Raw genomic sequence first — 72,089 nt, 5'->3', positions numbered from 1 at the left:
CGATACTGTCAAGAGGGCAGTGTCAGACAAGGGCTGAGCTCTGACAATGGCTGCCTCTGATTGGAGCTCTGAATCACGCCCCCTGCCTGACACCACACTTCTTACATTACAGAGCTGAAATAGCTCATCAGGCACCAAAACAAACTGCTCTTACGGCTCGGTAACAGTGGAGGCTAGAGAAAAAAATCCAACTGTGCACAGTGAATCAGATCATATTAACAGATGCTAAGAACTAGAATTGGTGAAAGTGGTGAAAGGAACTTTTATGGTCTGACACTTGTAAGAAACCCAGCAATAATTTCCTTACTGTGCACAGTTTATCAGGAAGGGACATTACATAAATGAGAAGATAACCTGGACAGAATAAGTGAATTTCTGACCATTGCAAGGCTATAGAAAGTTCTTATATTCAAGGTTATCTCATTGCCAACTGATCAAGACAACAGACCATCCCTAGTAAATCTTTAAAGGGGCTCTATCATTGGGAAAAGTTATTTTTAATTAAGCACATACTTGCATAGACTTTAGAAAGACTATTCCACACATACCTTTTGTATGTAAATCACCTCAGTAGTTTTTGAATGAACCATTGCAATACATTGTAAAAAATTGTGCATAGAGCAGCCTGCAAAAGAATATCACTGCAGACAGGCCTAGGAACCTTTACAAGGCTCCCGGCTGTCATGCCAACATGACGATCACCGGCAAAATGGTGTAGCTGGGAAAATGGCGCCTCGGTGACTTTCTATGTACTAATGTTACTTTCTATGTATTAATCTATGAAGAATGGTGGTGTTGGGGTGTTGGAAAAGACACCCTATTGCTTCTACTCTATACACATTTAACACTGCTAGGTTTGTAGATAAGAGGCTGAAGTTACTTTCTTGAGCTAAATTACTTCACGACTTTGATAATCTCCAACAGTCTTGCAGCTACACCTTTCAGGCACAATTCCCTACTGCCCATTTACCTACAGCACAGTGCAAAAGTATTAATAGTTTATTGTAGTCAGCTAACAAAATGAAATGAATGAACGAAAAAATATCTAATAGAGATGAGCGAGTAGTACTCGATCGAGTAGGTATTCGATTGAATACTACGGTATTCGAAATACTCATACTCAATCGAGTACCACTCACTGTTCGAATGTAAAAGTTCGATGCAGAACCAGCATTGATTGGCCGAATGCTATACAGTCGGCCAATCAATGCTGGTTCTTCTTCTACCTTTAGAAGTCTTCTCCATGCAGCTTCCCCGTGGCGTCTTCCGGCTCTTCATTCACTCAGCCAGGCATCGGGCCTGGGCAGAGCCGACTGTGTATGTCTGCTTGTAGTGCGGGCATGTGCAGTCGGCTCTGCCCAGGCCCGATGCCTGGCTGAGTGAATGAAGAGCTGGAAGACGCCGCGGGGACGCTGCAAGGAGAAGACTGCACGGAGGATCCAGCCCGACCCTCACTCGTGGACTTGGTAAGTATAATTTGATCGAACGACCCCTGAAACAAGCATTTTCCCCCCCATAGACTATAATAGGGTTCGATATTCGATTCGAGTAGTCAAATATTGAGGGGCTACTCAAAACGAATATCGAACCTCGAGCATTTTACTGTTCGCTCATCTCTAATATCTAAATCTCATCAATATTTGGTGTGAACGCCCAATGGATGAAAAGTCCTGCAAGGGATGATATGACCGCACAGAACCCTGAACTCGACATCATCCAGTCTGTGTGGGATTAAATGAAGAAACCGAAGAATTGGAGTCTAGATCTACAGAAGACCTGTGCTTAGTTCTCCTAGATGAACAATCTCCCTGCTGAGTTCCTTCAAAAACTATCTGAAGTCAAAGGACAGCCACACACTGATGTGGTATGAGATTCTGTAATGCTTGTTGTTGCATCACCTGCAGTAAAGTTACAACCTGTTATTCACCTGCAACCTCTGTCTCCTGAGTACATAACTGTATTCAACACCAAGAGCCCTTCCAACTACCACTGGGTTCAGTGAGCTGAACACCACCAAAATTAGTGCCCTGGTTGGAAAACTACACCCACCATCAGGTACCCCACCAGCCTCTTCAGCTCAGCCCCTACTCTGGAGCTGAAATGGGGGACTTGGTTGAGTCAACTGGATGCACAAGAGTTACCTGCAAGTTACATGATGGAATAACCGGGTACAGTGCTTTCCTTTTACAAGATGGTGCATAAAAGAATAACAGGATGTCATCAAAGATTGGGTTTGATATCAACACTGTGGGTATTGCTGTAGTCAGAGCACAGGAAGCCTCCTTCTGTGCATTGTATTTGTACTATACTATATTTAATCCAAATCCATAAAAGATAGCACTCCACTCTCCTCTAAACATGTGTCCTTTATTACCGAGTAAATACATTCAAGGTAAAAACAGCATGTATAACACCAGATGATAAACCTATGATATTACCAATCCAATTGTTCACCCCATCTTCAGATACATAGCACCATGAAATTAATGATGTTTTAATAATACATAATAATAATTCATGAAATCAGCCTCTTTTTTTTTTCCTGCATGCTATTGAATTATTTCGTATGCAGGTGTTGCTTATTATTTATATTGTATATACGTGTATTAAGTATGTATGTCCATAATGTGAAATATTTCCCGTCACTCAAATGCTTCTAGTTCTCTTTTGTTTTAAAACTACTAACATTTCAAATTTGGCTAAGAGTTCATCAGATTCCTCAGATTTCGAGCATATTACAAACCCACCCCTTGTCCCAGTGCCGCTAGGCTGCCGTATATCTGTTATCATAACCACCTTTTATCCGCGGTTGGCATATTTGCTGTAGAGAATAGAGTTAACAGGAAAATATATCTTGTGTTCAAGAATTTCTGCGATAAATCCTCCGTTTTCCCTTTGTATCTCTCATTAGCTAATGTGATAAGGAATGCAGCAGGATTAAAGCCAGCTGTGAACAGACTCTTAGCATTGAAATTAACCTGATTATAAATTTATACATGAAAAGATTCACCAAGCATATTAAACAAGTGCTAACCCAAGTGTTTTACAAATCGGAAATGGGAACATTTAGTTTTATAGTAAAGCACGTATTAAGCACACTAGTAGGTGGAAAAGAGCCCTCTGCACCCTCACTGCTCTTAAGACCGGGGCTCCACGTGGCATAAATGTGGCATTTTACAGTTCCTGCAAAGTAGATGGGATTCTAGAGAATCCCATCCACACATTGTGGAGACCTCTGCGGACTTTCTGTGAAAAGCGATGCATTCCCGTAGTGTTTTTTTATGGCTTTTTGCTTTTTTGCTGCAGACCGCTATGTGGGGCCTTAGACAAAGGCCGGGGCCCCACATGCCGTAAATGCCATTGTTTGCCTACAGTGGAAAGTCGGTGGAAACAAATGCTGCGTTTCACAGTCACTGTGTAGGGGATGGGATTCTAGCCAATCCTATCTCCACACAGCAGTAAAATATGCGCGGTGGACAAGCTACAATTTCCAAAATTGTTCCAGTTTTGGAAATCGCAGCAGTTGAGTTAGGGTGCGTTCACACGGAGTAACGTGCCGCGTGATGTGGCTCGTATACGGTGTGTGAGACTTTGCGTGCCGTAGAAGCTCCCATTGATTTCAGCCTTGATCGTATACGGATGCAAAATAACGCGGCGTATACGAGACTAACTCCCATTGAAATCAATGGGAGCGTATACGGTGCGCAAAGTCTCACACGCCGTATACGTGCCACACGTCACGTTACTCCGTGTGAACGAACCTATATACCTACAGAAACACTGGTGGTTTCCATATAGGTATAATTGATTTGAGAGGGCTTAATGGTATAATTGTTTGCAGAATTACACAATAGGTTCCCCTGGATAAGCTGCAATTTTCATCTACTTGGATACATTGGTGAAGATGTGTGGTCACGACTCAAATCTGGCATAAAATATGGCATCATGTGTGCAACATTTTGCGACATCTTGGCATTGTGGTGAATCTAGGGAAGGATTACATTTCTCCAACTTGTTTGACAAGCTTTAATGTGACAAAAATTGTGACAAAATTTTGGCTTCAAATTCTGGCCCAAAGTATGCCAACTAATGGTGATATGGTGTTGCTGTCATAAATCTGGTGCAATTCTAGACTGCCTGTGTAGGTTGGTCTATCAGTTCCCTGGTCTATGGCGTAGTTCACCTGATTTAATCTGTACATTCTATGCCAGTAAAAGTGGTAAAAATATCCGTACTTATCTAGTGCTGGTTTATATTACATAGGAGATAAATGGCTGCAGGAATAGTCTGGGAATGATGTTTATTGCAGATTAATTCCTCCCCTTTGTGACATAAGTACAGATATTTATATATCCTTATATTAACCGTGGTTCGCTGGCAGGATTGTTCAGCCACTTTACGTCTGAAGGATCATTAGCATGATGGCTCATTGTCATGGTTGAACAAATCATTCGTCAATGTTGGCGCTCGACATGGAATTCTACTAATGAAACTAACATTGTGTTGGAACATTTCAGGATTCTACAGAGGTTAAATTGATGGACTGCCAGGAAAGCTTAGACACCTAATCGGTACATCTAACACAAGGAAGAAATCTTGGTTATGTTTACTATCTAGAAAATGGACTGTACTATAAAGATATAGGAATATGCACATGGACCTGCTACTTTCTTTAGGCATTATAGAATTTATTCCATTTTTATCCTAGACCTGTCACAAGGTCTGAAAAGCCCAATGACATATGTATGTGATCAGGGCCGCCATCAGGAATTTTGTTCCCCAAGTGTTCCCCATAGAAATGAATGGGCTGCTTTTTTCACTACGAGCAGTCCCATTGAAGTGAATGGAAAGTGCTTGCGTGTACGGCTTGGCATGAGCAGAGCTAGCCATACACGCGGGCACTTCCCATTCACTTCAATGGGAGTGCTCGTAGTGAAAAAAGCAGCCAATTCATTTCTATGGGGAGCGCTCGTATGCCGGCTCCCATAGAAATGAATGGAACTGCTTTATACGCCGCTGATTCTGAATGTGTTTTACGTTCAGAATAAGCTGCCGTTTACGTAGTGTGAATGAGCCTTTAAGGTGTCATTGCAGGGGTTCTGGCTGCTGTGGAAAAGCTGCTTAAGGCCAGTGGCCGCACAATTGTGGAAAAAAAATGCAGCGTTATACAGTCACAGTCACTTTGCGGTAAAATATGTGCAGTCAACCCGCTGTGATTTCCAAAACTACCATGATATTGGATATCACAACATGTCAATGATATCTCTGGAAATGCTGGTGGTTTCCTATACGTATAATGGAAGCAGAAAGTCCGCAGAGTAAACCTCTGCAAACTTTCTGTTCACAGCGCTGAAATATTTTCCATTCCTTTTATAGCCACTCCTGACTTTGACTCAAATAACCGCAGCAAAATCTGCAACAAAAGAAGGTGCGTTTCTGAAACCTGGGTCCTCAGGCTTACAATACCTTCAGGGAACGCATGGGCAGGATCTCATCAGTGCTGAACCCTTTAAGGGCACTGGGCATGTTTCAGACTACCGCAACACACTGAGCATAGAGTAGTACATGACTGTGGTGGTCATTTTGTAGAGGTGCAAACAGGAGGCCAGAATACACAAATGGCCCAGAATGGATTATTAGGGGAGCAGTATATATCTTCTCTATATATGTGTCATGGACAGTCAAATTATCATTTTCATTTGGACATTTGCATTAAATATGGCTGAAACAATTTACTCGTTGAATTCTGTATTAAAACAAAATGCAGGAGAAGCTGATAGATCTCTATTCATTTGGAGCAGATTTGGAGCTCTGTATTTTAATTGAGAAATTATTCAGTTCAGGATTTTGGACTATGTTATATAGACATGAGACATGAAGGTCACCTTGGTGGGGTCCCTGAGCTGCTCCCCTACTGCCAGCCAGGGTGAGGATGAAAAGATATTTTTAACTTGAATTATTTTCTATATCTTTGACCTACATACATTACATTTAGCCTTATATTACTGACTGTGACCTACATTTTTAAAGTCTTTACTACTGATATTTTGAAAAGGAAGCTATAATCCATGCATAGGGACATATGGCTCCATACTGGGGCTGTATATCCAAAGCCACTACATAGACAGCACCTGCATGGAAGCAAAAAAAAAAGGACTTTGCACTGCTGATGTATTATAGCTGTGCTAGGTTCAATCCCATATACAGCATATAAATATTGGTTGCCTTAGTTTTTAGAAGAAAGTTACAAAAGTATGTTAGTGTAGCTGGTGAGATCGCAACCTTTTGGAACAGGTTGTGACCATAATTTGACTGAGGTACAGTATGAGACACAGTGGATGTAGAACTACCAGTGCACTCAGTAAATTAGTTATTTTTAGTAATTCATTTGAAAAAGTGAACCCCATATATTATATTGAGTCATTACAAACAGAGTGAACTTTTTCAAGTGTTTATTTCTATTAATGTTGATTATGTCTTACAGCCAAGGAAACCCCAAAAGTCATTATCTCAGAAAATTAGAATAATTAACCCAAAACAGCTGCAAAGGCTTCCTAAGAGTTTAAAAAGGTTCTTTAGTCTGGTTCAGTAGGCAACACAATCATGGGGAAGAAGACTGCTGACTCGACAGTGGTTTACTGCTTACTACCTTTCACTGTACAATGACCTCTGCACAGGTCACATTGCATATCTAGAATCCTCTCCCATAGACCTCAAATAACATCTCCAGATGCTTTTATAGTAAGAATATCTAAATGCTGTTGACAAAGGCTCAGACAGGATGGTCACCCCTATATTCGTATTCTGAAAATACAATTTAAAAAATGTCAAAAAGTAAAATCAATTCATTAAATAGTATTTTTTTTTAATTAACCAGTAGCAACAATCTTGTGTCTAATATTATTATATGGGCCTGATTATATTTATCTATGCCCCCCCCCCCTTTTTTTTTAAAGGCCATGCCTCTTAAAAGGCCACTTCAACTTTTGACGCCACTTGCAATATGTGGATCTCCCTGTGAGGGGCTCTCCTAGGTGACATCTCTGCAAAACCACCTACGATCCTGAGAAATTGGGTGTTTTACCTCCATTGTGAATTCAGCCAGAACACAGCTGGGCTAAATAAGGGCTGCTGGACAGGATCTGTAGGGGTCTCAACAGTCAGACCCCCCCTCACCGATCAGCTAATTTATCTGTCATCCTACGGTTAGAGGATAAATATACTTTATGGCATAATCCCTTTATTAGTAAAAACAATATTGGTGATGCATTCCCTTTAATGTTGATGAAGGTTCTTTGCTGACAACATTGTAAAAAGGTAAAGGAAAGAAATATCGTAAAACTCCCCCAATATGTTGGCATCCGAGGGGAAATTCATCAGTGTTTCAGGAGTAGGACAGCATCAGTTCTAGCTGTGAACCATACAGGGTGGGAGATTGTAATGGGGAATAAAAAATTAAAAACCTTTGAAAGCATTAGAGATAATTATGGGAATTTTAAATTGGATCTGCTTATTATTTCTGCAAGGGGATAGAATAGAGCGGCTTAAATGTTTAATGTTCCTTCTGTAATAGACGACTGAATTGATCTCTTTGGTCCCTTTTTATTTCATTACTGTCCAATCGAAAATAAATTAGATTCTATTTTAAACCCATCTTTTGGAACAAAACAAAGCTGAGTAAGAGAGCCGCATGGGGATAACTTCACGAGTTATGGAACTTTCCGGTCTTAGTACAAACCCAGATGTGAATGTCATTTTCTACATCCTTGGTTGTAAAAAGGCAGTTGAAGAAATTTACGAAAAGAGAAAGCATGGAAAAGTGCTTCATATTCTTCTTAGTTTGAATGGACAGATAGACAGGACAGCCTCATGTCTCAGGCTGGGTTCACATCGGCGATCGATTTCCATTCGGGGATTCCGTCCCACATTCCATTTGAAAAATGTGGAGAGAAAAGTCCTGCATACTATTTTTCTTTGCGTTTTTTGGGCGGAAAACCAGCGAACCCCCATTATAGTCTATGGGGTCTACGAGTTTCCGCTGGTATCCACTTTGTAAGTGGATTGGGTTCCCATTTTTCGGGTCACCAAGTGGACATGAAGAACGTACACCTGAGCACAAATGTGAACTTAATGTAAGAGGGATAAGGTAAAACCTTATCCAGCATGTAAATATAATTCTAGTCTTCGCTGCAGTGTGTCTCCCCAGTCCCGAAGGCCCATATAATGTACATCAGAGAAAGAAGAAGGGAAATATTCTGAAGATTTCCAACCATGTAACGGGAATGAAAAGCACCCATTTCTTAGAGGTTGTTCACACTACCGCTGCTGTCCGCACCGGGGTTTCCGTCCTAAACCCTGGGGAAACTGAACATTTGAATGGGTTTTTAAAGGTAACTGCCGGTTTCCGTATGCGGCCTCTACACCTGGAAACCATTTTTTTTTTTGCATGGACACAAAATCCTGTATGTACGACTTTGTGTCCGTGAAAAAAAAATGGTTTCCAGGCCGCATATGGATTTAAATGAATGGGTTTTAAAGCTGACAATATCCAAAGGTGGTGGGCAGCGCTGTAATATACTGATCTAGCTATGTTCAGGTGCTCACCAGGTAGATTACTTAATGGAAAAATAGTCTGTTAATAAAAAAGCAGCACTCTGGCTTCAGATATAGTAGGAATATAATTTATTTACCCATTGTACAAGGCAATGGTTCAACTCCACAATGCAGAAATGATGAAGAGACTAAGAGGGATAGTGTCTAGGTCAGTGGCGTAACTAGGATCTTTAGACATGCCCCACCTCCCTTCCTGACTGACACTAAAGACCTTGACTGACCGACCTGCATGCCCCTGCATGCTCTATTATGCCCCATAGTGGCCCCTGAATACACCATTATGCCCCATAATGAACACCCATGAACAATTATTATACTCTGGGGTCTTTTCAGACCCCAGAGTATAATAATTGGAGACGCTGAAAGTAACCGCTTTTTAATGCTTATAGGTTTCTGTCTGGGGGGTCCCAAGCAGACTCCACGAACGGAAACTTGAACGCAGATGTGAACCGGTCCTAAACATCACATTATAAAATACAATTCTAGTATGTATAATGGTAGACATGTATAGAAGCAAATACAGATGGGTAGATAGATAGATAGATAGATAGATAGATAGACATTGATATGCTGTATATACTAACACATATACACAACTACTCACACACATACATTCATATATGACATATACACATACCTATCTACACACATACAGGACTCACACAGTATATAAGACACATAATGTAAACACATATACACATCTATACATATTTTATCCAAAATTATACTTAAATGTGGCTGTGCAGCTCTGTCTAGCAGTGAAGAGAGCAGATACATCGCACAGGATGTCTCCCTTCACACTCCAATACTGAGGAGGGGGAGGGCCGGAACAGGAAGCTGCTGTGTGCGGAAGCTTTTACAAGAAGCATCTGCAGCCCTGCATCTACTGCCGATGTTCTACTTATGGTAGGAAGGGTTTGGGGATATTAAGGAGCCTATTAAGGAAAAAAAACCCCGCAGGGGTAGTGACTGTCGTGGGGCCCCTATTGTCCCGGGCCCTGTGGCAGCTGCTACCACTGCTACCACGGTAGTTACGCCACTGGTCTAGGTATATAAATCCACCCACAATATAATTAATCCAATTAAATACAAAATCCATAAAAATTTCTTTCAATGTAAATATAATCCACATAAACACAATACAAATTGTTAAAATACATCAACTATACAAATATTATGTACATATTTATTTGTCATTTATGTGCTATAATAATGAACAATAAATGCAAAGAAGGAACTCACCACATAAGTATGCTGTCAATGGTGTCCATTTGTTTTGCAATGGTAGAACTACTACTTGTGAGATTAGGAGGCACCCTGCAACTTTTTTTTTTTTTAAATATTAAATTACTCCAGCAGGTAATGGCTGATACCAACTTACTCATCCCCTTTCCTGCCCACAGCTGCTGTTAGGGTAACTTACCTATCCCCGGCTCCGCTGCAGTCCTGGTGGTGTTGGCCATCTTTAATGATGTACGGATGTCACATGACCCGGGACGCAAGTTCCGGTCAAGTGATGTCAGGGACGTCACACAACTAGGCCCGAAGCCTGCCTGTATGGAGCGCGGAGAGGGAAGTAACAGTGTTTTATATATTCGTTTACCTCTCCTGGGTAGCCGATCATTATACTCGGGGGTCTGAAAAGAATAATAATAATGTTTGTGGGGCCTGCAGCGTCACTTACCGATTCCGTTCCCTGCCAGGATCGGTAAGTAAATAGGGTCCGTTACGACCTATTGAGAAAAAAAATGCAGCGGTAGCAGCTGTCGCCTGGCCCTAATGTTCCGGGCCCTGTGGCAGCCGCTACCTCGGTAGTTACGCCACTGATATAGAAATATAGCTCTCAGTCACTGATCACTCCGGCTCCCAGACTTCTCCACATAGAGCAGAGATTTCAATGGATATATTTCGATAAACCTAAAGAGCCCCTACAAGCACTGTTTCTTATGTCCAACCTTACGTAGTCTATCAGGTTGTTGAGGATTTCTAGCACAGCCACATTACACTGCAGCAACAGCCACGGCCAGAGGCGTCTTCACTTGTAATATGGCCCTCAAGCTGTCTTCTTACAATAATTTAGTGGTCATAGACGTCACTTGTGGGTGATTTTCACAGGTTTTGATCCTGTGGCGCAGTGAAATGGCAAAAATTCCTTTAATGAAAACAAATCTATTCATTAAATTTCAGCCAAGCATTTCCTTTTCTTGTGCAATCTTCAAGATGAATATATAAACATCTCTGAATAAAATATCAGTTGAATGGGAGATGTAAAGTAATTTGTATATATTCACCATATTATTCAGAAAGGAAAAAAAATCCTGATGTTGAATTATTAAAATAAGTTTTATATGATAACGTGTTTGTGAAGTAAACACAAATTAAAGGGGTCAAAAAAAAAAGAAAAGGAGCAACGTTTACTGCACAGTTACCCCACTTCCCCCATTACAATAATGGCCCCCTTTTCTGACTCGCCCCATTATATTTACCCTTTTACTGATCCCTTCACAGTATAACACTCCCTTTATGAGTCCCCACAGTGTATTAACCCTTTATTGGCCCCAACACAGAATAACACCCCCTTTACTGGTCCCCATATTGATATTGCCCCATTATTGACCCTCACAGTATATTGTACCCTTTACTGGTTTCCACACAGTATAATTGGCTCTTTTTAGGCCCCAACACATAATATATCTTTTTTTTTGTTTTTTTTGGCCCCCCACGCAGTAAACTGCCCCCATTTTGGCCTCCATATAGTAACATTACGTCATTACGTGCTGGATTATTCCAGCACGTAACAGCTGATTCACTTACCCATCCTCGCCCCAGCCCATGGTGATACGTCTTAGATTCAATTTCAGTTTTCCAAAAGTTTTGGGCTAAACCCAAAACTTTTGGAGTTTATCAATCATGTCTCCTATAGCCTAGAGAGTAATAATGGCAGGGCAAGGGGGAGAGGAAAAATAATAAGCGCTTATTCTTACCTTGCCTCACCTCTCCTGTGCTCTGTGTCCTGGCTTCTTCAGGCCTGTGTCTGATGTCACACACACCACAGAGGTCACTGCTGAGTCCTGTTATTTGGTGTCAGCAATCATGATGATGCCTCAGCAGTGACCCCTGATGCCAGATGTCAGGCTGAGGCTGGAAGAGGGGGGCTGCTGGACAACCAGGAGCGGATGAGTTTAACTGTTTGTTATTACTCACCTTCCCTGGTGCCACATATGTTTGGTCGCTATCTATTTGCTTACTTTGACAGGTAGCAGTCCAATATATTGTAATCACCAATAGCCGCTCCTGTTGTGCCTGTTCTACGCCTCAGACATTGAAGAATGTTGCAGTGCCCTCTGGCGGAAGAAGTGGAGGCCAACATGGTCAAGAATGGGGTGAGTAATAGGAGCAACACAGTGGCTCATTGGTTTGCGCTGCAGCACTTGAATCCTGGGTTCGAAACCTGCCAGGAGCAACATCTGCAAGGAGTTTGTGTGTTCTCCCTGTGTTTGCGTGGATTTCCTCCCACTCTACAAAGACATACTGATAGGAAAAAAAAAATGTACATTGTGATCCCTATATGGGGCTGACAATCTACAATAAAAACAAACAAACAAACAAAAAAAAAACGGGGGGGGGGGGGGGAGTAAAATATTGGCGCTTACCTGTTGGAATAAAGCAATATGTAGCGGCCAATTAGAAAAATTTAGCCCTTTATTTTTTGCATTTAGGGGAAATAAAAGAATTCATATGTCAATTCTTGACCCGGTATACAAATGGGAAGTACAGGGAATAGCCACATGTAAATTATTCCCATTGAATGCCCAGACTTGATGCTAACTGAAAGTCCTGATAGTCCTGGTAGTCACAACTAGTCTCTTTATATGCTACAGAGACCTAATAAAATATGGAGAATTTGCATTATCAAAATCTTACCATAGATACTGAATCAGAACAATCTCATAGTAAACTACCAATAGTTCAATGATATTTATGGAATAACCAGGTATGTACATGTAGACTCCCATCACTAACCTTTAAGATGTTTATTTTATCAACACAACATGTAATATTGTATCTCAATTTCTCAAAATATTTTTCTACTGACTTGCATTCTTATAAAATATTCAGCCTGGAATTGCTCCATTTGTGATTACTTCCTCTCATTGAATCGAAAAATTGAAAGTATTAGCATAATTCATTTTTACCTCACAGCATGGCTTCCTGCCTATGACGGCTGGTGATTGGATAAAGTCATGCTAGCTTGTCTAATACTCAGTTTCCTGTGTGGTTTTCAAGCAAAAAATGTTTGGAGCACGACGGGATTATGCAAAAATGTATCTTTTTTTTACATGAATGTAGGTAAGTGAGAAAGATAGATGATAGATAGATAGATAGATAGATAGATAGATAGATAGATAGATAGATAGATAGATACTGTAGATGGATGGATGGATGGATGGATGGATGGATGGATGGATGGATGGATAGATAGATAGATAGATAGATAGATAGATAGATAGATAGATAGATAGATAGATAGATAGATAGATAGATAGACAAAAGATAGGAGATCTCCTACAGCTGGGTGATAAATTGAAAAATACTGAATATCAACCAGGATAACCAACGGAATTTTGTTCATGTCTGTTATTTTGGTAAGGTTATTAGAATATTTGCAGTTTTGTTTGGACTGAACACATCTGAATTTAGACTTCATATATTCTGTGGTTTGTCCCGTCCTTGGGGTCTCTTCTCTTCCTGGGCCCCGGGGCAGTTCCCGGTTCTCTTCAGCAGTTCTGCCTTGTTGTCACGTGGATTATGCACCATCTCAATGCTTATGATACAGTTAGAAGACCAGAAGACTGTCGAGAGTCACACCAGGGCCCAGGAGAGGTGAGTAGCACTGTTTTTTATGTTTAATCACCTGCCCTGGTCTTCTGTTATTATACTCTGGGTTTCTCCTGTCCTTGGGTTCTCTTCTCTCCCTGGGCCCCAGTGCAGCTGCCTGGTCTCTTCAGTGCTTCTGCCTTGTCGTCTTGTGGATTATGCACCATCTCAATGCTTGTGATACAGTTAGAAGACCAGAAGACTGCAGAGAGTCACACCAGTGCCCAGGAGAGGTGAATAACTCTGTTTTTCATGTTTTATCACCTGCCCTGGGATTCTGTTATTATACTCTGGAGTCTCTTAATAGTAGTTTCAATTTGGCCAGGTTCAGTATGAATGTAACTGCCAGACGAACCTCTCGTGAACTAAATAATCACCATTAATTGAAATAGAGGTAAAATGCTTGATTAATCACAGTTTTGATTTAGGTCATAATTGCCCAGCCCTAAAATTAAAATCTTCATATAGCAAAAAATATATCTGCAATAGTAGGTGTTATAATGTATCTAAATATGTATATTGTGAGAAAATGAAGAGCGTGGTCTGAAAAGACAGCTATGTTCGAGCCAGGCAGCTAAAGGGTGTTTGGTAAAGACCCACACCAGGGAGATCAGCTGGGTAATCAAGGCCTGATATAGTCTGTGTGTGAAGACTAGGAGTGTGGTACCACACTGAAAGAGCTGACCTGTCCAGACCAAACCTACAAAGCAGGTACTGTGCCACCCGTTGTTCTTGCCTGTATAGTCAGGGAACAGTTTGCTTATGTTTAGTTAGTTGTCAGCCGAGAAGGCTTTTGTTTTGTTTATTTGTGCCTTTGCAAAGTGAATAAAGCCTCAACTTATGTGCAACCCAGTCTCTGTGTCCCTGTTTCCTGCACTGCTACCGGGCATCTACCTGAGTGATTCCCCACAATATACATGCATAAATTTTGGCTAAAAATCATTTTTACAATTGTGTTATATTAAAAATGTTCAACCTTTTATCTTCTGCTGTCAGTGTTCATTCTAATACATTTCATGCTGCTCAGTCATGTTCATTGAAAAATTTGACGGTTCTCTGACAGCTTGTAATGTAGCTTCTCTCCCCCTGTTGAGGCTACGTTCACAACTGTGTTGGAGTCTCCATAGGAGACTTTTCTCTCCGCCAGTTTTTTATTGAAACCCAGCAGACCCCATTATAGTCATTTTTAGTGTAAGGCCTCTCTATCTTTCAGGTTCTCTTGCAGACCCGATCGACAGAGGTCCGAATGCCAGTGTGAACCTAGCATAACCTGAATATTCATAAAGCTTAAATTGCTTTTAATTTACGTTTATTTCATTTTGTTGTAAAGATGTCAGCTTAGATTTGTGTTTAGGCAAGCAGAGAGAGGTTACAGTCCAAACAGTCAGAAAAGCTCATGTGATACTAAGCATGACCGAGCAGAAAATCTATGCAAAGTTCAGAAAACGAACAGTTGAAAAGTTTTAATACAACCCAATTACTTAAATTAGTTTTTGCCAAAAGTACATACATTTAATTAAAAATGCCCCCAAAGGTGTTTATAGCCTTTAAGTCTTCATTGTTATTCAGAATTTAACCTACATGATCCTCCCTGTTCTTCTAAGTGTAAGTTTCCCGTGAATTCTTCTGTAGTCTTAAAATTATGCTCAAGATCCATGAAAGTAAGGATTATACCGTGTTATAAGGGATTCCTGAGAATAGGTTTCTAATTATTTGGCATGATTATGAGTCTGTATGAAATAGTGGAATAAATTATATTAATCTTACTTTCATGCTTGCAAATTTTTTTAATAGAAAGATCAGCACTTTGTTAATTTGGCTCCCTGGTACCTGGTCATCCATGGTTGCCTTGGTAGGTGAAAAGGGGGTCTAGGGGCACCCATTCTAGAGATTATAGAGTATAATAGTGTGACTTATCACTTTGACATAACTTGGGCTGTGTTTGTTTTAGGGTGGGTTCACACTACTATTGGATATCTGTTCTGATAGTGTCCGTTGAAAAAAAAAATAAAAAATGGACACCTATCATAATAGACATTAACGTACACTTCCAAACAATGATGACTAAAATTCCAGCATCATAAAAATAAAATATACCTTTTAATTCATATTATAAAAGAAAATTATTAACCATCCAAATGACAGGGATCCATGAAAAGGATCAGGCCTGGTTCACATCTGCATTCGGTATTCCTTTCATCGCCTTAGATTAACTGATGTTAATTAGAGATGAGCGAACAGTGTTCTATCGAACACATGTTCGATTGGATATCAGAGTGTTCGCCATGTTCGAATCGAATCGAACACCGCGTGGTAAAGTGTGCCAAAATTCGATTCCCCTCCCACCTTCCCTGGCGCCTTTTTTGCACCAATAACAGCGCAGGGGAGGTGGGACAGGAACTACGACACCGGGGGCATTGAAAAAAATTTCAAAAAAGAAAAAATGCAAGAGGTTAGCTCACCCTGAAATAGACGTCCCAGGTGCACGACCCTGTCTCCTGACTCCTAGGAGCTTCAAAATTCTTTGGAAAACCACATATCAAGAAGGATCCGCAACATCTTGGGTACGTATAAAATTTAACCTTTAATCCATGAATTAAAAATTAGCCCCGATGGGCAAACAAACAAAATAACTAATACATAGTACAGTGCAGAAAAAAGTCAGAAAGGTGGATAAAAAACCGCAACTAACGCGTTTCGGGGTCCTTAAAGCCCCTTAATCATAGAGCACTATGATTAAGGGGCTTTAAGGACCCCGAAACGCGTTAGTTGCGGTTTTTTATCCACCTTTCTGACTTTTTTCTGCACTGTACTATGTATTAGTTATTTTGTTTGTTTGCCCATCGGGGCTAATTTTTAATTCATGGATTAAAGGTTAAATTTTATACGTACCCAAGATGTTGCGGATCCTTCTTGATATGTGGTTTTCCATTGAAAAAAATTGGAAAAAGTCATTGGCTGCCGAAATCAGGTGACCTCCATTTTAGACAGGGATAGCTGTACAGGCAGGGATAGCTAGGGATAACCTTTATTTAGGGGGGAATGTTATTAAAAATAACTTTTTGGGGCTCTATCGGGTGTGTAATTGTGATTTTTGTGAGATAAACTTTTTCCCATAGGGATGCATTGGCCAGCGCTGATTGGCCGAATTCCGTACTTTGGCCAATCAGCGCTGGCTCTGCTGGAGGAGGCGGAGTCTAAGATCGCTCCACACCAGTCTCCATTCTGGTCCGACCTTAGACTCCGCCTCCTCCAGCAGAGCCAGCGCTGATTGGCCGAATTCCGTACTCTGGCCAATCAGTGCTGGCCAATGCATTCTATTGGCGTGATGAAGCAGTGCTGAATGTGTGTGTTTAGCTCAACTACACCGGTGGAGTAGTTGAGCTAAGCACACAGATTCAGCTCTGCTTCAATCAGCGCTGGCCAATGCATTCTATTAGCTTGATGAAGCAGAGTGTGCACAAGGGTTCAAGCGCACCCTCGGCTCTGATGTAGCAGAGCCGAGGCTGCACAAGGGTTCAAGCGCACCCTCGGCTCTGATGTAGCAGAGCCGAGGGTGCACTTGAACCCTTGTGCAGCCTCGGCTCTGCTACATCAGAGCCGAGGGTGCGCTTGAACCCTCAGTGCTGGCCAATGCATTCTATTGGCGTGATGAAGCAGAGTGTGCACAAGGGTTCAAGCACACCCTCGGCTCTGCTACATCAGAGCCGAGGGTGCGCTTGAACCCTTGTGCAGCCTCGGCTCTGCTACATCAGAGCCGAGGGTGTGCTTGAACCCTTGTGCACACTCTGCTTCATCACGCCAATAGAATGCATTGGCCAGCACTGATTGGCCAGAGTACGGAATTCGGCCAATCAGTGCTGGCTCAGCTGGAGGAGGCGGAGTCTAAGGTCGGACCAGAATGGAGACTGGTGTGGAGCGATCTTAGACTCCGCCTCCTCCAGCAGAGCCAGCACTGATTGGTCGAGTTCCGTACTCTGGCCAATCAGCGCTGGCCAATGCATTCTATTAGCCCGATGAAGTAGAGCTGAATGTGTGTGCTTAGCACACACATTCAGCTCTACTTCATCGGGCTAATAGAATGCATTGGCCAATCAGCGCTGGCCAATGCATTCTATTAGCGTGAACTGAGTTTGCACAGGGGTTCTAGTGCACCCTCGGCTCTGCTACATCAGATTGCTACATCTGATGTAGCAGTGCCGAGTGTGCATCAGATGTGTAGTTGAGCAGAACTGGCTCAGCACTGCTAAGTCTCTGCATTCGCATAGGAATGCATTGGCCAGCCTTCGGCCAATCAGCGCTAGCTCTGCCGGAGGAGGCGGAGTCTAAGGTCGGACCTGAATGGAGACTGGTGTGGAGCGATCTTAGACTCCGCCTCCTCCAGCAGAGCCAGCGCTGATTGGTCGAGTTCCGTACTCTGGCCAATCAGCACTGGCCAATGCATTTCTATGGGGAAAAGTTAGCTTGCGAAAATCGCAAACTGACAGGGATTTCCATGAAATAAAGTGACTTTTATGCCCCCAGACATGCTTCCCCTGCTGTCCCAGTGTCATTCCAGGGTGTTGGTATCATTTCCTGGGGTGTCATAGTGGACTTGGTGACCCTCCAGACACGGATTTGGGTTTCCCCCTTAACGAGTATATGTTCCCCATAGACTATAATGGGGTTCGAAACCCATTCGAACACTCGAACAGTGAGCGGCTGTTCGAATTGAATTTCGAACCTCGAACATTTTAGTGTTCGCTCATCTCTAATGTTAATGTGTCCGTTTTTTAATTGATCCATGTAATGGACACATTAGCATTAGTTAGTGTCTGTTAGTGTCAGTTTTTATACTGTCCATTCTTTTGTTTGTTTTTTTTCTGTTTTCTGCTCATGTATAGAAAAAACTGACAGTAATAATGGAATAACGGACAGTATAGCGGATGTCCGTCATGAAACTGTTATACAAAAGTCATGCATGTGGGATTTTTTTGTCCACGAACAAATAATGAACATGTGACGAATTTGATGTAAATGGACACTAACAGACACCAGATACAGTAAAATCCCATTGCAATCAATGGAATTTTTAACAGATTTGTGACGGTTCTGCTAGTGTACGTTGCTAAAATCTTGTAATGAATAATAGCAACAGACACTGCTGACAGTCACTAACAGTAATAGAAATTGCAACCAAGTATAAACAATTTTGAGACACACACACACACACACACACACACACACACACACACACACACACACTATAGAATCCTCATAGCTGTCTATCGAAGGGGGTGTTCACACTGCTGCTGCTGTCCGCCCAGGGGTTTCAGTCCTAAACCCTGGAGAAAATGGACAGGGGACGACTTGCCAGTGGTCAGCTTTAAAACCTGCATTTGTGACTTTGTGTCCGTGCAAAAAAAAAAAAAAAAATTTCCAGATGGAGAGGCCGCATACAGACTCTGGTGGTTTGCTTTAAAGACCCATTCAAATGAATGGGTTTTAAAGCTGAATGCCAGGAAACCGTCCCCTGTCCAGTTTCTCCGGGGTTTAGGTCAGAAACCCCTGGGTGAACAGCGTCGGTAGTGTGAACGCCCCCTAGCTATATGCATGAATGGACTATATCTTGGACAGTATACTGTGTGTACTGAGTATATGTATTTATGCAATTGTATGTATATGTATGTCTTCTGGGTGGCTGTGCTTGTTTGTGTATCTGTGTATTTGAGGACATATTTCTATCTATGTATGTGTAGTTGTATGAATGTCTTATTTTATACACACCTATCAGAATATCTGTCCTCGGCAATGTAAACTAGTATTTCAATAGAATGAACATTTTCACTGAAACATTTTTATACCTTGAGGTTTCACAGGGTGTACAGCACATATTTAATAATAGTCTTCAAGGGCAGGGACGGCACACATTGTGGTCAGTCCCTATTTTTGTTCAGGTATCCTATTAAAATTCACTTGTGGCAGATTTTCCATAAACAGAATATTCTGGTGATGATGCCACAAGACGAGGGATAATTTGTGAGTCTCTTACATAAAATAGTCAGTGTGCTGTTTATAGGCATAACGTAACACTGTTTAATCTCCTGTTACATGACGTACCATAGACCAGCCCAAAGGTTTAATAAGGGAGCAATTTACACTCCAAATATGTGTTATGTAACAAAGTGATGCAAAGGTGAGAACTGTCAGCAACCAAATCCGTCAATGACCCCAAGAGGTCAGAACTAATGAATGACTGATGTAGGTGACATCGCACTCCTTACATATACATAAGTGTGATATAGAAATACACAACTTTGTAAACCTATATTGTCCCTGATATTAAGCTAGAATTCACTTAAATGCATATGTACTGTATATTGTATACAGAGTGTAGATGTTCTAAGACAGAATCACAGGAACACAAGGGGGCGCCATAACAATAATGTTACAGCAATATCATGACACAGGAATATTTTTCTCTTAATGATTCTATTTGACAATTTCTTATGTTCTTCTAGATCTAAAGGGGTTGTCCAAAAGTATATATCAAAGAGTCCACCAAATATGCCAGTATAAATAGTGCAACATTCTATGCTATTGTGTTCACTAAAATGATGGATGCCTTGATGAAAATCTGTGTACCCCCTTATAGTCACCAATTCTTATAAGATCTAACTCACTATATGACCTAAATTTCTTGTAGACCAGAGCAGTAGGGTTGTGTAGACAAGGGCAGTAGGGTTGTGTAGACAAGGGCAGTAGGGTTGTGTAGACCAGAGCAGTAGGGTTGTGTAGACCAGAACTGTAGGGTTGTGTAGACAAGGGCAGTAGGGTTGTGTAGACCAGAGCAGTAGGGTTGTGTAGACAAGGGCAGTAGGGTTGTGTAGACAAGGGCAGTAGGGTTGTGTAGACCAGAGCAGTAGGGTTGTGTAGACCAGAGCAGTAGGGTTGTGTAGACAAGGGCAGTAGGGTTGGACAGGTCTCGCCTAGCTCTATATACATAAGCTATATTGTAAGCTTGTTTGAAAGCTTGACATGTAAATTGGCTCTGAAGTTATGACATGATGGGCATTGACCTGATGGTGTATGGGAGACCCTCCTGAAATTCCTGCAGTATGCAGACATTAGAGATGAGCAACTGGTTCAGATCAAATCCAATTTGGTCTGAATTTTCCAAATGTTTCGGGCTCCACCCGAACCCATACGTTTTGGAAATCATCACCCAAAATACACTATTATATTATGAGATTTCTTCAGACCGCAGAGTATAAGTGGGGGCCCGGGGGAGGTGCTGTAATATAACAAGCGGTTATACTCACCTGTCACTCAACATCTGGCAGCATCCAGTAGTCCCTCAGTGCATGACATTGGCGTGTCCCACATGACTGCTAAGGTCCCATCACAGGCCTCAGAAGTGGTCCAGGGCCACTTGATGTGAGCCAGAGGCCAGAAGAGGACACCAGGAGAACGCTGGATGCTTCCGGATGCTCAGGAGAAGTGAGGCAAGGTGAGTATAACTGCTTGGTATTACTTCCCCTAGACCTCCACTCATTATTCTCTAGGGTCTAAAGAGTCCACAGAGTGTAATAATAGCCCTTCCAGTTCATGTCAAACAAGTCTGATCCAAAGCGAACTGTACGTGTGGTGGATGTTTTTCTAACATCTCTCAATGCCTGTTTTTAGAACAATGGATGTCAATGGGTACATACACACATCTGTGTTTAATAGACAATAAATTACATATGTTAAAAAAAATAGGGCATGTCCTATTTTTCTCAGTTTTTCCAGCAGTTGTCCAATACAAGTCTATGGGTTCATTTCTATCATCCACTTTTCAAAAAATGTATCCATTTTAGAACCATTAAAAATGGATCAGTGCATTGGGTCTAAAAAAAAAAAGTTCATCCATTTGTTAACTGACAGTCAAAAACAGATGACCAATGGACTTCAAAAATGGTTAGATGGCAAGAAAATGGATAAAATACATGCAGCACATTGTTACAGTGAGGACGTTAAGAACAGACTGATTTATCCGCTGTAACATCTGTTTAGTGAAGAGAGGCCATTAGTCACTGACCATTGCAGGACCCTCTTTAGGGTCAGATATCATATGGTTTGTATTAGCCCTTCTTTATTTTGGAGAGGACTTACAATGAACCACATCCTAGTGAACACTTTTTTTGCGGCATTGTGCTAGGGAAGAAGAACTGTCATGAAATGGTAAAACTGCATTCATAGCTACCAACAGAAATGAATATTTTGTTATATTAAGGCCGAGTGTCTTTTTATTACTCCTGCGTGTCAATGTTCTGACTATTTCCCCGCGGAGAGGTACAGAGCACAATGCCCTGCATGTGTGAATCCTAATGTGTCGCTTTGATGGCCTGTGTCATGTTGTAGACCGTCTATTATTGGCCGTCAAAGCCTTTCTCATCTGGTAATCAAATGATATCAACAGATGACAAATCAGCAACTTATTGGGTCAGACATTGCATTAAAAGCCCATTCTGTTGCCAGTCTGTGATGGTGAAGGAACACCAGCTGTAGCCTACAGGTTACGCGGATATGCAAAATGTCCCCTGTGTTTGATGAAGCATTGTGAATCCATTGTGTCATAGAAAATAGAGATGAATATGAAGTAGTGGCAGCTGTGTGGAATATATTTATGGATCCTGCTGCTTAAGGTCACTGTTCATAAGAGGAATATATGTTCCAGATGAGTCAAACAAACTGCTGTGCATGGAGCAGAATATAAATATTAGCCGTCATCAGGTTTTACTTCTATAAACCTAGATATTTCTATGCAAAGTACATTAAATAAGTTTTCCACAACAGCCTATAATGCATTCCAATAAGACTTGTTTGAGGAGCCACATCAGTGTTAAGGTATATTCACACTTTCAGCTTTTGTTCAAGTGCTGTTATGGAACGGAAAGCCAGGAGTGGATTGAGATGTAAAAGATGTATTTGTCCGACGTGATGTTTTTCCTTTTTTATGATTTCCACTTCAAAAATCTGAATCACAACCTGAACAAATATGATGTAAAAGTGCTCCAAAAATACCAGGTTCCTCGCTCTCCTTCATTCGTATGAGTAAAAACAACCGTCTAGTGTAAAGTTTACAATAGGTTTTTTATTTAACAATAGTCACAGATACAGAATAATGTGTTTCGGGGTATTATGCAAAGATAATTTTGCACCCCAGATTCACTGGATAAGTGAACAACATTGTGTAATTTTTGTTCCTTTTAGCATCTTTTCTTAAAATTCTGTTATGCTGTTCCACTAATATTTTTCTTGTTAAGTGTGAATACATAGACAAATTCCTTGTCAATTTCGAGTTTTCTCTAAGCACTTGTTCACTTTCCACCTGTCCAGCTTCCCTGTGTTTTAGCTTTTCATGGGTTCTTCAGCTGAATTTGCTGCGAACTATGTGCCATGATTGAGCAGGACGCTTATTTTTTTCAGTGTCCTACTTTGTTCTTTGGCTCTCTTTCAATAAGGAAAGCAGATTCAGGTTGGAATTTGGCACTGATTTTGAGGTGGGAACTGCCTTAGAATCAGTGCCAAATTTCTCAGTGGCAAATTTCTCTGTGTATCTAATCCTCTGATGTGTGGTACTGTGTGCTGAGCTGTGTATCTAATCCCCTAATGTGTGATAGTGTATGCTGAGCTGTGTATCTAATCCTCTGATGTGTGGTACTGTGTGCTGAGCTGTGTATCTAATCCCCTAATGTGGAAAAGAAGATCCTAGTACAGCTAAATAGAGGTATTTAAACAGCTCATGCTTACTCTGCTTTATCACGTGTGGCACAGTGCAATGTAAATCAATAAAAAAGCTATTTAAATACCTCTATTTAGCTGTACTAGGATCTTCTTTTCCACTATATATACCGGGTTGGGACCCTATCCTAGTGGCTCTTGTGGGTGCCGGTCACACCACTACTTAATCCCCTAATGTGTGATAGTGTATGCTGAGCTGTGTATCTAATCCTCTGATGTGTGGTACTGTGTGCTGAGCTGTGTATCTAATCCCCTAATGTGTGATAGTGTATGCTGAGCTGTGTATCTAATCCTCTGATGTGTGGTACTGTGTGCTGAGCTGTGTATCTAATCCCCTAATGTGTGATGGTGTATGCTGAGCTGTATATTTAATCCTCTGATGTGTGATGCTGAAGGGGCAAAAAATGGACACCCCAAAAAAAAGAAAAAAAAGAAACCTTTCCCTAGTGCTCCGATGCCTCCCTGTGCAGTCCTGCCCTGCTGGTCCGTTGATGTTTTCCGATGGAAGTATCCATCACATGTGACTGCAATGAGTGGCCTCAGGAAGGGTATTGGGGAAGACCTGTGACAATAGTAAAATTAGCATTCTACATTCTTTCCGCAGTTTGGGGATGAAACTAAATAAAATCTTATTCATTTTGCTGGGACAATAAAACCCACATTTTATATGCAAAGGGTAAAAATGTTTTATTTCCGAAGTGCGTGATCTTAACCTTTGGTTTCATTCACACGACCATCTCCAATGAACAAGTCAGTGAAAACAGAACGGATGTCACATGGATTGGTATCCATGTTCTGTCTGTGATTTCCACTGACCCATACACTTGAACAGCTGGACTAAGCTGCAAACACAGACAAGTATAGGACTTGGTTCATATTTTGTGGTTCTTTTCTAGGGTCAAAAATTTCTAAAATCTAATCATTTGTGTATGGAGCCGCAGAAACCAATGGGTTCATATGGGTTACATATTACAAACACATAATTGCAATTAATATACAGGAGTAATCTATGGTCATGTGCATGGGGCCTTAAAGTCACATCTCATGTAGCAATATTTTTATTAAGTAAAGACCTTTAAATCACTTATCCTACTTGTTAGAATATGAGAGGCTGCTCATGTGAGGATGTTACAGCTCCGATGTACAGTAGGAGACACTGGGAGAGAAAATGTTGCACTTGACAAATATCTTAGAAATTTCATTGATGGGTAAATCAGTCAGATGAGAAGATATGTAAGTAAAAATAGGTATGTAGCTTATTTATAGCACCAGGCAATATATACACGTAGATAGTTTCAACCCCTGAGAATATATACAGTATAATTAGTACCATGGTGACGTATGTAGTGCTTATGTAATACAGACATCATCTCCATTCATGAATAGTTAGGGAAATCTAATCACTATGCTGTACATCACATAAACCTAGAAACACGGAGCTGCCTGGTGAGGCTTTCTCATAGATATTCTATTTCAAAACCTCACTTAAAAATCCATATAACTCCTATACACCTCAATTCTCCAGATTCCATTATACAAAGATTATTATACATTATACATATTACTCGGATCATACCTTTTTATTTACCGTATATACTCGAGTATAAGCCGACCCAAATATAAGCAGGTCCCTAATTTTACCACATTAAACTGGGAAAACTTATTGACTCGAGTATAAGCCTAGTCATAAGTTGCAGCTCTTTAATTTGGCCCGGACACACAGCCGCAAAGGTGACGGCATCTATGTGTATGGGCCCATTGAAATATAATAGTTCATAATTTTATCCACCATTGCAGATAAAAAGTCTGGTCATGTGCATTGCAGCTTAGTAACTCCATGTGCCTCATAGTAATAGGAGTTAACTCCATCATATCCCTCACATTAACCGCCTGTGTGCCTCACATAAGAGTTAAGACAGGTATCTTCATAATTAAGGTAATTTATTAGTACCCTCATGTGTCTCACATATTAGTAACCCTTAAATGAGGGACATGATGGGGTTAACTGCTATTAATGTGAGGCACATGGAGTTACTGAAACTAAATTAATAGCCCCACATGTCTGACATTAATAGGCATAGTAATAGGCACAGCAGGTACCTGTGTGTTTTACTTTCACTTTATTCTAGCTTCCTCTCCTCGATGCAGGGCAGTAGCAGGGGCCTCCTTCCTACTGCGCTTTCATCTCTCTTGCTAGAGAAGGGGGAGTGTCCTATATCATTACTATAGCACTAAAGGACCCTTTGTTTAATTTATGCAGGTCCTTGAAGGTCCTTGTGCTCTGTGCCTCATTTTGCCAATGCAAATGCATTGGTTAAGGAACCGATCGGGGCCTCTAACCAATGCATTTGCATATCTCCCAACTTTTGAAGAACTGAAAGAGGGACAAAATGTGCAGCGCACGTAGCGTGCCTGGGCAAATTTAGCTCCACCCACTTTTATGTTGACTCCGCCCATTCTCATTCATTTTCCATGTGCCCCCACACAGTATAATCCTCCTACAGTCACCCGTAAATTATATGTCCCCCCTCTATCTCCCAGGTTCATATACACCCTTCATCTGCCCCCAGTTTTATGTCCCCCCGCATCTCTGTCTCAGATTCATGTCCCCCATCTCTGCCCACAGTTTCTTGTCCCCCATCTCTACCCCCAGATTTATGCCCCCCCATCTCTGCCCCAGTTTCATGTCCTCCCATCTCTGCCCCCAGATTCATGTCCCCTCCATCTCTGCAGCCAGATTCATGTCCCCCCATCTCTGCCCCCAGATTCATGTCCCCCATCTCTTCCCCCAGATTCATGTCCCCCCATCTCTTCCCCCAGATTCATGTCCCCCCATCTCTGTCAACAGATTCATGTCCCCCCATCTCTGCCCCTCGATTCATGTCCCCCCATCTCTGCCCCCAGATTCATGTCCCCCCATCTCTGCCCCCAGTGTCATGCCGTCCTCTCCTTCATCTGCCCCCAGTTTCATGTTCCAGCTCAATGTCTACACACAAAAACCACTTATACTCACCTTTTCCTCGCTCCCCCACCGCTCTCTCCACAGTCTCACTAACACAATTGTAGCACGATGTATTGTCATCACATCGCGTCTACACATCCACTAGCCGGTGTTATGTCAGTCCAGGTAGCTGCAACGGGGCTAAGGGATAGCAGTAGGGAATCTCGCCCTGCACTACTCCCACTAGCTATCCCGGTCCCTACCTCACGGGTGTGGGTCGGCTGTACTCAGGCTAAGCCTGACCCCGACAGCTCCTCTCTCACTGATACCGTAGGCCTAGAGGGAAGTGGGAGAAGGAATGCCCTATAAGATCTCTAGGGATTGGAGACTAAAGGGGGTCACCCCTAACGAACAAGTGAAGCTGCTACTGACAGGGACTGACAAGGGTGTGCGCTGACTAACAACACAAGCAGCACACAGGAAAAATGTGGGAAAGGATTCCCCCAAACCCATATGGGAAGGAACCATACACTAGGAAACAAACACAGGGAAATTGAGTAGAAATCAAAGGATAAGGCAATTCACTCACACAGTCAATTTTACACAGAGGGAGGATTGGTGAACACAGAAGGGAAAACACACAAACCAACTCGTTCACCCAAACCTCCCAAAAATCAACCACGGAACTTCCTCTATCCCAGAACACCACCTACTCCTCCTGCTAAGGCCTAGCTCTGTAAAAGCGACACTCAGCACAGAACCATGGGAGGCATGGCTTTAAATACAGAGTAGAGACCACTCCTCCCAGGTGCAAATGGGAGGACAGACTAATCAACCAGGAGATAAAGCTGCCTACCATCAGTGCGCACGTGCAAGTCAGAAGGTGTGCACCAATACTCACGACAGGACAACCCCGCAGCGCCAGGATGCCACCCCAGACACTGCGCAGCCAAAAACTCCCCAGGTAAGAAAAATAGAAAGTAAAGAACCTAAATACTCCTAACAGCCGGAGTGCAGCGGCAAAGCAAGGAGCTGAGCTGTGACAGCTCCTTGCTTTAGTTGCGTATGTATTCAACTCAGATCTGCATCCTCCAGACGCAGATCTAAGTTGAAATCGGGACATACCTCCCTCCAACCGGGACTGCGGGACACGTCACCGAAATCGTGAATGTCCCGCAGAAACCGGGATGATTGGGAGGTATGCATTTGTATTAACAAAATGACCCTGAGTTGAACCCTGACTCGAGTATAAGCCGAGGGGGGCTTTTTCAGCATAAAAACTGTGCTGAAAAAGTCGGCTTATACTCAAGTATACACGGTATTCATTTTTATTTTATATTTTATTATTTTATTATTATTATTATTGTCCAATATTTTCTATTCTTATAGGGGTTAGTAGTGGCTACATGCTTTCAAAATTTTTAGGAAGTGTGTGTCTTAGGCCCGGTTCACATCTGCTTTCGGGTTTCCGTTCAGAGAGTCCGCTTGGGGACCACATTAAAAGGCAGTTACGTAAGCAAACCACATGGACCCCATAGACTGTAAGATCCATGTAATCTCTGGGGGTCCGTGATCTGAAACACAGACCCCCACAACGATCAGCCTCTGTGTGCTGGAAGCTATAGAAGTGGATTGGGAGCACACGCAGGATCTCCAATTCAAGTAATCCACTCTATAGTAGTGGTCTTAGGAATTTTACTATTTCTTCAATAGAAGAGCCTGCATATGCTCCCCACTCACAGCTATAGCTTCCTGTGCTGGTGTCTATTGGAAGAGTTGATCTTTGGGTGTTGGTCTCCCACAGATAACATACTGAGGACCTATCCAGTGAATAGATGAGAAATGCTTTAGACTTAGCAACCCTTTAAGGCTGGAGCCCCATGAAGCTTAAAAGCCGTTGTTTGGCCGTGGTAGAAGTGACATGGAAAAAAATGCAGCTTTTTACAGTCACGGTGGAATCCCATCCACACCTTGCAGAAAAATACGTTTTGGAAATTGTAGCACGTCAATTAAACCTACGGCGGTTTCCCTATAGGTATAATGGAAGCAGAAAGTCTGCAGAGGAAACCTCTGTGGATTTTCTGTGAAAACACTGTGGGAAAAACCGCAATGCGATGCCGCCATGGTTTTTCCCACAGCGCTTTTTTGCTGTGGCTCGCTACGAGGGGGCCTTAGGCTAATAGTTACATTAATTGTGAACGGTGTCAGAATGATTGGTTTACTGATTGTATGTGGGCGGGAGTTTTGAGCAATTTATTAGGGTACTAAGAACGCCTTGTCTGATGGTATTAACTGGGGCAACGTAACTGTGAATTTCCACATTCGTTGAAGAGTTTCTTTTGTAATTTGCACATTTTAGGTTTATTGTAATTCTCTAGTCATGATTTATGCAGAATTCAGACTAGTGGCCTCATGACAATGTCCTGAAATATGCTGTCAGCTGTGTACATTTGCTTAATATTGCAAAAGAATGTAGCTTTGGGGGTACTTGGATCAAATGTATTCGACTGGGGGCCCTAAATTTAGAACAGTTAAGAATGGCGGCTATAGAGCATCCAATAGATGCCATGTAATGCAATACAAATAAAATATTCAGGCAGAATATGTTATAATAGATTCCTGTTTTCATAAGCAGCTGTAAACATTTGGCGGCAACAAATATGCAAAACTCCCATGGCTTTCAGTGATGCAAATCCTGGCAGTAGCTTCACCTACTTCTAAGCCAGATAGATAATGTATGCGTGATAAAGCATTTCTAATTTGTCAGGATGGCTCAAGGGAAGTTGTGCCTGTAGAAAGGTAATGTATATATTTGCTTTTATTTTATATGCAAACTAGTAGGTAACTCAGAAGTCTGAATAGGAAATAACAACAGTGAAAATACAGGTTAAGCAGCTCAGGAGCAAGGCTCTGTTCACATTAGTGTCATGGATCCTGTCTTTAGTGGAACACTAACTGCCTTGCCACTCCTGTTTTATGCAAGACCTGTTGGCTTTCATGTTGATTTTTAAATCTCCTCTGTCCTGTCTCCTCGTAGTCTCAGATTTGGCATTGTCTTATATACTGTTGTGCAGTGCACTCCCAGGCATAGGCAATGCAACACTGAGCATGAGCAGAACCAAAGCTGCTGTTTCAGTCCTGGATGTCAGGTCATTACTTATCAGATATTGTTGGAGCCCCATGAAATGACGTTGGAGAGGGACATTAAACCGTGGGGGCAACTAGAAGGGGACATTAAACTGGAGCAGCTGGAGAGGGACATTAATATCTAGCTGTCCCCAGTTTAATGTTCTCCTCTAGATGCTCTCATTTTAATGTCCTCCTCTACTTGTCTCCATTTCAATGTCCTCCTCCAGCTTAATGTTCCCCTCCAGTTATTCCCAGTTTAATGCCCCCACCATCTACCCCCAGTTTAATGTTCTTCATCTGCCCCCACAGTTTAATGTCCCCTCTATCTGCTTCCAAAGTTTAATGTCCTCCTTCATCTTCCCCCAAAGTTTAATGTCCTCTCCGGACACAGATGAGTTGAATCCGGGACATACCTCCCACAAACCAGGACCATGGGACATGACCCAGAATCTGGGATGGTTGGGAGGTATGGGAGCGGGGTCTCGGTTCCTAAGGCTATCAGAAATATGTTTTCTGATGGTCTTGGGTGACCCCTGTGAAATGGTGGTTTGACCCCCAAAGGGGTCACGACCCACAGGTTGAGCACCACTGATTTAGAGGAACTGTAAGGATTGGAGTCAGGGTCAGACAGTGCAAAGTGACACAGCTGGGAAAGCAACACTGTGCAACTAATGACAAAAGGGGTCGCAGGCCCTGCAGCTATAACTATGCTGTAGTATCTGAGATGAGGCAGACCAATGCACTTCCTAATTGAAGTGCGCCTACCACGGCTCCTAACCTTCTATCCGGCGGCTAGGATAAGGGGAGAGGAGGCCCTGAAAGTCCTAGGGACTGGAGTCACGGGGTCATACCTAAATAGAAAGCACAGTGTAAATGCAATGCAAAACAAAAGACTAAACAGCATGGAACCAGGGAGGACCACAAGTCCCAGCAAGACACAGAAGAGAAGGCGAGGTCAGACGAGCAAGAGGTCAAGCCAGGAGATATAATAAAAGGTACCAAATAAAAAAAAAAGGGATAGTCAAAAATACAAGCCAGGTCTAAAAACCAAGAAACATATGGAATACAAACAGACAGGGAATCAGACTGAGCAGGGGGACCAGGAAACACAAAGTGAATGGCTGGCAAGGATCCATGCTTGGGTGGGGTTTAAATAGCAGCAGAGAACACACCTGATGGCTAATGACATGGAGACTGAGAGCAAGGAAAAGATTAACCCTTAATGACCTAAGCACACCCAATAGAACTCCTAACACGTCTCCCAGGGAGACGCCGCGCAGCAAGGAGACCGCGGCGACTCCGTATCCTGACAGGAACGTTACTGCATCTGTCTGACCAGGCTTTCAGCCATTTATGAAGGAGTTGGCCTTCCGATTATGCAGCCCTGCACTTATTAACCTATTCATAGCACTAAGACATTTTTTGGAAAAATTATTTATTTATTTATTTTTTGCCGGAAAACCCCTGTAATATTTTTTCACATGCTTTGAGACATTGTATTGAACATCTGGACAACCCCTTTAAGTGAAGTACAGTAGATTCCATCACTTTGTTAAATGACAAAAGGCTTGAGCTAAGGAAGAAAATGATTTCATGCACTTGTAAGAAACAACATAGCTGCCTTGAAGAACTTCTGCTTTACATTATATCATTAGCAGTGGAGATATATATGTAAGCAAGCACAGTCTTACATATACATTATGGATGAGGTTTACATTAGTAATATGTTTGTCATGTACAAAATGATCATATTATAAATACTTGTAAAACTGCGACAAAAAACAGAGCCCGAGAGCTTTAGACTAAAGTCTTTGAATTGTAGACATAGACCATACCAATTGCCTTGTAAAGTGCTCAGTACTAATTTTACCTACACAATGGAATATAAACTGGAAAATGATTTTGAAGCAAGAATAAAGAATTTCTCACAAATTTCATTTCTGGGGAGAATTGAAGGAGGATTAATAAAGTCAGAGGATTATCTTGGAAGATTTGTCCTAAGTTCCTATGTTGTTCCATGTGCTTATATGATATTGTCCATAGGAAGAGGTGAGGTGGAGATTGGGTGGTCCTTATCCTCCAGTTTAAGCAGCGAGGGAGGCCGTAAGATGTAAGCTCCCAATTTTCATAGTTTTTTTAGGAGGTGAGTTTGTTCAAACCTGAATTTTCCATCACAAATTCATAAGCTATTGTAATGTGCTACTGAATTTCATTATGAACTTACATTGTACAATAATGTGACTGGCTTTCGTCCCTAGACCCCCGGACATGAAATCATTGTAATGACTAGAAATGTAGATGACATGAAAGTTTTGCCATTATCCAACCATACTTCCATCATTAAGATGATATCCCTCCATGTAGGCAGGGCAGCTGTTTGATAAGAACAGGAGGAATGGGACTGGTTTGACAGATCAAAACTGATTCCCGATTACAGTCACCAATGGCTATTGGATAGGTATATCTATGAGATATATATTATTAAATACTGGGCTGTGGAGTCAGAGTCCCAGAATTGGAATCAGAGTAGAAAAAAGGTACCTACAGTTTCAAAATAAATGTAATTATTTTAAATGTTATTATACAATTATTGATATTGTAGAATTAATTAGACATATAGTTTGTTGCTCATATACTCTTACCTATGGTCAACCACTAGCTTTTTACAGGATCTGTCTGACCATGGCTGCCAGGCATTTATGAAGTAGCTGGAGTCAGAGCAGGAGTCAGAATCAGAGTAGGATTGTGGGAAAATAGATTAGTCTAACGCTAGCTTCACGCTAGCATTCGAATCTCCGTACGAGATTCTGTCCCATATTAAAATCAGCGGACAGAAAAGTCCTGCAAGGAGCATTTTTCTCTCTGCCGTTTTCAGTGGAAACCAGAGTCCTTGGGTTTCTGCATGAAACTTTATTTTTAAGCAGATAGGGATTCTGTCTTTTGAGTCCCCAAGCGGTGTAATGTAAGTTGGTGCTTTGGCCTACAGACTCCACAGCACTGATTACATATATGTGTTTTATAAGACTTGAGGTTATATGGCCACTGATACATTTAAAGGGGGACACCCAAAAAGAAGCTGATAATAACGTATCACCCAACCTTAACTACGAGGTATAGTTAAACCCAGCAGCAAGTCTTTAGTTTCCCATATATCACTCCAATAGAGAAGATCAAGCATTACATGGTGCACTTTGAAATTAATATTGGGTTTCCCAGAAATGATGTTGAGTAGGGTTGAGCAGTCGGGATCGGAAATATTCGGATTCCAATCTGCAATCGAGTAAATTTCACGATTGCGATCTGAATTCTGATCCCAATTTTTTTCCGGCAGGATCGAGGTCGGAGGTTACTTCCCACAATGCTTGGCTACTGGCCAGTCATTGTGGGAAAAACTATAGTATCTAGAGATGAGCAAGTACTATTAGAAACTCCCGTTTCGAATAGCACGCACCCATAGGAATGAATGGAAGCGGCCAGCACGCAGACTTTGCCGGCGTCCGGCCACTTAACTCCCTATGTTGGAGAAAAAATAAAAATATCAAAGCACAAAATTAAATCAATCCATTCTAGAGGCCAAAGTAGACCCCATCCTAATACTATGAGTACTGCTGCTTGGAGAGTCTGAACTATTCTAAAATGAAGAGTCCTTGTAAACTGTAAAGACTTCCAGTCCTAGCTTCAGCCTTGCATATATATAACGTCTATTTTAAAGGAAATGTAAATATTTCAAGAGCTTCACTGTTGTAAAGTGCGTAACAAATTACCAGAAGGAATCGGCACGTGTAATAATAACACATTAAGGCAGCCTAACATCTTTTCTGCTGTACATGTATTTCCGCATATAATTGATTGAGCCATTTTAGTGTTACATTGTTTCCAGGCTGCCTTTGTTATTTTTGTCGTTCAGGCACACTTCTCAACATGATAGAGATTTGTATTGTAGTGGCCTAGTTACAGAGAAAACAGAAGGCGTTTTTTTCTGTTTGGATCGAAGAAACCTGCACATATATTGTTCTTTATGCTTTCCATTGAGAGTATTTTCGATGGATTATTGATGAACAATGCTTATTTTTAGTAAGCGTTAAAATGTAAGAAAGAATTTCTTACATCTTGGATGTATTTCTTTATGTTCACAATTTTTAGGAATAAAAAACCTCAAACTTCTCAGGTGATTAAAGGGATTCTATCATTGGCATCCAATTTTTCACTAAGACCACGTCAGAATAGCCTTAAGAAAGTCTATTCTTCTCCTACCTTTGTTATTCTGATCCGCTCCACAGTTTCGGTGTTATTTCATTATTTTGCCGTATGCAAATGAGTCTTCAGAAGGGGGCGTTCCACTTTGCTCTTCACACCGTCATAACTGCATCATCAGTTGAAAGAGCCAACTGCACATGGCCATTCTGCCACTCTCCTGTGGCCTATTACACGAGCGTCCATTCGGCTACAGGAAAATGGCCGAACTGACATGCACAGTTGGCTCTGCCAGCTGAAGACATGGCTGATGATGCAGCGAAGAGGTGGTTGGAAGAAGAAGAGAGAAGGAGTGTCTTCAGACAGAGAAGGAGATGCTCCCTGCGCTTTTTGAGCAAAGGGGAATGCCCCCTGTGTTTTCTGATGACTCATTTGTATATGGCGAAAAAACGTAATAACTAGAGATGAGCGAGTAGTATTCGATCGAGTAGGTATTCGATCAAATACTACAGTATTCAAAATACTCGTACTCGATCGAGTACCACTCGCTATTCGAATGGAAAAGTTTGATGCAGAACCAGAATTAATTGGCCGAATGCTATACAGTCGGCCAATCAATGCTGGTTCTTCTCCTACCTTTAGAAGTCTTCTCCGTGCAGCTTCCCCGCGGCGTCTTCCAGCTCTGAATTCACTCTGCCAGGCATCAGGCCTGGGCAGAGCCGACTGCGCATACCTGCTTGTAGTGCAGACATGCGCAGTCGGCTCTGCCCAGGCCCAATGCCTGGCAGAGTGAATTCAGAGCCGGAAGATGCCATGGGGATGCTGCAAGGAGAAGACTTCTCAGAGGATCCAGCCCGACCCTCACTCGTGGACTTGGTAAGTATAATTTGATCGAACATTGCCTACCCCTGAAACGAGCATTTTCCCCCCATAGACTATAATAGGGTTCGATATTCGATTCGAGTAGTCGAATATTGAGGGGCTACTCGAAACGAATATCGAATCTCGAACATTTTACTGTTCGCTCATCTCTAGTAATAACACCGGAATGGCAGCGCAGATCAGAATAACAACGGTAGGAGAAGAATAGCCTGTCTTTGTTGCAGAGGGTTGTAGACCCTCTACGCAGAAAGCTGGGGAGTGGGGCGCTTAAGGGAATTCCCCTCATTCACGCTTTAACCCCTATACAAGGATCTGGATTTCATGACTGGGAATCCCTGGGTCACAGTTGCTGTAGTAGTCTTGGACTGGCTTAAAAATGTATAGTAATCTGGGGCTAACCAGTAGTTGTCAACAGTAGTCAGCAAGATAACATAAGGTGTAGAGATTAAATACTAAAGAGGTGCAAAAAGAACCAAGCTTAGATCAAAGGAACAAAAAAAAGAAGAGAACATAAAGAACCAAGGAAGATGAAAAGGAAAAAGAAAGGAAAGTCAAAGACAAACTGAGGTCAGGAACTGGATCTGGAAACCATACTGAAATAATAGGTAGCAAGACCTGCAAGGAAAATAGCTGATCACCAGAACGTAAGTGAGAGATCTGAGTATATGTAGCATGTCTGAAGAGCCCATCCAGATCAGTTGAGCAACAACAGATCTCACTTTAAAGAAGAATTAACCATTGCACTGCTGCAGCAGAGCCCAGAGAACAAAAGTAAAGGAACTACATGGAAACATGGGAATCCACATAACATCAGCAACAGAACCCAGCATATCAACCCAGCCCTGCAGATAGATAGGTTAGGGTCACCTGAATGCAGTGTTTTCCATTTGTGAATTGGTGCCTTTGTTGTAGAGATATTACTGTTATGACACTAGGCAAATGAGTTCTTAGGAGCAATGAGGGCGTTGTCATTGCTCCAAAGATTTAAGCTACAATGTGTTTGCATATTGGCACAAAGTTTTTTTGCCAACATAGGCACTGACTTACAAGGGGAGAACACCATGTGATGCAGGTGACCCTAAACTATCTGTTTGTGAGGCTGGTTTGATATGTTGGGTTCGGATGACTCCCTTTAAGTAACATCAACTACGACTGCAAGAGTACTAAAGTAGTATGGTAAAGGTCATGCACAGACCTATACTTGATGATACCAAGACTATGTCTGAGGAACCCAACCATTTTCCATCTTATATGGAAAACAGTTCTCAAACTACACACAAGACTGCACTTAATATACGTCAAAGTGGAAAGACTTTTAATTGAAAAACTAATATATATGTATATGGAAAGAGATTTATCCTGGGCCAGATAAATATTTAGATTGTCCCATTTCTTTCCTAGCTTCTGATGTTCCTCACATTGCTTTCTAGGTGACTATTTAATGGAATATAAATGAAGGTTCTTCTTGTTAATTCTTCGCTTTCTTTGTGGTGCTTGTCATGCTTATATTTTATTACAGTTCTGTTTGGTAAAGATCGCTGACATCTTCTGTAATGGGCATTAGCTGTTTACATTGCACTTTACAGTGCAAATGAGTTTTTAAGCCAATAAAAAATGAACTGTGTAAGATAAACATATCAATGCTGAAGTTGTGTTACATTTACACATTAGAAAGACTTTGAGCATGTTCACATGTGAAGGATTTATTGCATATTTCCCTTCCTCATTAAAGAACTTATTTCTAAATTCTGTTCTTCACATCTTGGTAAAGGACCTTTGAGCTGTTCTTGGAAAGGAAATACATTCCGGGCTTGGTGAGTCAATGTAGGAAGTTGAAGGCAGTCTGTAATATGGCTAATTCCCTACAATCAACATGTCCAATTAATTTATCCTACATAAATTGCTATACAGTTTTTTCCAGGACAAGCCCTAGTCAGCAAGTCATGTCCTCTGCAATAGCCATTGAAGGGAAAATGTTAGCATTAGCTGGCGGCCATCCAAATAGATGGTTAAACATGTAATACATGATTGGCTCAAGTTCAATAGAGTCTATTCTGGCCCATATAAGGGAGTCCAGAGCAGAAGACCCTTCTCAATCATGTCTATAGGCACTATTTGGAGTTGTCCTCAATACTATCATAAGTAGAGATGAACGAACAGTAAAATGTTCGAGGTTCGATATTCGTTTCGAGTAGCCCCTCAATATTCGACTACTCAAATCGAATATCGAACCCTATTAAAGTCTATGGGGGGAAAATGCTCGTTTCAGGGGTAGACAACATTCGATCAAATTATACTTACCAAGTCCACGAGTGAGGGTCGGGCTGGATCCTCCGAGAAGTCTTCTTTTTGCAGCGTCCCCCCGACATCTTCCGGCTGTGAATTCACTCTGCTAGGCATCGGGCCTGGGCAGAGCCAACTGCGCATGCCCACACTACCAGCGGACATGCGCAGTGGGCTCTGCCCAGGCCCGATGCCTGGCAGAGTGAATTCAGAGCCGGAAGACGCCGCGGGGAAGCTGCACGGAGAAGACTTCTAAAGGTAGGAGAAGAACCAGCGTTGATTGGCCGACTGTATAGCATTCGGCCAATCGATGCTGGTTCTGCATCGAACTTTTACATTTGAATAGCGATCGCTCATCTCTAATCAAGGTGTTGTTTTGTTGCATTATGTTGCTGTAATCTTAGTCCTCTAAAATAGAAAATGTATCTATACTATTGACATTGATGGGATAGCACTTGACAAATGCCAAATGGTGGCACAAACCCCCACCTCCCCTTCCAAACCATGTCTGCTTAACTTTGGTTAGACGTATATGTTATTTCAGTCGGGAGAGAAAGACAAATTTCTGTGAAACAGCTTGGACATTGGCTAATTTTCATGCTCTTGTATAATGCGTGGAAGCTGAGGCTTGGGGGTTCTTTTACACAGCTACATCTCGGACATTTATAGAGCAGTGGTTCTGTGGAGTCATATGAAAGATTAGATTTTCAGCTTGCATTTGACACCAAGAGCTCGGTTCTGCCTGTATTATTGTCATAGATATCACCAAGTGAATACGGAATTGGGAGCAGTTACATGTGCCAAATCCAACTATGTTTTCAACTTCAACTGGAAATAATACAATAGAACTGTGATCTTGGTATTATATGATAAGAAAATTCTCATCTTTTATATGACATCAGAACCATTGTTATGTGCTTCATAATGCCTGAAATGTAACAGCTATAAGTGACCCGCCCTCCCCATAGCCTTAGCTTCCCTGCATTGTATAAGAGCCCACCCCTCTGGACACCAGTGAGAAGCAGTGTATACTTTATGGTTGGTTTCACACTACTAAACCTCAGACATGAGACTTGGTCCATATGTGTGCTGGATTTATCGGCCTGTACTCTATGCTGCTAGGGGTTGATGTCTATATGCTAAATACTGTCCCGTAGAGATTACAGGACAGGACAGTATGTAGTAGAGCATAGATATCTATAATACTATGAGTCTGTCTGATTTCACAGATAGGAGTATGTTACAACACTTATCAATGTCATAAATTCAGCCAGAAGTTTTTGAAAATTTAGGTATGTTTTAATAGCTACAAAAATAATTAAATAAGTAATTCTAGACCTCTGAAGGTGTCCTGTAGTATCCATCCAGGAACAAAGCCTCTAGCAATAGATCCTTTAAGTTCTGTAAGATGTGAGGTGGGCCTCCATGGATCAGTCTTGTTCTTTCACCACGTCTACAGATCATTGGTTGGATTGAGATATGAGTAATTTGAAGACCAAGTCAACACCTTGTACTCTATTGTGTTCCTCAAACCAGTCTTCAATAATGTTTGCAGGGTGCATTATCTAGCTAAATGGGTATCAGTTTTCAGTATTAAAGTACACACACAAGCAGACATTCACAATATATATATATATATATATATATATATATATATATATATATATATATATATAATGTAATTCATCAGACAAGGTCACCTTCTCTTGGTCCATGATCCAGTTTGGAGGCGGAGATGCCCATTAGAGCTTTTGGTGGTAAATAAGGGTCAGCATGGACACTGTCCACCCTGCAGCTACACATCACAGCAGGCTACTGGGTATTCTGACACATTGCTATCACAGTCAGCATAAACATTTTCAGCTATTTGTGCTGTATTAGCTATTCTATGGGACTGGATCGGACAGTCTTGCCTTTAGGCTCCATGAACATCAAGCCTGGAGTACTCATGACTCAGTCCCTGGTTTTCCTCCCTTGGACCACTTTTGGTAGATACTAACCACCTTATTCCAGGAACACCCCACAAGTCCTGCCATTTAGAAGAAGATCTGACTTTGTCACTTATCCATTAACACATTCATATCAAAAGTTGACCATTGCCCAATATATATCACCCCTTGGCAGGCTCAATTGTGACGAGATACTCAGTATGTTATGGCTGATGGGTGTATATTTAGATATTCAATGTTGGTGCTATGAACAGGTTAAAGATCTTATTCTTACATGGAGAAGCAGAATCACTAGCACTAAATTCCCATTTGTAGAAAGTCAGGCTGCATCTGTACATATAATTCCAGCTCTTGATTATGTGGGAGTCGAGAAGCGGAAATGCATTGGAAAAACAGATTAAACTACAAGAGTATATGATGAATAAAGAAGGACGTTGGTCGGCAGCTAAACTACCAAGATGCATAATGTACGCTACTTGTCAGATCCCCGGCATTACTTATCATATATTATTTAATGTTACTGTTAAAATGTCCTCTACATATTCTGTATTAAATAATAAAGAGTTATTGGAACAAATATGTAAGGAAGATAATAGGTTCGGAAGTTCATGATAAAAAACATAGCTACAAAGAAGTCGACTGCTTGTACTAAAAAAAACCTTAGATATGATAATGGAATAAAGTTGATCTTTTTTGCTGAAGGAAAATGAATGATAATGAATAGTGACATTTTACATATGTGGCACCTTGTGACTTTATTATATAAATGTATAGTGTGGCGGATTAATATTTCTGAGGTCTTTTACATTCTTTGTGTATTATATCCCATAGATTGTGGGCCCATAGGAGCGAGAGGCTGTCCATTCACACAAAAATATAGCAATATTAGAAGAAACCATAAAACTTTGTACTGTATATACAGTATAAAATCTTTGGCATCCTAGCAGGGCCAACCTGTGCTAGCTACAAGGGCATCTCAATAAATTAGAATATCATCAAAAAGATTTTTTTTTTAAGTAATTTAATTGAACAAGTGAAACACATATATTATATTGAGTCATTTTCAAGTGTTTACTTCTGAAAAGAGGACCTTTCATCAGATCGGGCACATGCAGTTTTATATACTGCTGGAAAGCTGTATATAAGCTTTCCCGATCTGTGCCCGGTGTAAAGCGCTATCGGTCCCGGTAAAGTAGCGCTTTACAGTCAGAAGGGCGTTTCTGACACTTAGCCAGGGACCCCTTCTGCCCAGCAGCGCCTATCGCGCTGTACTGTGGAGCGGGGAGGAACTCCCCCCTCCCTCTCCTGATAATACTCGTCTATGGACGAGCTGTGTGAGCAGAGGGAGGGGGCGTTCCTCCCCGCTCCACAGTACAGCGCGATAGGCGCTGCTGGGCAGAAGGGCGTCCCTGGCTAACTGTCAGAAACGCCCTTCTGACACTAAAGCGCTATGGTACTGGGACCGATAGCGCTTTACACTGGGCACAGATCGGGAAAGCTGACAGTGCGCTGAATTCAGCACACTGTCAGCTTTCCAGCAGTATATAAAACTGCATGTGCCCGATCTGATGAAAGGTCCTCTTTAATGTTGATGATTATGGCTTACAGCCAAGGAAAACACAAAAGTCTCAGAAAATTAGAATAATTAACCCAAAACAGCTTCAAGGGCTTCCTAAGTGCTTAAAAAGGTTCCTTAATCTGGTTCAGTAGGCGACACTATCATGGGGAAGACTACTGACTTGACAGTTCATTGCTAAAGAAGCTGGATGTTCACAGAGTGCTGTACCAAAGCATATTAATGGAGAGTTGAGTGTAAGGAAAAAGTGTCGTAGAAACAGTTGCACAAGCAACCTGGATAATCGCAGCCTTGATAGGATTGGTAAGAAAAGGTCATTCAAAAATTTAGGGGAGATTCATAAGAAGTGGACTGCTACTAGAGTCAGTGCTTCAAGAGCCACTAAACACAGACGTATCCAAGGCGTGGACTACAAGTGTTGCATTCCATGTGTCAGGCCACTCAGAACCAAAAGACAATGCCAGAAGCGTCTTACCTGGGCCAAGGAGAGAAAGAACTGGGCTGTTGCTCAGTGGTCAAAGATGTTTTCAGATGAAAGTAATTTTACATTTCATTTGGAAATCAAGGTCCGAGAGTCTGAGGAAGAGTGGAGAGGCCGCTGTACACAATCCAAGCTGCTTGAGGTCTTCTATATATATATATATATTTTTTTTTTAAAAGTATATTGTGAGCCCCACATAGAGCTCACAATGTACATTTTTCCCTATCATTATGTCTTTTTTGGAATATAGGATGGAAATCCATGCAAACACGGGGAGAACATACAAACTCCTTGCAGATGGTTTTATGCCCTTGGTGGGATTTGAACACCAGGACTCCAGCGCTGCAAGGCTGCAGTGCTAACCACTGAGCCACCGTGTGGCCCCTCTTGAGGTCTTCTATATTGTCCTGATGATGTGGTATACAACTACAGAAACTTATAGGGACAATGCATTAGGGACAGGTAGCAAGCCACCACCCTCATGAGTGTGCACCAATTTTAAGTGCTCTGTTAGGATTGACTGCATGAATCTTTAGACTTTTAATAGGTGAGTTCCATTTCTTGCAGTGCGTTCAAACTTGGATTTCACCCATGTAGAGGGACCAGAAACCGCAGTTGATGCAGGGAATTTTTTTTCCCGTTTTTTTTGCCGTTTAGTTTTTCAAATCAATGCTACCCTAAAAATACAATATAATAATGTAAAAAATAAGCATATAGGTGTTTAATGGATGGTTTGGTTTTTTAGTATATCTAACAAAGTTATAGTATATTTATTTCAAGAATAATGTAATGGAACTGCACAGATCTGTTCTAACTGTAGCATCTTCACCCATTCGGGTTTTGGCGCCATTCTCTGGCCATATGCTGAGGTGGTGGAGGCATGTCTGGCTATGATTCCTTCCTTTGTGTTCTTCCTGTATTGTCTGAACACTGTCCTATTCCCTCACCTCGGTAATTGATTTTCCACCACACTCATCTCCTTCGCCTTGGTTTCTTTCTGCCCCTCTAATAGTGAATGTTAGCCTTGCCTGTGTGATTAACAGCCTATCTCCCTATCAAGCCTCTGACTTTACCTTTGACTACTCTCTTGAATTACGATTCTGTATTGTGTTGCTCGACTGTTACCGACCCCTAAGCTAGCTGACTTCCCTTTGTTGTTGTTTGTCTTGTCTACATTCTATGTCATCACGTACAGTGCCTTGTGAAAGTATTCGGCCCCCTTGAACTTTTCAACCTTTTACCACATTTCAGGCCTCAAACATAAAGATACAAAAATTGAATTTTATGGGAAATAATCAACAACAAGGGGGAGACAATTGTGAAGTGGAATGAAATTTATTGGATATTTTAAACTTTTTTAACAAATAAAAAACTTAAAAGTTGAGCGTGCAATATTATTCAGCCCCTTTACTTTCAGGGCAGCAAACTCACTCCATTTAGTTCAGTGAGGATCTCTGAATGATCCAATGTTGTCCTAAATGACTGATGATGATAAATTGAATCCACCTGTGTGTAATCAAGTCTCCGTATAAATGCACCTGCTCTGTGATAGGCTCAAGGTTCTGTTTAAAGCGCAGAGAGCATCATGAAGACCAAGGAACACACCAGGCAGGTCCAAGATACTGTTGTGGGGAAGTTTAAATCTGGATTTGGATACAAAAAGATTTCCCAAGCTTTAAACATCCCAATGAGCACTGTGCAAGCAATCAAATGTAAGGAGTATCAGGGGGCCACACGGTGGCTCAGTGGTTAGCACTGCAGCCTTGCAGCACTGGGTCCTGGTGTTCAAATCCCACCAAGGGCAAAAAACCATCTGCAAGGAGTTTGTATGTTCTCCCCGTGTTTGCATGGATTTCCATCCCATATTCCAAAGACATACTGATAGGAGAAAAAAAAAAAAAGTACGTTGTGAGCGCTATGTGGGGCTCACAATCTACATAAAAAAAAAAAAAAAAAAAAAAAAAAATGGAAGGAGTATCAGACCACTGCAAATCTACCAAGACCCGGCCTTTCCTCTAAAATTTCATCTCAGACAAGGAGAAGACTGATCAGAGATGCAGCCAAGAGGCCCATGATCACTCTGGATGAACTACAGAGATCTACAGCTGAGGTGGGAGAGTCTGTCCATAGGACAACAATCAGTCATACACTGCACAAATCTGGTGCTTATGGAAGAGTGGCAAGAAAAAAGACATTTCTCAAAGATATCCATAAAAAGTCTCGTCTAATGTTTGCCACAAGCCACCTGGGAGACACAACAAACATGTAGAAGAAAGTGCTCTGGTCAGATGAAACCAAAATCCAACATTTTGGCCACAATGCAAAATGATATGTTTAGCATAAAAGCAACACAGCTCATCACCCTGAACACACCATCCCCACTGTCAAACATGGTGGTGGCAGTATCATGGCTTGGGCCTGCGTTTCTTCAGCAGGGACAGGGAAGATGGGTAAAATTGATGGGAAGATGGATGGAGCCAAATACAGAACCATTTTGGAAGAAAACCTGTTGGAGTCTGAAAAAGACCTGAGACTGGGACGCAGATTTATCTTCCACAAGACAATGATCTAAAACATAAAGCAAAATCTACAATGGAATGGTTCACTAATAAATGTATCCAGGTGTTAGAATGGTCAAGTCAAAGTCCAGACTTGAATCCAATCGAGAATCTGTGGAAAGAGCTGAAAACTTCTGTTCACTAACGCTCTCCATCCATCTTCACTAAGATCAAGCTGTTTTGCAAGGAAGAATGGGCAAGAATTTCAGTGTCTTGATGAGCAAAACTGATAGAGACATACCACAAGCGACTTGCAGCTGTAATCGCAGCAAAAGGTGACGCTACAAAGTATTAACGTAAGGAGGCCGAATAATATTGCACGCCCCACTTTTTAATTTTTTTGTTTGTTAAAAAAGTTTAAAATATCCAATAAATTTAATTCCACTTTACAATTGTGTCCCTCTTGTTGATTCTCCCCCCCAAAATTAACATTTTATATCTTTATGTTTGAAGCCTGAAATGTGGCAAGAGTTTGAAAAGTTCAGGGGAGCCGAATACTTTTACAAGGCACTGTATATCTAGGAAGGGTTTTGCCGCCATGTTGTCATCTGTCACCTAGGGCAGTGAGGCAATTAGGCAGGGACGGGGGAGTGTGTGGGGGGGTTTGTTCAACTTAGGGATCACTCACTGTCTTGTCGTGCCCCTTCCCTCAGGGTTCACCGGCAGCTACTAGGGAAATGCTCCTCTGGCAATTACCTTACAGTTACCTTCTAAAAATCACAGAAATGAAAAATATTTTACACCTGGAACCTCTGTTCCCTTTTCAACACTTGAAAATTAGTATACACACAGAAGCCAAAATCCAAGACACCATCCATCTTGCCTTTAAGGGAAATTGATCAAAGCCGATGTCCAACAGGACAAGCTCTGGTTTAGGTGATATGACGGCATGTTAATCTGAATATGATCTCCTATAGTGACTTGGCGTAGGCACAGTCCGACCACATATGGAGCAAAATACCTTCCTGTAGATGACCCCTAAAGCACTACTTTGAACTAACTGGAATAAGTCTTGATAATTTAAAAAGCGGATAATACCAATAAAGTACATGCAGTTTCCATATCATTAATACATTACATGTATTTTTCATCCAGTTTATCATTGCCTTCTGCCATGTCTCTTTAGGGAAAGAAAAAGCCAAATCCCTTTCCTAATTTAGCACACCTAAATATAGAATAAGAGGGTTATTAGCTGAGTAAAATGGGCTTCAGATATTAGCCATGTTTAATACTGCTTTTCATATATAGGATAGCCTGAAGATAAAGTTTTATTAGGTCTTGTACCTTCATGTTGACAGAATTTTGATAAATAGTGATCTATAGTAAATCTTCTCATTTCTTAGGATTGTGTCTTAGGTTTAATTACTTTTTGTGTACTTTCCATATTGGTGTTTCTTTTCCAGGCATCCAACAACCTGGAGAGAATTTCCTTAGAGACCAAAGCATTCATTTTTATATGTGCTTGCTCTTTATAGAGCCTGTACAGAAATACACGTCCATTGTTTTAGGTGTGTTATCGGCTTAGTTGGTCATTTCCAAATGTATTTGAAATGAGCAAAATGAGCAGTGGACTATCCTTAATCCAGTAACAGTAGACCTATTTTGATATTCTCCTCTGCTAAGGACAAGCCCCTATTCATGAAGCAGCTCCAAGGACAGCATGTTCCAGTGCTGGGAATATGGAAACCCTGATTATAACTGCTGATGGTTGGTGGTCCACAAGTTCGCAGCTGTAGTATGTTTACTTAGGGAAGATACCAGCATATTCTGATTTTTTGCAGGTAGTGTAGTATTGTACATTGCAGTCCAAGCACTACCAAGTAATTCACGGTTGTGCCACGTCTTCCAGAAATTTTCTATTTTGGCTATTAGATGTGTTTTCTAAGCTTGAGAATCTAATCTATAATGTTTGTGTCACTCAGTAGGGGAAAAGAGCAAGTGATGTCCTGCGTACACACTCCCTGTGGAACCAAATGTAGCTTACAGTAATGGAGAACCTCTAATCAGACTAGAAGTGATGATGTCATATTCATCATTCATGTGAACCGTTAAAGTAGGAGAGGAGACAACTATAATCTGAATTTTGCTTTGGGTAGAACAAAGACCCAAATGATCTGGTGTCCTACAGGATAGAAGATTCATTTAGCTTTCTTTAGACTGATCATAAAGTCAGATAAATGGTATTGTGATTCACCTTGTGCTTTTCCCTCTGTGGAATCAAGTTAAATATCTACTAAGAGAGTATTTTATATTACAGATGATGTGGCAGGTTATGACCAAAATGACAAGTGATGTAAATGCGGCCATAGATCTCTTATTGAAATGAGTCCTATTTCCCTTACAATATGTCTATTTCTATATATATCCAGTGGACTGTGTAATAAAATGTGTTCTATTTTAATTATGGCATAACTTTGTTTTTCAATGGAAATAATTTTGGCCCTTTAGTAATATAAGAAGAGTACATTCTAATGAGTAAACTGGTTTTCCTGAGCTTGTTGTTAACCAGAGCATTCATGATCCAGTCAGTGGTGTAACTAGGAATGGCGGGGCCCTATGGCGAACTTTTGAAATGCCCCAACCTCTTTTCAGACCCCATAGTATAATAATAAGAGACCCAGGGGAGGATGAAAACATAAAAACACTGTTACTTACCTCTGCCTGGCTCCAATGCAGTCCCTGCAGATGTCGGCCAACTTTAATGACGTATGGGATGGCACTTAACCCGGGTCTGCGTCGCTACACATAATCAGACAAGCTTGACCCATGTGACATCAGACATCACAGAAATAGGCCTGAAACCTGCCCAAAGCCAGGAGAGTTAAGTAATACAGTTTTTTATGCTCCCTCACCTCTCCTGGGCCTCAGATCATTATACTCGGGGGTCTGAAAAGTGTATAATAATAGTGTTTGTAGGGCCCGCGGCTTCACTTATTAATTCCAGCTTCTGCTCACAGCCTACACAGAAGGAGAAGCGATGGCAGCCGTGAACAGGAGCCAGGATTGGGAATTAAACAGGGTCCATAATGGCCTATTAAAAAAAACAAAATAAACAAAAAAAACTCAGTGGTAGTGGCTATTGTCGGGCCCCCTAATGTCCTGGGCCCTATGGCAGTTATGCCCCTGCATCCAGTGTTTCTCAACTTTACCAGATTCGGGGCACCCCTATCATAAGAGTTGTACCAAAAGAAAAAAACAGCAGTTTTGATCTGGTTTTTAGCACAGTCTTTAAATTAACAGATGAAATGTTAACTAAATGTGTTTCACTTGTAAAATTAGAAAACTCTCCAAAACCACATTAATCCTGCATGGATTTTATCCAGTATAGTTTAGAGTCAGTATTAACTGCACCACAACTGCATTGTATGAAAGCACCCTCAAGGCTACAATATGCCATATTACCCACCCAGCACATAAAAAATCACTGTGCTCCCTTAGTGACCTTCACATAGTACCATGCTTCCTGCTAGCCCATCACCCAGTTTATAGCTCCCCAGTGGGTCCCAGACAGTTAATACTGCTACTCAGTTGATCCCATTTTCTGGCCAATCACATGGTATATGAATCCCTTTTTCTGGCCAATCACATAGCATATGACCCCTTTATTTGCTCCCCACAACATATAACCCCTTTCTTATGCCACCACAGTATAAGACCCCTTTCTTATGCCCCCTACCCCCAAGTATATGACCTCCTTTTTTCCCCCCACCCACAAAAAGAGTAGCAATAATTTTTACTCCACGCTCCTGTCCTGGGCGCTTTCCACTGCTGCCTCCAGGATGCCCCCCTCCCCAGTGTATTCCATGAGAGGCCATGGAAAATGCGCCCCTGTTTGTGTAAACTTAGGAGGCTTTTTGAACTCGAGCAGTTAGGGTGGGAGGTCATTGAGGGTGTTACCATTTCTTTCCCTAACATATCTCTATTAGGTGCCTCAGAAGCCCTTCTTGTGGGGTCTGGGGACATTAGGGAATGGAACACTGTGTGAACCCAGGAAGCTTGTGGAATAGAGCAGTGGTAGTTAATGGAGGGGTAAGTAACAATTTGTTATATTAACTTACCTCTTTTAGGCATTTCAGAGTAGTTTCAGTGGTGTCTGGAGATACCAGGGAATGGAGCTCTTCCTGGACCCAGGAAGTTTGTGGACAGAAGCAGTGGGGGGTCATGGGGTGAATAACCACCATTTGTTATCTTAACATAACCGTATTCAGCACTTTTACCCTTATTTTTCAGAGTGAAAACCCCTTTAATTATTATGTACATTGTGAATAGCACCCAATATATGTGAACCGTTTGTCAATTAGACCTTGATAAAAAGCCATTTTCAGCTACAAAAGCTGAATTTATATAAGAATAAGTATGTTTTGCAGATGAAACGACAGTTTTTCTCCATTTTAATAGCTTTGGAAAAACACATTTACTGTGCAGATTTCTTGACAGCTACCCTCCAGATTGGAACTCAGCATCCCCTTCCATTGACAGCTGTAGGCATTAGTGGAGGTCTCTTCGTGTCAGAGACATGACAGATAGAGGAAGAGCTCTTTCAAGCTTCAAAGCAGTGGAAATGGGTGACCTCTCTTGTTAATACATAAAGATTCCCCAGCAATAGGGTGAAACATTTATCTGCATTCAAAACTATGTAAAAATAATGTTCTGCATTTAAAACGTTGTACAGACTAACCGAAGCAGATCCCATAGTCTATATTATCACATTCTGTATTATTGCAGAGATTCACAATATATAATTTTATACATATTTTGTAAATTCTTGTATTTTTAGAATAATAAAGGCCTCATACGTGAAAGGAATTCCACTTTTACTACCTGAAGTGCTTGTTATTTAAGCTTAAAGAGTACAGTGGTGCTTAAAAGTTTGTGAAACCTTCCACATTTTTTAGAATTGTACTTTGGCCTAAAACTATATCAGATTATAAAACTAGATAAAGATAACAATGTCAAGCAATTGAGTAAAAAATATTAGACCTGGTCATTAATTTATAGAAAAAAATGATCTAATATCACACACACAGTCTAGTCATATTAACGTGACCACCGCCTACTTTTGACGTCAACGTTAAATAACCAATCGCAGAAGGCATGTGTCATCAGTAAAGATGAGCGAACAGTGTTCTATCGAACTCATGTTCGATCGGATATTAGGCTGTTCGGCATGTTCGAATCGAATCGAACACCGCGTGGTAAAGTGCGCCATTACTCGATTCCCCTCCCACCTTCCCTGGCACCTTTTTTGCTCCAATAACAGCGCAGGGTAGGTGGGACAGGAACTACGACACCGGTGACGTTGAAAAAAGTAGGAAAAACCCATTGGCTGCCGAAAACATGTGACCTCTAATTTAAAAGAACAGCGACGCCCAGCTTCGCGTCATTCTGAGCTTGCAATTCACCGGGGACGGAGGTTTCCGTCCAGTTAGCTAGGGCTTAGATTCTGGGTAGGCAGGGACAGGCTAGGATAGGAAGGAGAAGATAACCAACAGCTCTTATAAGAGCTAAATTCCAGGGAGAAGCTTGTCAGTGTAACGTGGCACTGACGGGCTCAATCGCCGCAACCCAGCTTTCCCAGCATCCTGAATGGAATACACTGACAGTGTATTCCCGTATACCCCATATATACACCCCAAATCCCCGTTCCAACGGTGTGCCCCCCCCCCACCTTCACCCCAGAAATACCCTGTAAGTCCCCTAGCAATAGAATTGGGGCTATATACACCCACTATTTTTCCTACTGCCATATAGTGCCATTGTCTGACTGGGAATTCAAAGAATATATTGGGCTTACACATAACTTCAATTCCAGGGAGAAGCTTGTCAGTGTAACGTGGCACTGACAGGCTCAATCGCCACAACCCAGCTTTCCCAGGATCCTGAATGGAATACACTGACAGTGTATTCCCGTATACCCCATATATACACCCCAAATCCCCGTTCCAACGGTGTGCCCCCCCACCTTCACCCCAGAAATACCCTGCAAGTCCCCTAGCAATAGAATTGGGGCTATATACACCCACTATTTTTCCTACTGCCATATAGTGCCATTGTCTGACTGGGAATTCAAAGAATATATTGGGGTTACATATAACTTCAATTCCAGGGAGAAGCTTGTCAGTGTAACGTGGCACTGACGGGCTCAATCGCCGCAACCCAGCTTTCCCAGCATCCTGAATGGAATACACTGACAGTGTATTCCCGTATACCCCATATATACACCCCAAATCCCCGTTCCAACAGTGTGCCCCCCCACCTTCACCCCAGAAATACCCTGCAAGTCCCCTAACAATAGAATTGGGGCTATATACACCCACTATTTTTCCTACTGCCATATAGTGCCATTGTCTGACTGGGAATTCAAAGAATATATTGGGGTTATAAATACCTTCAAGTCCTGCCACTGCCATATAGTGCCATTGTCTGACTGGGAATTCAAAGAATATATTGGGGTTATAAATACCTTCAAGTCCTGCCACTGCCATATAGTGCCATTGTCTGACTGGGAATTCAAAGAATATATTGGGGTTACAAATACCTTCAAGTCCTGCCACTGCCATATAGTGCCATTGTCTGACTGGGAATGCAAAGAATATATTGGGGTTATAAATACCTTCAAGTCCTGCCACTGCCATATAGTGCCATTGTCTGACTGGGAATTCAAAGAAAATATTGGGGTTACGTGCACCCACAATTTTTGCTACTGGTATATAGTGCCAGTTTCTGAGTGGAAATTCCCCAAATAATTTGGGGATTCATTCACCCTACATCTCAGGCTCTTGCCATATTCACCCAGGTTGTCAGTGCTGCACCAGCTCGTTCCCAGACAGCTCGGCCCGAAAAACACATTACCTATATAGAGGATTTGGACAATGAAGACAACATGTTCTAAATCTAATGTCTGCACCTTCTCCAGAATTAAAATAAAGGCAGCGTTTAACTTTCAAATAGCACTGCACAAAGGAAGATCTTATCAGCTTGTCTCATGACATGCTACTAAAAAGTGTCATTTGTGTATCTTAATGTAAATATAGTTGTATAAGCTTTTTGGGTTTTAGGCACTGCCAAGTTATTTACCACCCGCTCCCTTATAATGATGATGACGCCAAAGTCACTGTGGGTGTTCAGAGCTCACAGCTTTGGTTGACATTTGTCTTGCTCTCTGTCTGTACCAGCTGTCTTTTTGGATACCGTAAAGTTATGTTGACTTTATTAACAGCTATAGAAGTTTTAGCCAGGTTGTGACGGTGTGTAACCCTAACAACACTAAGTGGGATACACATTAATAGTCAGTCTATGTACGCTAAACGTATCACTGAAGTAATTTTTTTTCCCTCTCCCCTAATATAAGAAAGGAACAGACATTAGACCTAGACCGGGGTTCGAGGCTTGTAAAAATCCAGTATTATTTGTTCTTCATGATGTGAAATATGTGTTGAAAAGCAACCCAAGATGAAGTCAGCCATGTGTGCCAGTGTGTTACTTGGCATGCCTTTGCTGGCCCCAACTGTAAGGGTCACTCTCCATTTCCTCCATTTTCCACTCCCCTTCACATCATTTGTGGTGAAGCAATGGGATGCACTGAAGTGCACCCTCTAGCCTCGTGTGGGACAGGGACATCAGATGCCACTCCAACCCCCTCGTCTTCCTCCGCCAGCCAATGGTGCGAAGATGAGAGGAGTGTGCTCTGAATGTTTTCTGCCTAGCAGAGGCTAGTTCTCACTTATGAAAATGGCCCCACTTTGACCTGTATATCAGGCACAATGGTGTAGGTTTCAAAGAAACATGGCACCAACAAGTTGAAAAACGTGGGCCATGCGTGGACCGTGTTTGAGTCTGGAAAGCTCCAGATCTGCTACCAGGTTCCAGCCATTATCACAGGCGCAAAAATGCCAGGCCCCAGGTGTAGCAGGGAAAAAAAAATGCCATCTCAGCCAGGATGGCATCCCTGACCTCGGAGGCACTGTGCTGTCTGTCCCCCAAGCTGATCAGTTTCAGCACGGCCTGCTGACATCTCCCCACGCCAGTGTTACAGTGTTTGCCGCTAGTAGCTGGGGTGGAGGTTGCAGCATCGTAGGGTTTCAGTCTACTCCTGCCATGAATTTTGGCCTGGGAGAGGAGATAGGCCAACCCAGTTTGCACCCGGGGACCAGACTCCACCACATTCACCCTGCCTGTCATTAAAGATAAGCACTGCAGCATCCCTGACCACAGGCGCTTGTCCATGTGTCGGTGGTCAAGTGGACCTTGCAGCAAAGCGCAGAGCTCTGGGCCCGACTGATGTTATGGGACACATGCAGGCGCAAGGCAGGGACAGCACACCAAGAGAAGTAGTAACGGCTAGGCCCAGCATAGGGAGGTGCCCCAGCTGCCATCTGCTGACGGAAGGCCTGGGTATCCAGAAGCATAAACAAACACCAACATCTCCAGGGCCAGCAGTTTATCGATGAGGCTGTTAAAGGCTTGGGCATGGGGGTCGGTTGTGTTGTACTTCTGCCTGCAATGAAAAGCTTGGGAGATGTGGAGTGGCTGGGAAGAGGCGCATGATGGTGCAGGCCAAAAGGGCGCATGAGGGTGAACTCCCCAATGTGTCAGAGATAGGTGTGTAGGTGTCCTTGCATCATATACTTGCACCATACTTGGCTTTGGAAGTTAATTTTGTGCCAAAAAGTGGTTAAGACAGCGATACCTCAGCTACTCCCGTTACACTGTCTATTGACAACTCCAGCCCTGACATTACCACCTTTGGAAGTGGACCACCACTTCTAAGATCCCAAAGGAAGTAGGCAAGAGATGTGCAGTGCAGAAAAAAAGATGAAAAAATAAGTGTAGGCAGTAGAGCACAGAGGGATCGGAGAGGACAGAGCTGGTGTCGGCCAGGTATTCCCACAACATGCGCCTATACTTGTCCCTCCTGGTGACACTAGGACCCTGAGTGGCAGTAATTTGTCCAGGGGGGGCCATTAACGTGTTCCAGACCTAGGAATAAGTCTTCCAACAGGGTAGAGTTTTGCATGCCTTTGCTTCTACCCACTGTTTTTGCTGCTTAGCTTCCCTCCACATCTACACTGCTTTAGCCCCTAAACATCACCCCAGTTTATGCCTTTGCTTCTACCCTGTTTTTTTGTTGAATTAGCTTCCCTCCACATCTACACTGCTTTAGCCCCTAGACATCACCCCTGTCCACGTTGGGTCGGTGGCCTCGTCATCCACCAACTCCTCTTCCAATTGCGCACTGCCCCCTTACTGCAAACCGCACATGACCACAGCTTGCCCTGATGGCAACTGTGTCTCATGATCCCCACTGAGGTCCAGACAAGTCGGTGGCGGGTCCAAAACCCCAAAATTGGAAGGAAATGGCGGATGCTGCAGTATTTCTAACACCTGTTCCTGGTGCTCGGGCCTGGTCTGTGTTGTACCCTGCACCCTGCTTAACGCAGCTGCCATATCCGGAGTTGTGCTGAGCGCATGCTAATGTTTTGTGTCCAGTGCAATGGATGGGATGGGATTTCACATAAGTCTGCCACCCATGGCCACTCATGGTTGAGCAACTGAGGGAGTTGACTTTGACGAACCCGAGGGTTTTGGAGTTGGAACTACATCAAAGGTCTGTGCTGCTCACGCACTCTGCTCAACACATGATATGTTTAGTGCCAGCAGTGTGGAGACGTCGCACAACAGCCGTTGTTCCAGCAGGTACAGGCGTTGTAGGAGTGCATAGAGGCTAGCAGCGGCAACTATAGACTTTAAAAACTATCCGCACAAGCGCCACACTTTCACCAGTAGCTCAGGAACATTGGGGTACCTTTTTAAAAAGATTAGCAGCAATGAGTTAAAAACGTGGCCCAGGCATGGAATATGTTGCAGGCTGCCAAGCTACAGAGCCGATCCCAGGTTACGGCCATTATCACACATGACAACATGCCTGGGCCCAGGTGCAGTGGCAAAAACCACATTGCCGTCTCATCGAGGATGGCATGACTCACTTTGTAGGCAGTGTGCTGTCTGGCCCCCAAGCTGATGAGCTTCAGCACGGCCCGCTGACGTCTCCCCACACCAGTGTTGCAGTGTTTCCAGCTCGTAGCTGGGGTCAATCTAACAGCGGAGGAGGAGGAGGGTGGTGTTTCAGCCCTCCTCCCAGGAATGTTTTGTGGGGAGACAAGTCAGGAAAATTCTTGAAACAGGGGAGAGTTTTGCATCTTTGCCTTTGCTGCCTATGGACATCCCTTTGCCTCTAGCCACCATTTTCCCTGCTTTGCTTGCCTCCACATCTACACTGCTTTTGCCCCTAGACATCACCCCAGTCCATGCCTCTGCTTTTACCCCCAGTTTTTTATGCTTAGCTTGCCTCCACATCCACACTGCTTTTGCCCCTACACATTACCCCTATCCATGCCTGTGCCTCTAGCCATAACTCTGCCACCCATGGAAACTCATGGTGCAGAAAGTGAGGGAGCTGACTCTGAAGAACCCTTGGGTTTTGTAGCTGGTACTCCATCAAAGGTCTCTGCTGCTCACACACCCTGCTCAACATACGGTATCTAGGGTTTGAGCGTGTGGTGACCTCGCACAACAGTAGGTGCTTCAGGCAGATGTAGGCCTTGCTGGAGTGTATTGCGGCTAGCTCCAGGTACTGTAGACTTGGGAAAGTGGGTGTCCAAGTGCCCCACTTTCACCCTTATCTCTGCTAATTTGGGGTATGTTTTTAAAAATCGTTGCACCACTAGATTGAACACGTGGGCCAGGCATGGAACGTGTTGGAGGCTGGCAAGCTCCAGAGCCCTCCAACAAGACAAAAAAGCCTGGCCCCAGGGGCAGCGGGGATAAACAAATTGCCATCTCATCCAGGATGGCATCCCTGACCTCAGAGGCAGTGTGCTGTCCGTCCCCCAAGCTGATGAGCTTCAGCCCGGCCTGCTGACGTCTCCCCACACCAGTGTTGCTGTGTTTCCAGCTCGTAGCTGGGGTCAATCTAACAGCGGAGGAGGAGGGTGGTGTTTCAGCCCTCCTCCCAGGAATGTTGTGTGGGGAGACAAGTCAGTCTACCACATTTTGCGACCCGGTCCATGCCTCAAGTACATTCAACCACTGTGCCAAGATTAAAAGTTAGCGTCCCTGTCCGCATGCACTTGTCCATTCATAGCTGGTCACGTGGAACTTTTGGGCAAAGCGCTGAACTTAGGGACCGCCTCATGTTTGGGGAAAAGTGCTGGTGTGGACGGCACAGTGAGGTGGCGCAGTAGCCAGCAGGCCCAAAAAGGGCAGAGTGTCCACAAGCCGGGACCCCAACATCTCCTGGGCCAGAATTTTTGAGATGAGGCCGTTGAAGCCTTGGGCATGTGGGTGGGTTGTGCTGTACTTTAGCCTGGAATGAAAGGCCTGGGAGATGGGGAGTCGCATTGCAAAGTGTGTAAACCACACTCAGTTTGTCCTCGACCTATACATTTAGAAATTATCTCCCCCATCGAGGAACGTGGCCTCGATGGGGGAATTTTTCTAAGGAAGCTAGAAAATAGGGCATCTTGGGCCTTGTTCGATTCGAATTTCGAACCTCGAACATTTTAGTGTTCGCTCATCTCTAGTCATCAGCCATGTGGAAGGCACGATGGATCAGCACAAGTATGCATCTATCCTTGCGGACCATGTTCACCTCAAGATGTGAATTGTTTTTCCTCAGGATGATGGCATCTACCAGCAGGACAATGCGACGTGTCATAAAGCTCACAGTGAACGTGCGTGGTTTGAGGAGCACCAGGATGAGCTTACCGTTCTCCCTTGACCAGCAAATTCCCCGGACTTGAACCCAATCAAGAATCTGTAGGACCACATCAATCGGGTTGTTCGCCATGGCACTGGAGTTGGCATGGCTCAACATCCCAGTAAACATCATCACACCATCCCCTCTCTTCCTGCACATCTCGCGGTGGTCTGCTCTGCGAAAGGTGGTTATTCTGGATTTTGACAGGTGGTCACATTAATGTGACTGGACTGTGTATTTGTGAGTGGAAAAAGTATGTGAAGCTATGTTTTCAGTATTTGGAGTGAACCTCATGTGCAGCAGTAATTGCATCTACCTATTTCCAGTATTTGGTCCTTCACATTGAAGGGGGTATTTTAGCCTATTCCTTCACATAAAACAGCTTTACTTCTGCTACGTTGGTGGGTTTTATACCACTAGCCAGGGATGCACCTGCTATGAAGCGACATGAGGAGAAGGCTTCTTGGTATAAATAGAGGGCTGGCACTTTTTTAATCCCTCAGGAGAGGATTTCTGATATACAAGCACTATATACACAGATAGGATCCCGGCTATCAGTAGGCTTGATGGGTCAAAACTGGGGGGAAAACTGCTGACAGACTCTTTTTACTTGGGAAGCATTGATCAGCATTCAGCAAAACCCCCAAAAGTCAGGCTTTAAGACACTGGGATCAATCGGTATGTTCCAGGAATCACTAATTTGATAAGTGGGTTGGTTGCCAGCAGGACTATAGCAGGGATAGGCAGCCTTCGGCCATCCAGCAGTAGTAAAAGTACAACGCCCAGCATGCAACTTGTTCTGCTGTTCTTGGAACTCCCATGGAAGTGAATGGAGCATGTTGGGAGTTGTAGTTTCCTAGCAGCTGGAGTGCCGAAGGTTGGTGATTCCTGCTTCTATCCTGATGCCTATTCATTTATAAAGTATACCTTTCACCACCTCTACCAACTCCAGTACTTAATATCTGTTAAAAGGCTCTGATCCCCTTTTTTTTCTAGCCCCCACCTTCCCCGAGCAATCAGTGCAGTTAGTTTTGATGTTTGATATCCTATTTAATCTCTGTCAAGTGGGTGGAGGCAGGAGACAGGAGCAGGCAAGAGGGCAGGATTCAGAGCTCCAATCAGAGACAGTGTCCAAGCTACAAATCATGCCCACTTATCTGCTGCTACCCAAGACCACCTACTTGTCAGTAGAAGCCCAATTAGCATATAAGGCACCAAAACTAATTGCAGTTATTGCTCAGGAATGGTGGGGACTAGAGAAAGAGTTCTAACTGTGCTGTGGAATGGTGAAAGAGCTGGTGAAATGTGCCCTTTAAGGTAAAGACATGAATATTTAATTATTACTGTTCACCCCAATATTATCCTTGTGCAAACCAATGTGTTTCTGTGATTTGATGACTAAATGAATGATCTTTATTCCACACACATTTATAAGTCTCCTGTCAGCCTACGAATGTTCTGCTTATTGTAAGAGCTCGCGTTAATATAAAAGACCAGATATAGTTTTATAATTGATATAAGTAGATTCCAAATCAAATTCCAGCCTTTCAATTACTGTAAGGTAAATGTGGATTTCAGTACAACGGATCAGTTGAGTACTTTACCATTAGCAAAATGACTGATGTTACAGCAGTAACTTGGTAGAATACGCCATTAAATATACAACCAATTACATATACTAGACATTTCACTGCATTAACTTACCTAATATTATTTCACATTTTCTGTATATAGCACCAACATATGGCACAGCTACTTATGTGAATGTTTGTGAGGGTGCAAACTAGGAAAGAGAACAGACATCGCTTATAGAGGTTATGCCACAAACCATATTTATACTCTATCCATAGAGGATAAATAGGTCATCGGTGGGGGTCTGACTGCTGAGACCTACACCAATCCTAAGAATGGAGAGTTGAGGTCTTTCACCCCCATTGTGAATGCAGCTGTTCTGAATACTGGTGTGCCCCTGGATAGGTCATATCGCTGCTCCCAATCATGTTAATGGGAGTGCCAGAGAGTACTAACACGCTCAGCTTGGCTATTCCTTAGTACTACTAACAAGCTCAGCTGGGCTATTATGCTAAGGAATAGCCGAGCTGAGCGTGTTAGTAGTACTAAGGAATAGCCAGCTGAGTGTGTAGGAGATGTAGGAGAGCTGGCAGATATGCAGCAGACTAACACGCTCAGCTTGACTATTCCTTAGTACTACTAACACGCTCAGCTGGGCTATTACACTAAGGAATAGCCGAGCTGAGCGTGTTAGTAGTACTAAGGAATAGCCAAGCTGAGCTAGTCGTGTTAGTACAGGAGGAGTAGCTGGAGGGATGGTTGGGTGTAGTGCAGAGCTCTTTCATCTGTCTGGAGTAGCCAGGCTAACCGCATGGCCAGCTCTGCTATATCTCGCTATAGAAATGCATTGACCAGCGTTGATTGGCCAGTCTATGGCATTCGGCCAATCAACGCTGGTTCTGCCAGAGTTGGCGGAGTCTAAAATCGGACCAGAATGGAAACTGCTGTGGACCGATTTTAGACTCCGCCTCCTCAATCAGAACCAACATTGATTGGCCGAATGCAGTACACTGTCCAATCAACGCTGGTCAATGCATTCCTATGGGAAAAAGTCAGCTCCGGCATATCGCAAGCTGACAGGGGATCCTGACATAATAAAGGTACTTGATGCCCCCAGACATACTTCCCCTGCTGTCCCAGTTGCTTTCCAGGGTGTTGGCATCATTTCCTGGGGTGTGATAGTGGACTTGGTGACCCTCCTGAGTCGAATGGTGGGATCCCCTGTAGCGAAGCATTTTCTCCCATAGACTATAATGAGGTTCGATATTCGATCGAATAGTCGAATATTGAGTGGCTATTCGAAACGAATATTGAATCTCGAACATTTTACTGTTCGTTCATCTCTAATAAAGATATTAAACAAGAGACGTCCTAATACTGACCCTTGTGGTACTCCACTGGTGACCGTGACGCAGTCTGTATATTTACCATTAACAAGGACCCTCTGTTTCCTATCAGTGAGCCAGACAGAACTATTTAATTTCTTTATTTTGCTTACTTATATAGCGCCATCATATTCAGCAGCGCTTTACAGATGGTGTCATCATTGTCACATATAGGAGTCACAATCTAAATTCCTTATTAGTATGTCTTTGGAGTGTGGAAGGAAACCAAAGTGCCCAGAGGAAACCCACATAAACATGGGGAGAACATACAAACTCCATGCAGATGTTGTCCTTGGCTGATTTCAAACCAGACTAGCTGCAAAGCAATAATGCTAACCACTATGCCACCATACAGAGCCAAAAGAATCCAGACTGATTAAATTCAGCAGCATTGCTCTTCTCTCTCCGTGGAGCACTGTCACCGACCGAGGCAGGACTATAATGCTAGCTGCTGTTACAGTGCATGCCCGTGTCAAGTGAAGCCTCTCCTGAAAACTTCTGGCTTCCGTTAACAGGAGGTCTTTTAAAGAAAGAGTAGTCAGTGAAGCCACAGCAGCTGGGTGGGACCCCCCATCTTTCCCTGAGTGGTCCTTCAGTCATAAAGTGGACCCATTTTCTTTATATACTTTCTTTACTGGCTAGCTTTTTTGACAGCTGAGAGAGCATACCTCCCTACATCGGTCCCCTTACAGCTGACGCTGGGTTCACACCTGCGTCTGGGGTCTCCGTTCTGTGGTTTCCGTCTTCTGCATGCCAGAAGACGGAAACCACAGACCGGGTCCGGCCGTGCGCGGCGGTGAGCGTTTTGCGCTCTCCGCCGCGAAACCGGATTTTTTTATCCGGACACAGAGTACTGCATGTCCGACTCTGTGTCCGGATTATAAAACCCGGTTTCGCGGCGGAGAGCATAAAACGCTCACTGCCGCGCACGGCCGGACAGCTTTCTCACCCATTCAAATGAATGGGTGAGAAAGTCTCCTGCAGGCTTCTGTCTCCTGCATCTGTTTTATGCAGGAAACGGAAACCTGCAATAAGGACCGACGACGCAGATGTGAACGAGCCCTGAACTGGGTGCATATATAATATGTCCTCCCCTGATCCCACATGTCCATCAGGTGTCTGTACCAGAAATGTGAGAGGGTTGGTATTAAATTCTATAGGGAAAAAATCTTAAAAGATAGCTTTCATCATGTTTTTTACATTAATGTCAATAGGAACTGACACAGAATCAGTCTGTAACCATTCTCTGCTACAGTTTAATGCCCATTGCTGTTATCCTATGACAGAGGAAAGCAGCGGACATAAACAAAGGGAGTGTGAATGCCCCCTTCCTTGAATGATTTCTGTGCACTACTGTTTCACGCAGTAGAAAGGGGCATAGCAATGGAAGGTCATGCACACCTGCAAACAATATATGGGGGATGCAGTGAAGTGAGGACTATACAGGGAACATGGCGATAGAAGAGATTACAACACCAAACCTGCAGCTTCACATGTTATCATATTGTCCGAGCTTAACATATTGTTAAAAGCAATTTGGGCTGTTTCGAAAACCACTTTAATTTGGCCCCAAATCATCTCAAATTAACGAAAAACTTTGTAAGCGGCACAGTATGTATTTAAAAAAAATCTACTGTTCCCTGTATACATATCCTATGCAGACTACAAACAAATCCCATGTGTAATCTGAACCTCTAGTCACAAAGTACTCCTCTACTTCTTGTTAGCTTACTCCTGAGCGCCCCAGGGGCTGATGTGGTCAGAGTGGATTAGTGCTATTCACACACTGCAGTATTGAGCAGAGTTCAGAGACTTTCTCCCAGATTTATAGCTCCTCATGTGGTCATGACATTCTTAATTATTACATTCCAGCTATGGTGGTCCATGGGACATTCGCCATTAAAATTCCTTCTAGTCTTCCGTGGTAGTAAAGCAATGACAACACCAGCTACTGCCTTTCCTGCTGTATTATTAGCGCATTTTTCTCTTTTTCATTGTTTATTGTACAAATTATTTCAAGCAGAATTATAAACATATAAAAAAAGCTAAAAAAAATTAAAAAAGACAAAAACCACAAAATGACATTGACCCAAGACAAACAGGAGAGAAAAGAAAAATGAAGAAAAGTTACCCTACCCTAAACATTCTCCCATTTACCAAACTGGTCTCTAAATTGCTATAACATTTTTTCCAAGATTAGTGGGACCTGATATGATAGATATCTTTATGTGAAGAATTTTAGACCCCATGCACACGACCGATTGTACTTCCGATGTGCGGCCGAGTTTGCAGTGGATTGTACTTGAAGTGAAATCCATTGACAACTGAGTGCATTCCATTATTGTCACGACCTGAATTCTGGTAATAAAATTATGTATTTTTCTAGTGGGGATTTGATCTGGAGTTTTGTGGTCTTCGGGTGGTTTCCTTGCCATTGGTCCATTCTGTTTGTGCATTTGGTAGTATTACAACTGACTAGGAAGTGGTGTGAGTGTTGCCTTGTGTGTGAGTCTGGTTTGTCCCTCCACACTTCTACTCTACCCTGTCCTTCAGTTCTGTTTGCCTGCCACTGTCTTGGTGTTTGTGAGGAAGTTTGGGTTCCAGTTTGTTTTGCCCCAGTCCTGTGTTAACCCTTTCTTCACATCTCCACTGTCCCGCTCCTCATTCTCTTGTTGCGTATTGTCTTGTGCTGCGTTTCTGTTGTCCAGCACATCCCATCCTGTTTGTTTTGTCTGCAGCTGCACCTTGGTTCCTGTAGGGGTGACCACCTTAGTCTCCCCAGTCCCTAACTCTCTTGTAGCTCTCGCCCTATCTGTTGGTTAGGCCTTCGTGTTAGAGAGCCAGGAGTTGTCGGGGCCAAGGCTAGCTTGGGAACAGCTGACCACCACCCGCAGACAGGGCCTAGCTAGCCGCTGTAGCGTCAGGGAAAGTCTCCTTCCCCTGTTCCCTTAGCGGTGCAGTCTGCAGTCCGGATTCTGGGTCTGGGCATAGACACGAACGTGACAATTATGCAATAACGTCTATGGGGGCCTCCGATCCATTCCGTCTTAATGACATGTAGCGGAATAGGACCTATTCTATTATCACCAGATCAAAATGTATCGAAAGCCCTCGTAGATGTCAATTCATAATGAACTGCAACTGGATGACACTAGGATCTCACTCCAAGTGTCATCTGAGTGCATTCCGCGCTAACTTGGCACTACATCGGAAGAACAATCGTCACGTGCATGGGGCCTTAGGACATCAGAGCTATAAAGGGAATACTGGTTTGAGGATTTGGGGAAAAGAGTCCTGCACTCCCAGATAAGTATACACATGGCTTAAGTTTATAGGAAACTGTTAAACACTTTTAGGTTTTACCATTTGAAGCCAATGTTTAGACGAGCCAATTGTAAAACTCTTAAGCTTAATGCAACACTATGGTGGTCGTAAAATATTAAGGCATGAAAAGCCCTAATGGGTTTTATGACCATTTATTTATAGGGGATTACTATACACAAGTTTTTAAATATAGACTACTGAAATGTCATGTAATATATACATATGTATACAAGTCTTTGATATATTACTATATTAACAAAAGTTTCAACGCAACTGTTAACAAAATCTTAATAAATATCTTAATCCATTGATTTGGAAAGAAAAACTTTAGAAGAATTGAGCTCAGACTTGAAAGTCATCCTTGAATGTGAACTGAAATCCCTGACAAGAAGAACACACATGAAAATGTCAAGACTGCTTTGACATACGTTCATTATAGTGTGTGTACAAATCTGTCACCTACATGATACAGTTATGGGAATGGGACCACCTGCCTTGGTTTGGAATTGTCCGGTTTTCAAAGGCAGAGAATGAAGGGGAGCTGTCATTAGAGTTAGCCATACTTTACATGGCTCAATACTCCAGAATTGACCAAAGAATAAAGAAAATTTTATATTAAGAAACATTCCAACATACTAAAGCTTCATTCCATGGACATGACTTATTAGAAACGGATGGTGATCACCACTCTTGGGTCTGAGGATAGACATATGTCTTACTGGCAGTTTGTTGGTGGTCACAGAGCTCATTGCACTAATCTTCTGCTTATCTACAGAGGAAACCTTGTATCAATCATATGGTTTTATGCGGAAGCTGCAGGCACCCAGAATGGTAGCTTTTAACTTTATGTCTATGCTGGGGATTTGCAGCTCTGTATCAGAGAAATACCATATTAAGATATGAATCTGCACAGACCAAGGTGCATGTTTGCTCAAATATCATACAAAATGTGTTCAGTAGCTTTATCTCCTGCCCGCCTTAGCCAGTTTCGATTTTAGTTTTTTTACTCCATCTTCCAAAAGCCATAACTTTTTTTATTTTTCCATTCACATAACCATATGAAGGCATAAAGAGGACTTTTCATCAGATTGGGCACAGGCAGTTCCATATACTGCTGGAAAGCTGACAATCGGGAAAGCTTTCCCGATCTGTGTCTTGGGTAAAGCGCTATCGGTCCCGGTACCGTAGTGCTTTACAGTCAGAAGGGCATTCCTGACACTCTGTCAGGAACGTCCTTCTGCCCAGCAGCGCCTATCACGCTGCACAGTGTGAGTGGGGAGGAACGCCCCCTCCCTCTGCTCACAGTGCTCATCCATAGACGAGTATTATCACGAGGAGAGGGGGCGTTCCTCCCCGCTCACACTGTACAGCGCTATAGGTGCTGCTGGGCAGAAGGACGTTCCTGACAGAGTGTCAGGAACGCCCTTCTGACTGTAAAGCGCTACGGTACCGGGACCGATAGCGCTTTACCCAGGGCACAGATCTGGAAAGCTGATAGTGTGCTGAATTCAGCGCACTGTCAGCTTTCCAGCAGTATATAGAACTGCCTGTGCCCAATCTGATGAAAGGTCCTCTTTAAAGACTATGGGTGTCTAATGGAATTTAAAGAAAGGTGCATCAACAGCCACCAAGCCATTGCCTTGGTGCAGCTTTTATGCAGACGTTGGAAGAGCCACATTTGCATACCCATGAAAACTCTTTTTACCAAAAAAAGACTGAGCAGACAGCAATAACAAAAATTCTGCATTTGCCATCCCATCAAAGTGATCAGCTTTCCCGATCTGTGCCCTGGGTAAAGCGCTATTGGTCCTGGTACCGTAGCACTTTAAAGTCAGAAGGGCTTTTCTGACAGTCAGTCAGGTATGTCCTTCTCCACAGCAGCGCCTATCGCTCCGTTCCTCCCCGCTCACACTGTACAGCGCGATAGGCGCTGCTGTGGAGAAGGACGTAACTGAGTGACTGTCAGAAACACCCTTCTGACTGTAAAGCGCTACAGTACCAGGACCGATCAGTGAAAGGTCCTCTTCAAACCCTGGCTAAGCTAAGGCTACACAGCAACTTTGGTTGCAACTCCTATTGTGGAAAAATCAAAAATCTCTATGTTGGCATTTGAAATTTGCACTAATGTGAGTGAATGGGTTTATGTTGAGATTCTAAGGGGGGGCACTCTAACTATTAGCTGCAAACAAAATCCAGTGCTTACAGTACATTTGGGAAGGAAGCACGGCAACACAGTGATCTTTGCTTATGCAACAGGAGTCACGGCCAAAGTTACCATGTCACCTTAGTTTTTATGGTCCTCAAGCAGACCTGAAAAAACGGAAATCTGATATGCTTAAAAAGTGGTTATTCGCGGAAATTCTTAGACCCCATAGACTATACTGGAGTCTGCTCCTTGCAGGATTCCCCCCCCCCCCCCCGTGTGTTTAGCGGATTATGGGAATCCTCAGAGACCGGGCGCAGGTGTGACCCTATTCTTAGCTTGTGAAATCTCTCCCGTGTGCCTAATGAACAGAGTGAGGCGCATGCGCAGTACTGTTCTTCTTCTACCTTGCAGGCTCCAGAACAGAAGTGGGCATACTCCATTTATAACATAAGTACACCTCTCGGTGGACACTTCAGATCAGAGCTGTGACACTACCTCCAGGCGAAGGCAGGATTGTTTATATAAGGCAAAACTTTAGGCACCAACAACAGAGGTCATTTTGCAATTCTGTCAAAGTGCCCGATATGCCACTATACTTAGTTTATATACAAATGAGGAGGTGATAGACTTCTTTTACTAGACCACACAGAATAGAACATTAGTTTATTCTGTTCATGTGCAGCAAAGATAAGTCACATTCTCCATCTGCAGATTTTTGTACAAAAAATAAATACTGTATATACTGTATAAGCCGAATTTTTAAGCACAGTTTTTGTGCTGAAAAGCCCCCCTCGGCTTATACTCAAGTCAAGTAAAAAAAATATATATATATATATATACATTTTTTTTTTTTTTTTTTTTTTTTTTTTTTTGGGGGGGGGGGTCTATGACCAGTCGCAAGAGTAATGTATAGAATCTCCCATAAATAAATAATAATAAAAAAATAAAATAAAAGTTCTAAATCACTCCTTTCCCTAGAATACATATAAAAGTAGAAAATGACTGTGAAACACATACACATTAGGTATCCCTGTGTCTGAAAGTGCCCGGTCTACTGAATATAGGGGATCTGCAGTGCTCCTGTTCCGTCGGGAAGGGGTTAATAGGAGCACTGCAGATACCCTATATTCAGTCAGGCTAAATTCCTCGTGGGGGAAAAAAAAAAAACAGTCCTCAAGCTCGGGGAAGGGGCAGATAGACAACCAAAACACCCCCTCCACTTTCCCAGCACCCAGCAACTACTGCACCCAAAAACCATTTTAATTTTTGACATTTTCCAGTAGCTGCTGCATTTCCCCCCCTCGGCTTATACTCGAGTCAATAAGTTTCCCAGTTTTTTGTGGTAAAATTAGGTGGGTCGGCTTATACTCGAGTATATACGGTATCTGTATTTTTTGTATGTGCTAACAAGTGTTATCATTTATTGTCACTTTATGGAGAAATATCCCTGACGTAAACACACTGCGCAACTACACCGCAGTACTGTGTTCATTACATCAGCGCAGACACACATAATCCTGCCATGGAACAAGAAATACACTCTGCTTTACTGTTCATTGAATAGTATCATCCTGCCTGTGCGTTGGTTTCTTGCATCATTCTTGGTCATGACATCACAGGTTTGTTTATGTTGTGTTGTCGGTGACAATGTCAGACTACATATGTGATGTTAAACACAACCCCCTGCTGTGACCTCTTCTATAAATTGCAGACTGTGTACTAAACGGTATCCTAGCAACACGCCCTCCCTCCGCTCCTGTATTACTGGATAGTGAGAGGTCTGCGAGCCTTGTGAAAATAACCATCTATGTCATAGACATCTAACGGCTCTTAACCACTTCCATCTACTCCATGTCAGACAATGCTACTATCAGCTGATCATTTCGTTCTCTTGATAATTTAATTGCAATTAAGTTTTACTTTTATTACGTATGTTGGTATAAAGGAATGTCCCAGTTAACCCTTTAGTGTCACTGTTTCCTTATATCTACAAAGATATTAGTATTTATTTACCCCTTTAAAGCAGTTACATCATTTGTGCAGCACAAAGCTGCTACTAGGGGTGCGCAAACTAGAGATGGATTCATGTCCAATATCTCCAATGGTGCATGTGATATAATATATTTGGAACGTTTTGATAGAAATGACAAGTATTTTGAAAAATAGAGTTCAAATATTTAAATTTGTCACATTTTTGAGCACAAAACTTTTCTAACTCTAGTTATTGGTCCACAATGGGCAGAGCCAGGCTCAGAAACCATAAATAAAACCATAGAAGAAAAATGGGAAGCACCTAAAAATATCAGGATGGATGACCAAAAAATTACATAACCTGCTAAAAAGGAAAAAGGAAACATACAAAAAGTGGAAGATGGGAACTATACCTAAGGAAGAGTACACAGCAGTCTGCAGACTCTGCAAGACAAGCATCAAAGGAGCTAAGGCTGAACACGAATTGAAGCTTGCAAAAGAGGCAAAGAGTAAGGTAAAAGGATTTTGGGGATATGTTAAAAGCAAAAGAAAAGTGAAGGAGACCATTGGAGTCCTGAAGAATGACAAAGGAGAAACAGTTAACATGGTGGAACAGCAGGTGGAGCTACTAAATTCATATTTTGTATCCGTCTTCTCCCAAGAAACTAATGGAATTATCGACATTAATGGTGATGGAGATGAGGGGAAAGAGGACTCCAAGCTGACTATAAGCGAAGGTCTAGTAAGAGAGCACTTAGCCAAGTTACAGGAAACCAAGTCCCCAGGACCAGATGATTTACACCCTAGAGTCCTGAAAGAGATAGCAGAGGAAATAACAGAACCCCTTGCTATAATCTTCAGTAAGTCATGGGAAACAGGAGTGGTCCCTTTAGATTGGAAAAGGGCAAATGTTGTCCCCATCTACAAAAAGGGGAAAAGGGACGATCCAGGAAATTACAGGCCGGTAAGTCTGACCTCGATAGCAGGAAAAATCTTTGAGCAAATTGTCAAGGAACATTTACTTCGGTACCTGGATGGGAAGGCATTAATTAACCAGAGCCAGCACGGCTTTATGACCAATAAATCTTGTCAGACTAACCTGATTTCCTTCTACAACAAAATCACTGAATGGTTGGACCAAGGGAATGCCGTGGACATAGTATATCTTGACTTCAGTAAGGCATTTGATAAAGTATCACATAACCTTCTTATTGAAAAAATGATTAAGTATGGCTTTGACAAAAAATCAGTTAGGTGGATTCACAACTGGCTTAATGATCGGGCACAACGAGTAATACTAAATGGCTACACATCGAACTGGAAGAAAGTCAAAAGCGGGGTGCCGCAGGGCTCTGTTCTGGGCCCAGTACTTTTTAATATCTTTATAAATGATCTGGACGATGGAATTATTGGGGAACTCATAAAATTTGCAGATGATACGAAGATAGGAGGAATAGCCAACACTAGAGAGGAGAGAGAGTGTATTCAAAAGGACTTAGACACACTGGAACAATGGGCTGAGGCGAACAAAATGGTATTTAACAGGGACAAATGCAAAGTTCTACATCTGGGTAACAGAAATGTAAAAAACATATATAGTATGGGAGGAATAGAACTAAGTGATAGCATAGGGGAAAAGGACTTGGGCATAATAGTAGATCACAAATTCAACATGAGCCAACAGTGCGGTGCTGCTGCAAAAAAGGCTAATAAAATTCTGGGATGTATTAAGACAAGCATTGAATCTAGATCAAGAGAGGTCATTATTCCGCTGTACTCTTCCCTGGTCCGACCACACCTGGAATACTGTGTACAGTTCTGGGCGCCTCAATTCAAGAAAGACATCGATATATTGGAGCAAGTCCAGAGAAGAGCAACCAAAATGGTGGAAGGTCTGCAAACCATGTCCTATGAGGAGCGGCTAAAAGAACTGGGATTGTTTAGTTTGCAGAAGAGAAGGCTGAGGGGAGATTTAATAGCAGTCTACAAATATCTGAAAGGTAGTCACAGTGCAGAGGGATCTACCCTATTCTCATTAGCACAAGGAAGTACAAGAAGCAATGGGATGAAACTAAAGGGAAAGAGATACAGATTAGACATTAGGAAAAACTTTCTGACAGTGAGGGTAGTGAGAGAGTGGAATAGGCTGCCACGGGAGGTGGTGGCAGGGCCGGCGTCAGCGCACGGCATAGTCGGGCAAGTGCTGGGGCCCACAGAGCCTCTGGGGGCCCCCCGGCACTTGCCTGTCAAGATTTCAGCTCATCGGCGTCCGTCCGCCGATGAGCTGGAATACATACGCGATTAAAGCAGGAGCTGTGAGTTCAGCTCCTACTTTAAAGCTCCGGCCCGGCTTGCGTGTGTAGGCGCGATGACGTCATCACGCATACACATGCATGCCGGGCCGCAGCTAAGCAGGAGCTGAACTCACAGCTCCTGCTTTAATCGCGTATGTGACTGGAGAGAGGAGCGTCGGGGGATCGATGGAAGGTGAGTGATGGAAGGTGAGTATAAGTGTTTGTTTTGTATTAAATATAAAGGTGGAACATAATGAAGGGGGCCCATGAAACTGGGGGGCAAATGAAGGGGAGGGGGGGAACGGCATGACACTGGGGAACATGAAGGTGGTGGGGAGAGAACGGCATGAAACTGGGGACAAAGATGGAGGGGGCCCAATGAAACTGGGGGGCAAATGAAGGGGAGGGGGGAACAGCATGACACTGGGGCAGAGACGGGGGACATGAAACTGTGGGCAGATGAAGGGGGAGAACGTGATGAAACTGGGGACAGAGATGGAGAGGGGACATGAAACTGGGGGCAGAGGAAGGGTGTATATGAAACTGGGGGAGAGATGGAGGGGGGCATATAATTTACGGGTGACTGTAGGAGGATTGTACTGTGTGGGAGCACATGATAAATGAATGAGAATGGGTGGAATCAACAAAAGTGGGTGGAGCCAAATTTGCCGCGGCGCGCAAAGCGCGCCGCACATTTTGCTCCTCTTTCTTCTCTTTAAAAATTGGGAGGTATGGCGTTGGTGACACCACACTCCTGCATGACGTCACTTGCTTCATCTATGACACACAGTGTCTCGACTCCCCCCGCCTCCTTTACAAGGGGGCCCACTGAGGCTCTGTCGCCCAAGGGCCCATAATAACCTGGAGCCGGCCCTGGGTGGTGGGCGCTCCATCAATGGAAATCTTCAAGCGCAATCTGGATAAACATATAGCTGGGATGATTTAGGAAAACCTGCACTCGCAGGGGGTTGGACCCGATGGCCCTTGAGGTCCCTTCCAACTCTACCAAAAAAAAAAAAAAAAAAAAAAAAAAAAAAAAAAAATGGACCACAGGTGATCAGGTAAATCCGCCAATGGGCCCTTGAGCCAGATGGGCCCTAAGCTGACCCTGGCACAGTATACTCACTGTATAATGGACCCCCAGAATGCTGATTATTTTCTGTCTCTGAATGAATGGCTCTCTTTCCATATTTCTGTAATGAACGTTTTGTCTCTTTCAGCCAAATACATTAAAATTCTTCTTTATTAGGTGTTATTTTCCAGCGTACTGTGTGTATCACTTAGTTTTATTTAAATAACATCTAATATTCTGTTTTTGCAGTTTTAGACAACACTTATTTCTGTAACAAATATTTTCCATGTGGTTTTTAATGCTGTGCATTAATATTTCCCAATCTTGTAGAGGTGTTATAAAACACAACGGGACTTCGGACACTTTGTATTTGTAATAAATGATGCTGAAGTCCTGGCTTGTTCTCAGAAATTTATAAGATCACACATATTGAAGAATTACATTGTAACTTGTGACTCACGGTATGATTGAGGAAATCTGTAGCAAATAATATGAAAAGTGAAAAATAAAAACTTGAGCTTCTCCAATGTAACCCACTACGCTTGAGGGGTTGTGGTGAAAATGAATATATGGTGGTTGTGCCCTTTGACTTCTCTTTTTTTGAAGGCAGTATTTCAGTTGTTTTCCTCACTGTTTCTTATCGGATGGATTTATCTCCTGATTTAGCTATCTGCTCCTTGGTCTAGCAGATCTACCGCCTAGCATCTGTGGGCTTACAATTCATATTGTACCACAGCTTATAGACAGATTGTGGTAAACTTCACCCCTTGAGCTGTGCTGGAATGGGGCAATTTGAATACTCGATGAAATGCATGTTGGCATCACACTCCTCCCTCTCACCTAAATTGATGGCATACTGGGGTATCTGGAAATACTCTTTCTCTCTCTCCTATTGACTTACCTAATGTCTGCTTTCATATCTGGTAAGAGAGTATCTCCAGAGAAGGCACATTGTCTTCAGTTCACCCTATGTCTTCTTGTCTGTGTTTTCCATTTTCTATTTCCAGTTTGAGATTACACCTCTATAGTAGACCTCAGTGTATCATAAACTTGCAGCCACATGTTCTTTGGTTGTTTTATTTGTTTTTGATATATATATATATATATATATATATATATATATATATACTAGCTGGTACCCGCGACTTCGTCTGCGGTGATTGTAGCAGTGGGTATATACAGGCGTGGGTAAGGTTTTTGTAGTGTGTATAAGGTATGGGATATGAAATGTAAGTTTGTATCTTGTTTTTTCTGTAATTCAGAGAATACTGTTAATTTGTATTTGAGCTGCTATACGGTGTTGTGAGAAACTTTACATAGTGACTTTGGGACAGAGGTATTTGAAGTTAACCCTTTCCCGCCGATGGCATTTTTTTATTTTCGTTTTTGACTCCCCTCCTTCTAAACCCCATAACTTTTTTATTTCTCCGCTCTCAGAGCCATTTGAGGTGTTATTTTTTGCGGGACAAATTTTTCTTCATGATGCCACCATTAATTATTCTATATAATGTACTGGGAAGCAGGGAAAAAATTCAAAATGGGGTGGATTTCAAGAAAAAATGCATTTCTGCGACATTCTTACGGGCTTTGGTTTTACGGCATTCACTGTGCAACCAAAATGACATGTCCCTTGTATTCTGTGTTTCGTTACGATTCCGGGGATACCAAATTTATATGGTTTTAGTTACATTTTGACCCCTTAAAAACAAATCCAAAACTGTTAAAAAAATTTTTTTTGAAAAGTCGCCATATTCCGACAGGCGTAACTTTTTTATACGTGCATGTACGGGGATGTATATGGCTTCTTTTTTTGCGGGACTGGGTGTACTTTGTAGTTATACCATCTTCAGGAAAGGTTATTGCTTTGATCACTTTTTATTCAAATTTTTATCAGAATCAAAACAGTGAAAAAACGGCGGTTTGGCACTTTTGACCATTTTTCCCGCTACGGCGTTTACCGAACAGGAAAAATATTTGTATAGCTTTGTAGAGCGGGCGATTTTGGACGCGGGGATACCTAACATGTATGTGTTTCACAGTTTTTAACTACTTTTATATGTGTTCTAGGGAAAGGGGGGTGATTTGAATTTTTAATCCTTTTTTTTTTAAAAAAAAAAAATTTTTTTTTTTTACTTTTTTTAAAAAAATTTTTTGCATTTATTAGACCGCCTAGGGGTATTGACATGGGTGGGCGGTGTGGCGGATTGTCAGAGCGGTGGGGGTTGGCAAACATGGCTGCTCCAGAGCGTTAAAGAGAGCCTCCTGGAGTATCGTTAAGGGGAGGGGCAAAGTGGTAAAGTATATGTATATGAGATTGTGTGGGGTTAGGGGTGAGGCTGCAGAGGGGAATATGAATTTTGTGGCTTGCTATGGTCCAAAGTGTGTGAGATTGCAGAGATGGTGATGTGAGTTTGGGGTTTGTGGGGGTCCTGGGAAAAACGTATGTGCGCTATTGTGACGAAAAGTAGCCTATTGCGCAATGGGGTGTATTAACTATGTTTGTGGAAAATTTCAGCCAAATCGGTCAAGCGGGTTTTGCGTGATTGACTAACAAACATCCGAACACACAAATCCACAAACATCCAAACTCACAAACTTTCATATTTATAATATTAATAATAATATGGATATTCTGTTGTTTCTTTTTTGTTCTCTGTAGATGTGACAGCTACTATATGAAAACATTCATGATAATTTAAAGGGGTTGTCTGGGATAACTGGGAATCCCTACACCTAATCTAAACACCCTCCTTTTTTCTAAATAACATAATTAATCAAAAATTAATCACTAGTCCCCCCTACCATCCACCCCGTTATAATTACCCTCCACGCTTCTTCCTGCATGATAGCTTCTTTGTCTGTGTGTGCTCTTCTCCAAGCATTGTGCACACTGCTGCCAATAATTCACCTACATGTGCAGTAAAGGTGGATCATTACTACAGAGAACAGAGCAGTGATGGAGAAGAGCAAGCACAGACTGATTCAATACAGGAGGAGGAGTGGAGGGTAAGTATATAAAATGGGTCAGAGGTTGGGCTTAGTAGGTAGTGAAGAATGGAATAGCTAGAGAGACAGGGAGGGGGTCTATGGGAAGGGGGGAGTGAGGAAGGTGGGAGGGGAGTGAGAAAGTAGGGGGGAGTAATTTGAGAAGGGTTAGTGAGGAAGTTGAAGCAAGTAAACAAATGCAGTAGATACCAGGAGCTCCATGAGACAGCCAGAAATCACTGAAAACACGACTAAAGTTATATGGGTGCATTTATTAACCCATTAATAGCACTAATAAACATTTTTTTTTAAAAAAAACAAAACATTTTTGCC

The sequence above is a fragment of the Leptodactylus fuscus genome, chromosome 3 (genome assembly GCF_031893055.1).
Source record: "Leptodactylus fuscus isolate aLepFus1 chromosome 3, aLepFus1.hap2, whole genome shotgun sequence".
Lineage (NCBI taxonomy): Eukaryota > Metazoa > Chordata > Amphibia > Anura > Leptodactylidae > Leptodactylus > Leptodactylus fuscus.
This window is presented reverse-complemented; position numbering follows the sequence as displayed.